The 71,904-nt window shown below is 46.0% G+C and overlaps 1 protein-coding gene and 1 long non-coding RNA gene across 3 annotated transcripts; one reads left to right on the forward strand and one right to left on the reverse strand.

The window, feature by feature from the left end:
• Positions 1 to 2,439: 2,439 nt before the first annotated feature.
• Positions 2,440 to 4,413, reverse strand: LOC117888448. Of its 2 annotated transcripts, none has more exons than XR_004648336.1 (3): positions 4,347 to 4,413; positions 4,169 to 4,237; positions 2,440 to 2,570 (listed from the first exon to the last, which is right to left on the reverse strand). It is a non-coding gene; the product is annotated as an uncharacterized LOC117888448 (long non-coding RNA). The 2 variants fall into 2 exon arrangements; XR_004648337.1 differs by having other exon boundaries at positions 4,325 to 4,413.
• A 26,240-nt stretch (positions 4,414 to 30,653) lies between these two features.
• CD2 (CD2 molecule) lies at positions 30,654 to 51,980 on the forward strand. Its single transcript, XM_034791878.1, has 5 exons — positions 30,654 to 31,168; positions 35,595 to 35,897; positions 40,773 to 41,033; positions 45,434 to 45,553; positions 49,091 to 51,980. Exons 1-5 carry the CDS (start codon positions 31,108 to 31,110, stop codon positions 49,297 to 49,299), a joined length of 954 nt encoding a protein of 317 aa, XP_034647769.1. The 5' UTR covers positions 30,654 to 31,107; the 3' UTR covers positions 49,300 to 51,980.
• Positions 51,981 to 71,904: the final 19,924 nt, after the last annotated feature.

Raw genomic sequence — 71,904 nt, forward strand, 5'->3', positions numbered from 1 at the left:
CTACCCCTCCCTGTACCCTGAGCTACCCCCTGGCCACACACAGCCCCTAGCTACCCCATCCCTGCACCTTGAGCTACCCCCTGCCCACACACAGGCCATAGCTACCCCCTCTCTTCATCTTGAGCGGTTTTCAAACTTTTTGAACTGAGTCCCCTCTTTGAGTTATATTTTTGGGTGCGTCCCCCCACAGCCCGGACAGGCTGGGTGGCCTCCTGAGTGAGTCAGGGGATGGAGGTGGCACGCCGTCCCTGGACCCTGCTGTGCAGAGTTTGCTCGAGCCCCACCAGCCCCCAAATAGAAGCAAAACTATGCCTATGTCCAAGGGTGTTTCCCGCCAGGCCTGGAGCCCCCTGCTCCCCTCCTTCCCCCGCCGGGCCCTGGTGTTTTTATCGCACGTTGAGGGGGGGCCTCAGCAAGAAAAAGGTTGAGAACCCCTGTCCTACAATGTATTTCCCAAATTGATATGCACCTCCCCCACTGACAAATCAGAGCTATCCTACCCCACAATCAAAAGAACATGGGTTTCTTCCTATCCTGACATACCTTCCTCACTCAGCCTTCCAGCACTTCCACAAATAAACCAGCACCCACTACCCTAGTTCTTCGGCTCCTGGGCTCAGCTGCTGTATTGTGCTGTGTTTTATTACCCTCCACGTAGGTCAGCTGTACAAAATCGTCAAGAAGATTAACCAGCTCATAAGTATCGCCTCAGCCTTCCGCACTGTTAGTGTTGGGCAAACAATTTGCCACAGATTATTTATTTATTTATCTAAGCTTTTTCCCTGTTTGCAAATTGTCTGCGGACTCTGATTTCATTCATTTATTTACAATTGACGTCCCTTTCGTGTGAACAAATTTCACCCAATGGACGGATCACAAACAGTTCGGTGCGGGCTCGATCGAGAGCCTGTTGATATCGTTGGAAACACCCTCATTGTCATTAATGGGCTGTGGATCAGGCCCTGTGATCATTCATGCAGGGATCTGATCATCACCCTGCAGTATATGCACTGTGGGGCTGCCTCAGTGACAAAGTGTAATATTTGTTCCCTATTTCCAGTTCACAAACCCATCAAGGAATGTCAGGAGAGCTGGGCAAGCACTGCGGAGGTGAAAAGTTGTATGAACACATATTGGCAGGAGTATTAGCCCAGTTTTGGGAACTGGTGACACTTTTGCTTTCTGTGAACAAATATTTACTTCGTTCGAACGTTCACGGACAGTGAGTAAAAAGGGTTTTGAATACCAATGTAGAGAATTCATGGGTTTTCATTTTTTTGTAATGATCGATTATTTTTGCTGTATTCTTTCCCCTTCTAATTACCATTATGATGATTATAGTTAGAAAAAGACTGATGATATTCTACTCACTAGTCAGAAAAATATTACTTGCTCCAGGCAAATGGACAAATGCAGGTTTTGTAAGGTTGATAATGAATCTAAATACACTGGGCATTAGACAACTTGATGGCAGATGAAATTTATCCTGGATAATTGTTATCATAAAACATATTAACCAAAATAATTTAAACTTTTCAGGAACACTGAAGGGTTATGAACATGTGGGATCTAAAGAAAATGACTTGGGAATTATAAGTAGCTTGATAAAGATGTCTGTCCAGCATGCAGAAGTAGTTTAAATAAGCAAGAAGATACATAGGACATTTAAAAGGGTATTAATTATTATTAGAGCTGTCAAGCGATGAAAAAAATTAATTGCGATTAATCATGTGATTAATTGCATGATTAAACAATAATAGACTACCATTTATTTAAATATTTTGGATGTTTTCTACATTTCCAAATATATTAATTTCAATTACAACACAGAACACAAAGTGTACAGTGCTCACTCGATATTTATTTTATTACAAATATTTGCACTGTAAAAAACAAAATAAATAGTATATTTCAATTCACCTAATACAAGTACTGTAATGCAATCTCTTTATCATGACAGTTGAAATTACAAATGTGGAATTATTTACAAAAAATAATTGCATTCAAAAATAAACAATGTAAAACTTTGGAGCCTACAAGTCCTCTCTGTCCTACTTCAGCCAATCACTCAGACAAACAAGTCTGGTTACAATTTGCAGGAGATAATGCTGCCCACATCTTGTTTACAATGTCACCTGAAAGTGAGAACAGGTGTTCGCATGGCACTGTTGTAGCTGGCATCACAAGATATGTACGTGCCAGATGCACTAAAGATTCATATGTACCTTAATGCTTCAACCACCATTCCAGAAGATATGCGCCAATGTTGATGACCGGTTCTGCTCGATAACGATCCAAAGCAGAGCGGACCAATGCATGTTCATTTTCATCATCTGAGTCAGATGCCAACAGCAGAAAGTTGATTTTCTTTTTTGGTGGTTTGGGTTCTGTAGTTTCCTCATCGAAGTGTTGCTCTTTTAAGACATCTGAAAGCATGCTCCACACCTCATCCCTCTCAGATTTTGAAAGGCACTTCAGATTCTTAAAGCTTGGGTCAAGTGCTGTACCTATCCTTAGAAATCACACATTGGCACCTTCTTTGTGTTTTGTCAAATCTGTTGTGAGTGTTCCTAAAATGAACATATGCTTGGTCATCATCTGAGACTGCTATAACATGAAATATATGGCAGAATATGGGTAAAACAGAACAGGAGACATACAATTCTCCCCCAAGGAGTTCAGTCACAAATTTAATTAATGCATTATTTTTTTAACTAGCATCATCAGCATGGAAGCATGTCCTCTGGAATGGTGGCCGAAGCATGAAGGGACATATGAATGTTTAGCACATCTGGCACGTAAATACCTGGCAACGCTGCCTACAAAAGTGTCATGCGAATGCTTGTTCTCACTTTCAGGTGACATTGTAAATAAGAAGCAGTCAGCAGTATCTCCCATAAATGTAAACAAACTTGTTTCTCTTAGCGATTGGCTGAACAAGCAGTAGGACTAAGTGGACTTGTAGGCTCTAAAGTTTTACATTGTTTTGTTTTTGAGTGCAGTTATGTAACAAAAAAATCTACATTTGTAAGTTACACTTTCATGATAAAGAGATTGCACTACAGTACTTGTATGAGGTGAATTGAAAAATACTATTAATTTTGTTTATCATTTTTACAGTGCAAATATTTGTAATAAAAATAATAATATAAAGTGAGCACTGCACACTTTGTATTCTGTGTTGTAATAGAAATCAATATATTTGAAATTATAGAAAAACATCCAAAAATATTTAATAAATTTCAATTGGTATTCTATTGTTTAACAGTGCAATTAATTGTGATTAATTTTTTTAATTGCAGTTAATTTTTTGAGTTAATCACGTAAGTTAACTTCAATTAATTGACAGCTCTAATTATTATTATTTTAAGTATTTTGAATAGTGTATTCAATTTGGTCCCTGTGGAGAGAGACACTGTAGATAGATAAATTGACTAGCTAGCTAAACAACCTACTGTAGCTAGCTAGACAAGGTGACTAACTAAACAGATTGACAGGTATACTTAGTTCAAGGTGTGGGAATAGTAGATCAAAAAGGAACCAAGTGATAATAAAATCAATGGTTCAAATCTAACCCTGGTGCAATTCTCTTGACTTCAGTGAATTTATACGGGGTTAAATTTGGCTCCATACATTTATCATATTTGGAAAAAGAGTGTTTTTCTTCTGAATGTCCTACTTCTGAACAAACCATCCTTACACAGGAGTGCTTTGGAGGATCTCAGTCTGTTTGTAAGTCTGTTGCGCCATCTGCCTGTCTTTCTGTCCATTTCTCTTTACCTCTCTGAAGTAAATTCAGTTCTTATATAAGGCCTGATCTACACTGGGAGGGGGGGGATTGATCTAAGTTACGCAACTTCAGCTACGTGAATAACGTAGCTGAAGTCGACGTACTTAGATCGACTTACCATGGTGTCTTCACCGTGATGAGTCGACTGCTGCCATTCCCCCATCGACTCCACCTGCGCCTCTCGCGAAGGTGGAATACAGGAGTCGACGGGAGAGTGCTCAGGGGTCGATTTATCGCATCTAGACTAGATGCGATAAATCGACCCCCGCTGGATCGATCGCTGCCCACCGATCCGGCGGGTAGTATAGACTTACCCTAAATCGGTGTAGTTGACAAATCCCCAGTCAATAAGCAAGGTGCTGGATAATATTTACCAACCTGTGTGTGACCTTCTGACAGGCCATCTGCAGTCCGTGCCTCATGCTGGTAGCTTCACATTAGCTCTGGCTGGGAAGAGGAATAAAGAGAAAATCTGTAACACAGTTAGGAACCACATAGTCCATCCTTTCTTCCTAATTCCCCCAGCCCACCCACCTCTTCAGTATTCTTCACTGACTTGAATTCAGCTGCAGGGCTTCTTCAGCTCAGGAGGACAAGCTTCAGTTCCTCTGACTAACATGCTGTGTCCTTCGTGCAGGAAACCTGCTGCAGGAACCTTTGTTCATTTACACCCTGGCAGCATGTGGAGGGGGAGCAATTGTCCTGGCTGTAATAGCGTCACTGATAACATGCTGCTGCCTGAAAAGCAAACAGCAGTTCATTCCGGTGCCTTCAGGTGAGCGGGGATTTCTCTGCTTCTTACTGGGTTGAGAAGAGTCTGTCCTAGGACAGTCTAAACACAGCTCCATTTCCCAATTTGCTGGGTTCTCCGTAGGTACTGACTAGACCTTGTGGCTAGTCTTGTCTTCCTTCCATTCCTGCCCTTGTCCCAGTAAAGTTGAGCTTTGTAAAAACCTGCTCGTTGCTGGGGGAAAGTCTCCTGCTGGTGAGTTCCTGAAGGAACATTTTTGTTTTCACCTCAGATTTGCTGGCAGGAGCTATTTGTGCTGAAAACATCAGTGGGGGCACATTAAAGAAGTCCTACTGCTCTGTCTAGGCTTGATCCTGAAGGGAGCTGAGCACCTGTTCCTCCCACTGAATCTCCTGTCGGGATCAGGCCCTCTGTGCTCTGAGTTCAGACATAGCCAGGCCACCTCAGATGGCAATCCTGTCAGCTCTCCAAATTTGGAAAGTTTATAGTGTCAATACCCTGTATCAGTCTGCTCTGGGAATGGCACCAGGGCCATGTAAGATGGAGACCAAGATGAGTGTGAAAAGTCAGGCTTCACACTGAATATTTCCAGAGTTTATGGAGGGTGGGGCCTGGTTCCTGCTTCCTTGCAGTCTTTCATCTGCTTTTCTACAGAGGAGGAAAAGGAAGAGGGAATGACGATGTCAGTCATCTCCAATGAAGAAACAAAGAGCCCTCCAAATGGAGACCACCATGAGGCACCATCTGCCCAAGAGGACAGCCCTCCAAACCCTGGTTGGTACAGGGACTTGATTTGTAGCTTTCTGAGAAATAAAACTCGTTTAGGAAATTGGAGGAGGATAAAATTGATGTATGTTATTGAGGGTGGAAAGAGTTGGCTGGACAGTCTGGATGCCAAATATGACTACTGGCAGTGCAAGCTTCCCAGCACTGTCCTGTCAATACCTCATTAAGCCACATCAGTATGTGCATTTGTCAGCTCTTGGTGCATTGTGGTCTCGTGCCTTTAATACCCAATAAGTGCACCAATACTCCATTAATGCAGCTCCTGCCGTGGGGCCGAGGATGGGCTCATCCATTTTACCTTCTGGTTATTAAAAATATCTTTTTAAAAACAGCTTTGCAATTTTACTGTAATGTTAGCTCCCCACCCTGCATATCAAGTATATTTATAAGCTAGATTCATTAACATTGCCCCCAATTCTAGAAATCATTCTTATTCAGCACAGTGCTTAAGAATGTGATAAGCCAGCAGCACACGCTTAAATCCCATTGAAGTCAGAGATACTTGAGCACATGCTGTGTTGCTTTCTTGAATCAGGGCCACAATTAGTAATACATTCATATTTAAATCTACCAAAGAAATCGGGAATGGAAAACATGGTATATGTGTAATGCAGGCAGGTTAATGTGGGGATAGAAACTGGTTTTTTAATTTTCTATGTGAGTGCTTGATGCGTTAAACTCATTTTTTTGCATTTACTTTTCCTGATTTTTTTAAATGAACATTAACAGCAGCATATCCGTTACTAACCCATATTAACCCAAGCTGCCCTAACTGGGAGACTTTTAAGTGAGGTTTCCTTATCTCTGGCATCTTTAACTGTGGCCTCAACTTAACTGTCCTTTACTGAGACGTCCTTAACTGAGTTATCCATAATCTACCATTGGTTCAATCATCCTTAGGCAAAACTGCATGCCCTCGGTTTTCAGCGGTTATTGACAAGGGTGCCACAAAAATAAATTGCGTGTGCTTGATGAACAGAGCACTGGATTGGGACTCGGGAAATAGGGGTTCTGTTCCTAGCTCTGCCCTTGATGTGCTGGGTGACCTTGAAACTGACCTCCTTGGTCAGGTGCTTTGCACTCTGCTGATGCAAAGCATTATGTCAGAGGGCCGTATCATTGTTAATGCACACGTGCAATCATTCCAGCCTTAATGAGCCAACCTTTTAAAACATTGAACTGATTTTCTTCCCATTGAAAATCCCTTCTCTTCATTAGGAAAGTCTATAAAACAAGGTATGTTTACATTTTCTGGCAGCGTACTAAGAGAAATGGAGGTATGCATGTGCTGCATTTCAATAGGAGCCTGTGGAAGAAGGATGTTTTTAACTTGCTTCTCTGATTCAAAAATGGCTGAAACTCGTTTTGCTCTAACTTTATAAATAAATTGCATGTGGGGTTTTTAAGCATGGAAAATCCCAGCACCAAAGAATCTGGTTGAGAAAGTCATGATGAGCAAGTGAAAAATGAGGGGTTGGAAAGGAAACTGAAACTCAGCCCTAACTCTAGCTGCTTCTACCACAGAAGCCATAATAAAATACAGTTTTATCTTGTATTGCATCTTACAAATATATTGTATCCCTTAAAATGCGTTGCAGAGTTAAAAAATATAGTTACAGAGCAAGATAGTACAATAATAATGGAGGAGGAGTTAAATGTAGAGATATAGGCAAGGGAGAATTGATATGGTTTGGATCAGAGATTTGAAAATATACGGAAAGTTAATAAGGCAGAGAGAGATGGCAAGAGCTTGTCTCAAAGCAATAGTTGCCAGATTGTACGGAAGGACAGAGAGGAAACCAGTTCTGGGTGAGAAGAAATTAAACAGAGAGGGGACTAGAGAAAGATGAGCTCGGTGCTGTTGTCTGTGGCAAATCCCTAGAGGGATTTAAAAACAAGGGAGGTGATCTTGAACCAGATCCTGAATTGAATGTGGAGTCAGTGGAGCAGTTTGCAGCATGGGCTGAAGCAGTTGTGCTTCATTGTGCCTGTCAGAAGGAAACAACAGCGTCTGAGTGTGCTGGAGAGCAGAGAGCTGGGACTAGGGCAGGCCATAGAGAAGGGAGTTGCGATTGTCAAGGCAAAAGGAGATGAAAGTCTGGGTGAGGATTTCAGCAGAGATGGAGTTAAGACAGTAGCAAATGTTTATAACCATTTCTCACTTGTTTTCCAGAAAGCACAGAGACCTGTCAAGGTCTTGAGGCAGAGCCCAAGATGGAGGCAGAGTCTGAGGTCACACCGGATCCAGAGGTGGTTGTTGACATCAACAACGAAGAATTTTTGTGCGACTCTTTCCCTGATCCTATTGATCCCTGACCAGACACGCTCACTGTACCATCCTGGGGCCGGGAGGGGGTGGGCATCCCCTCTGTATTCCATAGTCTCATTCCATGTAAGAACTTGTCTGCAAAATAACTGAATTAGAGGGGAAAGTCCACATGCGCACAGATTACAGGCCTGCAAACCTTATTAAAAACCATGCTTGGGCGCTATCATTAGCAATGGGCAAATGGGTTCAAATATTAATAAGACTCCCCCAACTCCATGACCATTTGCCTATTTATAAGACTGTTCCTGAGCTATGAAGCGGTTTGGCATGCTCTGAAATGAGCTGGGTAACCCTCCCCCCGCCCATTATTTTTCATGTCTTTGCTCCTCTGAGATTCCTGGCTAGGTACCGGGATGGACACAACATTTAATCTGAGACCAAAACCAGGATGTGTCAGAAATTTCCTGGGAAAGCCTATTCTCATGAGATTTCCAGCCACATTTTGCAGACTTGAGGTCAGGGGAAGGCTGAGAAAAGCATTCATTGTGATGGGTGCTTATCTGAACCTAATCCTTTGCATTTCACCCATAACTAGTTATTATGTGATGCTGAGAGATGTGAACCAGCTGTGATGGCTGGACGTATTGGAAGAGGATGACTTTGGATCTCCCAGTATATTTGTTGCTCAGTAATGACCAACAGGTGGTTATATATTTTCCTTCCACGGATGCTGATTGCATAGTGAGATGAGTGATTTGCAGCTGGTGTGTCACTGGGCTGCTTGCCTTTATCATAAGGGTTTTCATGGCATCCACCTGTGATTCTGAAAAGGTGGCTAGTGTAAAGCTGAGATTGTTGAGTGGTGTAATCCTTAAGGCATTACTGCCTGAAATATAATGGTCTGGCTAGTGCAGGCTGATTAAGCTGGTCCAGTGTGTGTGCTTGGGCTTTTTCTCCTCTGTGTTATCTGCACAGACAGCTGCAGCTTAGAGAATTCCTTAAGTGGGCTCATCCTGGAGCCTGCTCAGTATTATACCCATTGACTTTGCTTAGAAGAGACTTGGGACTGGAGTAGTGGGGTTCTGATGGAGACTTGTTATCAGAGATATAAAGGGGAATCAAGGTAGCAGGGGACCCTACAGGCCAGGAGAAAGGAGCACTGGCAAAACGGCAGGTGAGTCTATCCTGGGGAACTGATGGTTTGGGCTGAGCTACGTTCCCAGGGTGTGGGGGTAGGGGATGAGGGCTGGGGTGGGTTCAAGAAATCAAGCTTCCCTTGCTTTGAGAGAGCTATGGAGGTGAGGGTCAGTTTAAAGTCAAAGTAGGTGATGCAGTTCAGGGCTGAGCTACATTGGCAAAGCTGTGGTGGCTGAGAACATTGCGTTTTCTCTAATGAATGCTGTTATGTCCTCCATTTGGTCACCATTCACTGACATTTCCCACCCCCACCCCCCCAAATCCTATGGAAAGAGAACTGAGTGGTGGTTTGTACACACTCTCTGATGTGGACTGCAAGCACCTCAGTAAGGAAAGATTCTCTGTCTCCTGGCCTGGGAGCTGGAGAGAATGGCACACACTATCTGAAAAATCACTTTGCACATTTTGATGGCAAAGCTCTGTATTGGTGATGCCACAGGGTAATTTGTTCCTGTTCTGTTTTCTCTGATTTTTAGGACTCCATTTATAAGATTTTGCAGGTCTAGTAGCAGGGAGGGGAAGGTTCTTAGATGTCATGTGCCACAGGTGCATGTTCAACCTATCTCTGCTGCTAGGAAACACCCCATCTGTTAGGCTCAGACTTTCTATGATGGGAAAGGGTTGGCCCTTTGGATTTTCTCAAGGTGTTAGGCCATCCCCTCTCAGTTGGAATGTTGCTCAGAGCCCTTTACATGAATGTGGCTGTGTGTGTGTGTGTTGGGGGTTATATCACATCCCTCATGGGCACATCCAGGTAGAAATGTGGGGATACCCATTGATGGTGCGCTGTGGGGGAGTAGTGCCAAAGAAGTGCTGGGTGCAGTCAGCTCTGGGGTTTCCGACCTGTCTGCTGTGCGTTGTAGCTGATACAGCTATAGGCAAACAGGGTGACATCAATGCTGGTCCTTAAACCCAGGGCTCAGTGATCCTCCTCTTCACAGGCACGATTCTGAGATGTTTCCGCTACTGTCAGCGTAGGTCTCAGTCAAACTCGAGCTGGATTGAGCTTCCCTGTACCCAGGAAATATAGGGGAATGAGTCTTCTGTTCTGTGGAACTGGTAACCTAGGGTGCAGGATCTCCATAGGCATCCCCTTCCCCCCCCCCCCTCGCCTTCCCTGCAGGCAGACCTCTATCACCAGACTCTACCATGCAAGTCTGGTGAGACTGTGCATGAGTGGGGTTCTCCCCTTGAACTGGGTGCTGGTCATTATCCTGTCCTGGCTCATGTGTTGGGAGAAGGTCCAGCGAAAGCTAAGATGCTAGCCAGCTTTGGATGCTCTGCAGGCAGGCAGAACACTCCATTTCTCTTTACTCCCTCTCTGCAGCTGTACAGCAATTGTTAAAGATTTTTATTACTGCGATATAAGGCCAGGAGGGGAAATCTCTCAGCTTTTACTTTTCTTTTTGTTTTTAATTGTACATGCTTGTGCTCAGTTGCAGGTTGTTTTTTTGTGTGTGTGCTGATTCTGTTCTTAATAAAGAGATTAAACTTTCCACAAGAGGTTATAAAATAAAATTCTGTTCTTTGGCAAATGTCCATGTGTACTTGTCACTGAGGTTGCCAGCTGGCAGGTTTTTGACCAGCCTTGCCGATGTTTGTACTGCCTTGCTGGTTAAAAGATTGAATGTACAGTTTGTTTGTTTTTTTCACTGGGGCCACCGTTCCCTGTAAGCTGTGTGCATGCATTGCAACATAGTGATCTGGTAACTACAGTGCATGCCATGAGTCTGGCAGCATGGTCAGCACCCAGCTCTGGCTCTGTCGGGCTGGGCTCTGCAACTGCCAAAACCACAATGGCTCCTCTTGGTGCCAGGAAACAGGACAGACCCAAGGCTTGCCCACTGGGTGGGGGCAAATGTCCCTGGGGGAGAGGGGGCAGTAAGAGGGCTCCCTCATGGGCTCAGGTGTGGGAAGTGTCCAGTTCAGGGGTGGGCAAACATTTTGGCCCAAGGGTCACTTTGGGGAATAAAAATTGTATGGTGGGCCATGAAAGCTCACAAAATTGGGGTTGGGGTGTGGGCTTTGGGGTGCAGGCTTTGGAGTAGGGATGAGAGGTTTGGGGTGCAGGAGGGTGCTCCAGGCTGGGATCAAGGGGTTTGGAGAGCGGGAGGGGGATTAGGGATGGGGTATGGGGAGAGGCTCCGGGGGTACAGGCTCTGAGCGGCGCTTACTTTAAGAGGCTCCCGGAAGCAGTGGCATGTCCCTTGTCCAGCTCCTACATGGAGGCACGGCCAGACGGCTCTGCACGCTGCCCCACCCGCAGGCACCTCCCCTGCAGCTCCCATTGGAGCGTGTAAGAGCCAAAGTGGGGCCATGCCATGGCTTCCAGGAGCTGTGTGGTGCGGTCCCTGACCCAGCACCCCGGCCGGAGTGGGGCCGAGCCATGGGGTGCAGCTCACAGGCTGGCTTAAACAGCTTGTGGGCTGGATGCAGCCTGCGGGCTGTGGTTTGCTCACCCCTGGTCCAGTGGCTGGTGGTTCTGCATCTCGAAGATGGCAACTCCACTTGTCACTGGAGGAACTGTCATTTCAAGAGAGACCATCCATTGCTGGAGATGAGACAAGGAGATTCCAAGTTTAGGCCGCTTTGGAACTGTCTGACCATGTTCAGGAAAGGTGATGTTAGCGTCATTATTAAACAACCAACCAGCAAGCTCGAGGGAAGAGGGAAAAGATGTGAATTTACGGTGACTGACTGGAAGGGCAAGGAAGTCATGGGGCTTGAAGAACTACGTAATAATAATCCTAATACTGAATAATATCACATGTAATGCCAATCTATGTAAGATTGTATAATACTGTACCCTCATCAACACACGGTGTGAGTACTCATTTACAGACTTGCAGTTTTGCAAAATGACCACGAGGGAGCAGCAAATTAACACAAAACGCCGAAGTGCTTCATGGTTCTAGATAGAAATGTAGGTGAGAAAAAGTCTGTTCTTTGCTAACACCCCAAAAGGTGGGTTGAAAAGAATAATGCTCCAATATTAAATGGGTATAGTTAAGCTGGGGCCTGGCTGTGGGTGTTTCAGGGGGAGGAGCCTGGACAATTGTGTGGGCCCCTTTAGGATTAGACCTGGAGCTGGGGTGTGGGAAGGACAAGCAGTAAAGCAAGTCTCCTGCTGAGGTCAGCTACTGGCCTGTGATGAGAGGGGGCATATGCAGTGAGATCAGGCATGGGGTGGCAAACAGGAGGTGTGTGGTGCAAGACTTTTGAGGGGCTTTTCAGCTAAAATGGTGACTTGGTATTCTTTGCCATGACAAAGCCATCATTTTGGCCATGCCAGCCAGTACATAAGCCAGGTTTAAACAGCACCTTAGCTCCATCCATGCTAAAGCATAGCTAAGAGATAAAACTCTGCTGACCCTTTGAGCTCTGGGCTGTAGAACAGCTGGGAAGCACTGCAGTCTGAGTACAGCAGCACGGCCCTGTCAGCACAGGCTTTGATGGGCAGCCTGTAATGAAGCCTCGGCGTGGATGCCCACAGCACTTTTTCTCTCAGTGTGCACTCCAGGCAGAGTGGAATCTGGTGTGTTAACAGCTGATGCATCAGTTTCTTGCCCACAGCTACCTACTGGCAGGGACAGGAGCCTGCTAGGCCAGGGTGATACAACACCCTGAAACGCTTCCTACATCCCCAGAAAATCCCTCAGCCCTGTGGGGTTTTTGAAAGCAAACTTTCTCAGAAATGCAACAGCACCGCACACCCATCAAGGCTTCTAATATCGCCAGCTCACAGAAGCCGTGAGGGTAAAATGTTCTGAAAGATGGGTGACTTTGCTCCTGTATGTTCCACCTCCTGTGAAAGGCCAGCCAATTTCTGCTGTGCTTGTAACCTGGCCTTGTGCCTATCTCTGCTAAGCAGGGTCAGGTTTGATGAGTATTGGGAGAGGAGACTTCTAAGAAACGCTTGTTGCAAGTTCAGGCTGTGGTGTGCAGGTGGTACTCTCCATTCTGTGTCAGAACTGATGCAGCGCTCCAACATGGGGCTGGAGGTATTGTGCGGCTGGAGGCTCTGACTTTCATAAAACAAGTTACTGACTATTCATGACTCTCTCCCTGTAGGACCCTTGGCCAGCTCCCTAGGGTGTTAGCCACAGAATCCTGGGCATGTTCTGACATAGATAATTCTATCCTGTTTCCCTAAATGCCCCTGTAGTACTGACTCCATAACCTGCTGTGTCCTGTTGCTTTGTGGTGCATTCCAGTTGCTGTTTTCCACTCCAGAGGTGACTGTATTTCAGTGGTGACCAAGGTGAATCCTATATGGATTTTGTCAGTTTGTCAGGTGCTGTGGGCCCCTTCCGTATAAAAGTTGCTAGTGAAGTGTAAATTAATATTATCTATTCTGAGACCAGAATAACTTGGCATTTTCTCCAGAGTTTGCCTCCCTTTATAAGAGCCACCTGCACCTCTCCGTCATGCCCAGCTGTTGACAGGAAAGCAGTGTGCTCCTCTGGTGATTGGATAAATGAGCCATGTTCTCCTCGCCTCCTTATTCAAGTGCCATGAGATGCAATGAGAAATAGGAAAGGCTAGACAGCTCAAGTATGGACCCAGAATTTTTTTTTTTTTTTTTTTAAATTAAATTAATGGAGATATCCCATCTCCTAGAACTGGAAGGGACCTTGAAAGGTCATCGAGTCCAGCCCCCTGCCTTCACTAGCAGGACCAAGTACTGATTTTGCCCCAGATCCCCAAGTGGCCCCCTCAAGGATTGAACTCACAACCCTGGGTTTAGCAGGCCAATGCTCAAACCACTGAGCTATCCCTCCCCCCAATGGTTTCACTGAGCCCGGCATCTTGCCTTCTAGCTCCCATTCATCTGCTGCTGTATCCCCGAGGATGGCTGACGTTGCAGGGGAGATGTGCCAATTAAAAGTGCTGCTCCATTGTCAACAGGGGGGAAAAGATAATCACCCTGCATGTGGCCATGCTCGTGGTGCAGTTCTCTGTCCTAGTGTCTCACGCTCTGGGCTTGCAAGGTCATGAAGGCTAGCTCTAGCAATTATTGCTCTATGCTGCCGGGTACAAGATTCCAGTTCCATTTTCTGCCCCAGTCTCTCACATCAGATGGAAGGAGTACTGGGGCTAACAGGCTGTATTTACAAGCTATGGGACAGCTCCAGTAGGCTTAGAGCTGGCAGATAGAAGCAGAAGAAGTCAGGGAGATCTGGACGTGGGCAGGCGAAACTGACTTGTAAAGCTAGGGCCAATTTATAGCAGCAAATAGGGCTCTTAAACTACCAGGCCATTGATCAGTTCCTATTATTACCCCTCTGCTCTAATAGTAGATGGAGGAGAGAGTCTCTACATGAGCACTAGCGACAGCATGGTGCCGTAGCTGCTCCTTCCAGCTACTGTCAATCAATCAGCTACAAGAAATGCTCTGGGACTTGTTCTAGTAATCACTGGGGGGAAGTGCCATGGTCTGTTAGACAGGAGGGCAGATGAGATGATCACAATGGTCCCTTCTGGCCTGGGAATCTGTGAGAAGGTGCTGGGTCTGCAATGAACCTCTGTGATGTGCCTGGCAGAAGTGGGGAGCAGTCAGGCCCCTAAACAGTGCTTCCCCTTTCCAGGCCCCCTGATCAGTCCAGGTGTGGCACAACGTGCCTGGCTGTTCCTTGTCTGACAGCGGGGCTGCGAAGGCTGAGCCCCTGGTTAATGATCTGTACTGGTGTGTGGGATGCCTGCTTCCGTTCCCAATTCTGTCACGTGTGTGCATCTCCCTCCCACTCTGTCTCCATTGTCTCTGAATCACTTGAAAGATCAACAGCTCTGCATTCTGAGTGTGCTGGCCTGACTGCTCTCAAAACCACAGCTCTCACCTCCTACCCACCAACCCACTCTTGAACTCACCCTCCTCTGCTGCCGCTGCCCCCGGCCCCTATGTTCAGCTTATCCTTGTTATCTAGAGAAAGTCAGCTCCTCTCATCTCTCCAACTGCCTCGAGCCCTCCTCAGGCTGCTGAATGCTCTTCTTCACTCAGGGGCCATGGCTCCCCTCACCCTGCTTGTCAGCCTCGCTCTTGGTGCTGTTTGCCATGATTGTGCACCGCATCTTCCTGAATGCTCTGCTGGTGTCACTTGCTCCATCCCCCTCTGGCTTCACACCTTTCCTTCTCAAGCCGCTTGTTCTTTCTCCAGAGTGGTGGCTGTGTGCTGCACGTTAGACCATTCGTCTAAGGGGTGCCCCATCGCTCTGTTCTTGGCCCCCTGCCTTTCTAGATCTATTCCCCACTCTTCTATTTTGATCAGTTTCACAATATGACCTTGGTGCTCGCTTTTACAGTGATGACAGCCAGCTCTGTCTACTGTCATTGACCATTCCCTCTGCCTGCCTCACACACCCCAGCTGCTTACCTTTCTTTTAGTCAAATACTCTGTTTATTGCCTGAAGTAGAGGATAAGGTTTTCAAAAGAGCCTGGGGCAGTGAAATACCCAGCTCCCATTGAAAGTCAATGGCAATGAAACACCTAGCTCACATTGGTGTTATTGAAAGTCCGTCCTCCACCACCCACCCCCTAATCTCTTCTGGTCAGGGTCGGTCTCTCTCTCTCTCTCTCTGTGGGGCTTAGCACAATGGGACCCTCAGACATAACAGGGGCCTCTGGACACTATTGTACCACAATACCAAAATAATAATAATAATCCTATCTCATAGCAATTGTTGCATCTATCAGAGCAAGTGCACAGGCTGTTATCAGAAAATGTCGGGTGCCTGTAATGCAGTAACCCTGGTGCCAGCAATAGCACCTGCTGCAGGTTCGAGTTACTGATGTGCTACTAGGGCCAGCAGCGATGATGCAGCAGCACCGAATGCTGTCCTGAGAAGGGAGCTGCCAGTGGGAGACTAGCTCAAACTGGGGGATGGGGCTCAGATCCCGTGGGAAGGGGCGGCAGTTGGGGGGCGGGGGGAGAAGTTTGTCAGAGAAGGAGGGATGAGAAGGATCTGGATGCTGAGGTAGAGGATGAACCAGAGCTGGGGTAGGAGGAGAGATGATTAACATAAAAGACCAGGAGAAGTAAAGTAGGGGACTGGGCAGTGAGAAGAAGGACAATAGGAAAGATTTTGGGTCAGGAAAAGCAGCGATAACTGGTGGGAAAAGGGGGAACTGATTGAAAAGCTGCATTACATGGTTACAGTGTCCCCTGAGATCGTAAGAGCTGTGCAGAGAGGGGGTAACACAAATGGACCCAAGAGCCCAGCTCTTTGTGGCTTCTGGTAAGAGCTGCAGAGAGACAACGGCTTTGTCAGTTCTCTGAATGCTATATTATACACACCTCTGGCTGACTGTGTCTGAAGCCTGAGATTTCTAGCTGCGAAGTGGACTCATGAGAGATCAGAGAAACCATCTGTAGCCACCTTCCCCGGGAGTCTCAGTAAAGATGCCGGCGGCAGCAGCAGCAGCACACTGTGGCTGCCAGGAGACCGCGCTTTTTCTAGCCTTGTGCTGGTTTCCTGTCTGGGTTGCTGCTGGCCCAAGAGTTGTTTATTGTATTTGTGAGGTGGTTTCTCTGTAACAGCTAGGTGAGGGATAGAGGTGCTGACAGGAAGCAGGGGCCAGAACCAGTTTGGAAAGAATAAGAACTGCCCTGAACCATAGCCCAGAATCCTGATCTTCTTCCCAGGGTTGGTTAAGTAACCCTGCTACCCTCCCCATGCCTGCCCTTCCCCCTTTCTGGGCCAGATCCCCAGCTGGTGTAAATCAGTGTAGTGCCACTGACTTAAGTGGCACTAGTCTGATTTAAACCAGCTGAGTATTTGGCCCTTTGACTCCAGATCCCTCTTCCAGTCTCTCCTCCAGGTTAGAACAGTGCTGGTGGGGGCTGAGAGAGACTCTGCTCCCTGGAAACCTTTGAAGGGAACTGTGGGAAATGAAGCATTTTACATATAAATTTTAAAGAATCATAGGGCATCAGGAGGATAAACACAATTTGTGAGGGTGTATCACGGCCTCCAGATGCATTCTGCTTTAGTAACCAAATCCCTCCCATCTTCTAATGGAAACCCACTTTCCAATAACACCTAGCCCGCCCCTCAGATAACTCCCAGACTCTCCCTCCTGTAACACCCAGAACTTCTCCCAGCAAGAGACCGAACTCTCACTCCAATGCAGAGGTGATGTGTGTGGGGGGGGTGCACACAGGGTCATGCAACTCCTCCCCCCCCGCCCCCGTTAGATTCCTGCCATTCCTTTAGCAACAGCAGACTCTGCCCACAGGGCAGTGGCGGGTGGGCAAGGCCTCAGGCTGCCTCTTGCCAGGATGCCCAGCAGCAAGGAGGCAAAGGTTCCCTTTGGCGATGGCACTCCCCATGTGTCTGTGGAACATCAGGGTGGGGGGGAGGAAGCAGCAGGGTGGCTGGCTGTGGGCTGAGCCCCTCTCCTCACCCCTGAATCCCACTCCATGGGGCTGTTTCTTCTTCCTTACTGCTGGAGTCCCCGTGCTTCACAGTCTGCAAAGCAGGCAGTGGGAACACCCTCTCTCTGTTCCCAGGGCAGAGGCTGCTCTCCCCCTTCAATAGCAGAGGCTCTGCCCAAGGGAAACAGCCCCCCTTGCACTGCAGCGGGGCTGGCCCTGCCTTTCATTTAGCAAAAGCTTCTACATTCAGAGGTTTTCAAACTACAGTATGGGGTGTGCCCCCGCCCCGGTGGTGCGTGGAGGAACATTTGGGGGGGGGGGGCGGTGAGTGGCAATGTTGCAGGGCTCGGGAAGGGAGTGCCACCTCCATGCCCTGACTCACCCCAGTGGGCCACTCAGCCTGTCCAATGGGGTGGAAAACGGAAAAGGTGCCTTTTTGAATTAGTTTTTGGTTGTGCCTCCCGCCCAACCCAGACAGGCTGGGTGGCCCCTAAGGTGAGTCAGAGGGTGGAGGTGGCGCTCCCTCCCCAAGCCCCACTGTATGGGGCTGGCCCGAGCCACCTGGCATCACTGGCCCAGGCTACCTGGCATCACCACTCAACCCTCCCAAGTGCTACTCCGTGCCCCCTCAAGGGGTACACCCCACAATTTGAAACCCTCTGTGAGGTGATGCATGGGGCAGTCATGTGTCCCCCCAGAACCTTTCAATTGTGCTCCCCCATCAACAGTTACACATCATCTCTGCTCCAATAACATCTGACCCTTCCAACCTGGTAACTTCTAGAGCCCTCCCCCTCAGTAACTCCCAATCCCTCTTCCTGTAACACCTGGCACTGAGCCCCATCTTTGCAAGCTGTCTCAGGGTTTCTAAATACTGATCACTGCCCTTATATTAAACATACTGCAGTAATAAGCCCAAACACAGCAGCCTCGCTGTAGTAAGGTGCTGTATTTGAGACCATCCCTACAGCATATGACAGTATTGTTTTCTAAGGGAGGTACTGCAAGGCCCTTCCCCCACTTACCCTCTGCCAGGAAGCTGAGTTAAAAGCCCACATGGCTTTCTTTCCATTGTGTCAGGGAAGGCTTGTTTTTGCAGGTGCCTGTTCCAATGACATATGCAGTTTCCAGTTCCTGTCAATAACAGAGCTTCTAGTTAACCAGTACCGCAATCCTGTCCTATCTCATGGTGCACATGGGTGGTGTTAGCAGGACCCCACGCAATACAGCCTGGGCTCCCATAGGGAAGAGATTCAGTAAGTACTCCTCTTCCCCCAGGGGTAGGTGTCAATTTGCTTGTTCAACGCCAATGACAGCTGCATTTTTGTTAACCGAAGAAAGCTAAAACTAATTAGTTTTAACCCAGGGAGCTATTGTTTACAAAAGAACCCCTTTCTACAGGTCCCTTCCCCCAACCGTGTCTATCGCCCGTGGTGATTTGTCCGACTCAAAAATACAAGGAAAGGCAGGTATACTAGAAATAAAAAAGTATTTATTAAACCAATATTAATAAAACCACTCAGTTGTTAACACCCAATGTTTGGCATAAAGCAATGGACCCCAAAACAAGATAGGCAGGTAACAAGTAAATCAATAACTGTAAAACACCATTTCTTGTAGAGACATCAACAGAATGGATCATGGACAGGAACCACAAGGAATACCGGGAGACAGCACTCAGGATCTCTTCGGGACAGCACATGGGACAGGATCAATGACATGACGAGGACAGGATCAGGAACACAGGTAACAGGCAGATAAATTGGAATCCTTTTCTTCTTTAGTTGTTGCATAGGCACAGATGTTACTCACGGGCAAATGGCACTGGGCTACCACTGTGGCAGACAGCCCTTGATGCTGGGCTCACAGTCCTTTTATTACCTCCCGTTGCTGGGCAGACTATTCCACATCATGTGACTATTTCCTGCCACAAGCTCCTGCCAAATGTCAAAAAGAGTGCTAACAGAGTGATAAAGAAGGGGACAAAGATGGAAGGCAAACAACAACTTAAGCAAAACAAAATTGACTTGATTTTTAACTATCATGTTGCCACATTTCTTATTAGTAAGCTTACATGGTGGCATAACCTTGGTTCCTACTGATGGTAGCCAATTTCTTTCTCACTCAACAAATTGTAGCTATAATAGCAACCATGCTGCCCATTTGTACAATGAATATTACTGCAACCGGATGTATTAACACACACCACGCTTCCTTATAATTGGTAGGACTAAAGAATAAACGTTCCCACCAGTGTGCAAAAGCTGATTCACACAGTACTCTCTTTGAGATCTTTTCTATTTTTTTGCAAGGAGTGGTGAACAGTTTGCATCGCTTCTTTGCTCTGGTGTTCTAACTCCTTTAAGTGCTTCTTTAGGTCTGGGTGTCTCATCGACTGCTTTAACACAGATATATTAACTCCTAAATGTACTGGCTCTAAATGTTGGTACAGTGGAATTGCATCATAGGCGCATTTAACTTACGCGATTTTAACTATATGCCTCGGCAAAAAAAAAAAGAAATAATTTAAATACTGTACTTGTAGTGTGGATGATTCTGCCAGCCATTCCACTCAATGAGCGTTTGACTATACGCGATTTTCACCTTACACGCTGACTTCAGAACCTAACCCCCGCGTAAGATGCGACTCCCCTGTGTAATACATAATGTGCATGAATATTCTGCATGGTTGCATTATGTAGTAGAAGTCAATATCACATCCTTGGACAGTATATACAGAATATAAACATTAAGTTGCTGTGGGGATTGTGATCTATTTTGTAAAAGGAATTTTTACAAAAAATTCAGTACACCAGTTATGGATTCATAAACAATTAGCATTAATTAAAACTATTGCCGAGTGATTGTTATCACTGGCCTGTAGGCAATAATGGCATTTACCTTGGTTGGACTCTAAACAAACATGGGACCCTTCAATAACTCCGGATGTACGGGAGTAACCAATGCCTTTTCCCATGTGCACGGATCTAAGTTGACATTGTTATATCCTTTGTCAGCTTTATGAACCCATTTAGGGATGTCGATGGGACTCATCATGGAACCATTGATGTTGAGGCCCAAAGGAATTAGAGGGTATATCCATTTCTCACTCGCATTTATAATGTTAAGTATATAGGTGTTAACTATTTGATCTACAGGATTCTATGAGAAATTAACTCCCTTACAATACGCTTGGTGGGAGCTCTCAAAATTACTTTTGGAAAATGCCACAAATATCTTTTTAATTCCATAGGAATAATGTGACTAAAACCATCTCTAAGCATGTTACTGGCTATGTTTAACAGCCAAGTTTGTGCCTGAATACTTGCAAGAGCCCATGAAAGATTTGTCTGCAGAGTGTCTATGGCATCCGTGATTTTAAGATGGTCCTGCTCTTGCAAGGTTTCCCAAGTTGGTAGGATTCTAACAATGTCCTACTCTAGAGTGCTTATTTGAGTTAACAAGGAGGTTAATGGATGACTTAAGGAAGCTATATCATGTCCCATGGCATCAATTTTATTGGCCAAGATGTTCGCATCAGTGGTGTATATAAAACCAATGCGAGTACCTACTCCTCCTAATAACAGTGGCCAATAAATTCTCTTTAACTCTAGATGGTTCCTTAGGTAACACACTTTGAATCCTGGCATTCCATCCTTTTATTAAGGGTTGAGTATAAAGTGCACATTTTCCTTTAATGTCAGTGAGAGTTACTTGCAAAGGCATGGTAATTCTTTTTAAAGAGTAGACAGGATTGATTACGAGTAACCTTTTACTATTCTCCTTCACTACCACTGGTCCTACGTTACTAAGGGTACGTCTTCACTTACCGGAGGGTCCGGCGGCAGGCAATCGATGTTCTGGGATCGATCCCGGAAGTGCTTGCCGTCGACGCCGGTACTCCAGCTCGCCGAGAGGAGTATGCGGCATCGAAGGGGGAACCTTCCTGCCGCGTCTGGACCCGCAGTAAGTTCGGACTAAGGTACTTCGAATTCAGCTACGTTATTAACGTAGCTGAATTTGCGTACCTTAGTCCGAAGTGGGGGCTTAGTGGGGACCAGGCCTAACATACGACCTTGGTACCACTGTTACTCGGATCTTTTCTTGGGCTCCATATACTCCATTTACTGTCCATACGCTGGCATCATTTACATTTACCTCCATGTTAATAATGCCGTAGCAGCTGGTTACAAACATTACATTTTTTTTCTCGTTTACAGAAACTATTTGCATTAACAAAGGAATTACAATGGGCTTTTGTACTGTTGTAACAACTCAGACTTGCATAATATGAGTTGGAAGGATTATGCGTTCTTATGCTCAAGGTGCTTTCATGGAATTGCAAATTCATGTTAACTTCTACTTGAACTGTTGACACCTTTTACATGAGAGGGAATATTAGACTTTATACATGCACATCGTAATGAGCTTTTTATCCTTTGTACATTAGAATATTCTTCCAGATGTTCATCCTTAAATTTCCATTTGCAACTATGATCGTACTTTTTTTACAGAAGTAGACTGCTTTGCCTTTGTATCCAAGGCTGTTAATTGGGAACTATTAGTTTCCACTGTTGCCATCATAGAACTATTGCCTTTTTCCTCTTGCCAAAGGAGGAAACAATAAGGTGCCTTTTCATAAGCATAAACAATTATGGGAACCATGACTGCTAGATGTGGTGGATCCAAAGTCACATCAAATAGGAGAGGTTTCTACTACCACTGGGGTTTCCCTTTGCATAACAATGCTCTCCTTCCTTAATTAATAACATATTACATATATTTACAAGCAGGAGCAAACAAAGTATTAAACATATGGCACAATTGAGGTGTTGTGGTTCCTAGGAAGTAAACAAAACAAGGTGGTTATGTTTTCATATAGTTACCCTAGGTCACAAACCTCTTCCACGTTTTCAGTTGGCTGGAGTGGAACCATTTGAGGCTCCTTTGCTTTTTTGCCCTTAAGTTCCACCTGATAGACAGTGGGCCTGGCTTTGTTAGTTATAGTAACAGGACCCATACACTTGGGACTTAGTACATGCCCTTTGTCAGAATAAAACCTATATAGGACTCTAACCCCTGTATTCCATTCTATTGGTTTAATGGTGTCCCCTAGTCTTTTATCCATGAATCTGGCGTTGGACCTCAGTTGTATAGCCACTTGCTTCTGAATGTCACTAATATTGTTCAGTAACTTTTCCATAAACTGGTCCAGAAGGACTCTGTTGATAGCTATCTGGAGGGACCCCACCTAGCCACCACTGCTTGAGCATATGCATCACACAACTCGTCAACACCCTGTGAGCTGTAAAACCATGAGTGGCTATAGTCGATCTTAACGCCATTAACACCAACGGTAATTTTTGGTCCCAATTCTTCCCCGAATTGGTTACAATTTTTCCGCAGAGTTGTTTTTATGACACAGTTCTTTCAACTAAACCAGAGCTCAAGGGCTGACCCACAATGTGGAACTTTTGATGGATATTTAGGGCCTGGCAGTGAGGCTTCATGGTCTCGCCCACAAAATGTGGACGTTGGTCTAAGACAATAGTTTCGGATAGGCCAAATCTTGTGAAGGTCTGCTCCAATACGGTCTTTGTAGTAGTCATTGCAGTATTATTGCGTGTGGGATATGCTTCGACCCATTTCGAAAATGAGTCCTCCACCACGAGGCAGTACTTATTTCCACACCCAGTGCATGGGAGTGGCCTGATATAATCTATTTGGAGCCTCGACCACAGTCCAGCTATTTTTTGGTGCTGCATTGGACCTTTATTAACTTTATGGTCAGAATTGTTCTCTGCACATGCCGAGCAGTTTTGAATATGATGTTCCACATCTTTTACTAATCCTGGCCACCAGCATACTGACAACAACCTACTTGCAGTTTTTTCAGAGCCGAAATGCCCTTGGCTATGTGAGAGGCTAATCAATTCTTTTCTCAGATGTGTGCACCACTCAGACTGGTGTTGTGTCACCATTGTTCTTCTTTAAGGCCATTATGAGCCCAACTTTGTTTCTGACTATATTGTAGCCTTGGTGATCTTCTTTTTGTAACAAGTCTTGTAGGTCCTTGCCTTGCTTTTGCAGCGCCACAGTATCTGGCTGGCTTTTTATTTCTTCATCTCTGTGCTGGGCTTCATATGCTTTCTGATCCGGTTTAGGCCACAGATGTTCCATGCCCATCTGGGCTACTTGCTTAGAAAGCCCATCCACCTGATTATTCAATTTTGAAATTTCGGCCTGCTCTTTTCTATGGGCCTTCACTTTGCACAGGTGTGTGTCACCTTTTTGAGTTTCCACAAGTTTCCATGCATGCAACAGATATTTTGAGTATTCCACAGGTTTTCCATTGGCTCAGGTCATGGCTTTCTGAAGCCAGATGGGCATCCATCCAGTTAGGGCTCAGTCCACCCACTCTGAATTGGAGCACATGACAAGATTAACCTCTGGTTCAGCTGCATCCAATACTGCTAATACCACAACCACTTTGGCAGCTTGTGCTGAATAAGGCACTACAGTACCTTGCAGGATGTTCTGAGTGTTTATCTGCAGAGCTGCATAGCCGGCACATGGCTTACCATCCTTATAGAAGCAGCTTCCGTCAACTCCCCAAATATCTAGTCCTTTTATCTTTGCTTCTTGATAAGTGGTGCCTATTTGGAAGGGCGACATAACTTGCTTCAGGTCTTCCATTGGCAGAGGGCACTCATGCTCCTCTCCTTGCGTCAATAGGGTATATGGAACAATAAATAACTGAGGTGCTTTGTTGACTTTTATGTTCTTGTTTAGTAAGCTGAGGGTCCACCCTGCCAGTCTGGGGTTGGATATCCTCTCTTCTTTTATGTGGCCTGTCAAGATATATTTTACTGGTGTGAGAGTCATCTTGAGACCCACAGGAGACATGCCTATCAGGTACCCCAATGGTTCAAAGTCCAGGTCAGGGCTAAGACTTCCTTTTCACAGGTGGAGTACTGTTTCTCAATGTTACTCAGCCCCTTTGAACCACAGGCAATGGGTTTAGGCCTACATCCGGTGTCTTGGAGCAGAACAGCACCCAAGCCTCTCTAGGTGGTCGCCAGTTGTAATAGAAACGGGGTGTCTGGTTTTGGGTAGGCAAGAGCTGGAGCTTTGGTGAGCACTTGCTTCAGTTTGTTGAAGGCTTTCTTTTGCTCTTTGCCTCACACCCATTCTTGTCCCTTTTTAAAAAGCTGGTATAAAGGACGAGCAATCTCTGTGTAGCTTTCCACAAATTCTCTTGAAAAACCAATAAGTCCCAGAAACAATCTAAGAGCAGAAATGTCTTGGTGCTGGGAGCTTACATATTAGCTCGACCCGCTGCATGTCTAGTCTTCTTCCATGTACTCCTAATTCAGTGCCTAGATACATGACTTTCTGTAATGCCATCTGCGTCTTTGTTGGATTTATAAAAATCCAGTATCTTTTTATTTTGCCAAAAATTATATCCAGAATTTTCAAGTTGTTTTCCTGGGGTGTTGTGGCTATTAAGATGTCATCTATGTAACTCTCAACTTTGTCTTTTTCATACACTGTCCCCCACATTTTTGTCAGGCATCTGAGGGCGCGTTATGGAAGCCTTGTGGCACTCTGCTGAAGGTGTGCTGCCGGTTGTTAAAGATAAAAGCAAACTTATGCCATGCTGATCTGTGGAGGGGAATAGAGAAAAACGCACTGGACAGGTTGAGAACAGAGACCCATCTTGCACCTGTGGCTTTGGTTGTTGTGATCTTGTTAAATTTTGCCACCACTGGTGCTAAACAAGGGGTGACTTTGTTTAGCTTGTGGTAATCAACTGTTAGCCGTCACATCTTCAAGACTGGCCAGATGGGAGAATTGCATGTGCTTGAGGTCTCGACAAGCACTCCCTGGTTTACCAATGTCTCAATGGTCTCTTCTAATCCTTCTTCTGTCGTGGAAGGGTATCTGGATTGACGTTATGGCTTAGGGTCTGGGCCATCAGTCATTATCTCTATCAATTTTGCCACACTGCAGCTTGTTGGTCACGAATACACTGGGGTGTTTCATGGCAATCTCTTACTTCTGGGCTCCACTCTGGCATTATCAGCTTTTCAGATGCCTTTAAAGCGGCCACGCTGTGCGATGCTGGAATTACTTGGTATCCGAGTCTGACTCAGATGCCAACCCTCTCAATGGGTCCAAACTCACTGCTGCTAGCATCCCTTGAGTTTGTTTTAGCTTCTCTTGCAGTCTATTAATCTTGCTAGTACAGGCAGTGTGACTGCCTTGGCTGCTCTTCAACTCCTTCACCAGTTCTTGGACTGCTGCTTGCAATTCTTTGTTCTTCATTGCTAATACATAGTTCTCTGTTTCCTTTTGTTTAGGGGGGCACTTAGCTCTTGAAGTTGCAGCTCCAGCTCACTGATTTGAGTCACATAGCTTAGATTCTGAGCTGTTAACCCATCCATGTTACTACCCTGCTTTTCCATTTCCAGATCTTTTCCTGCTTACCGATCTTTTAATTGGGAGTTTTCCTGCCCTTGCTTCCTACAGTGCCTGCTTAATTCATTGCCTGCTATTGCTAAACCATAAATTAACACTCTCTTCTGCATCTTGTGGCTCAGGCTAGGCCTAGCTACTACAAACTCTTCCCATTTTTTACATAGTGTCATTCACATCTGCCCCGGTAAATAAATCTTTTGACCATGTTGTTTTTTTAAATTTTCCGAAATGATTTACACCATAGTCAAAAGAATTTTTATTTAACTCTGGTGTCCAAGCAGCTGCTCTGTATGTTTTCTATCTCATTTTTGAACTAGTCTGACCTACCACAGCCTGCCCAAGTTCCTTAGTGGGAGACCCACTCGCTACTGACTGTCAGAGTCAGCAATCAGCAGCACCCAATTGTCTGAACTGGAGTGTGCTCAGAGCTTCCCAGCTCTCACAGGCCCACCACAACCTCTTGGGCTGGCGTCTGTTTTCCTTAAGTCAGGTTCACCAAGCTATCGGAGCCGGCGCCTACTTAATCACAGCTCACCAGGTCATCCGGAATGAGCTTCCCAAGAGACACTGTCTTTTCCAATACCAAAAGGCCCACCGGGTCGTCCGGTCTTAGCCCGCAGGATTCACTGTCCTCCAACAATTCAAAACCCACTGGGTCATCCAGAATGGGTCAGCAGGGCTGAGCCAACTGCTCGAGCCTGCACAGGACTCACTGTGCTGTCTACCAGATCCTCCGGCTAAGCGTTGTAGCACTATAGACTGCACTCATGCTTCTTGACTATCAGAGTCAGCGCTCCCTGTATTCTCACCAGTGCTAGAGCCACCAGCAACCAAGCCGCTTCAGTTTTGGGTTCCAAGAAGCTACTGTCCTGGCATCCAGTACTCCCACCCTCATGGTCAATGGGACGTAGTTAACAATACTGAATAGATAATAATGAAAATAAAACAAAACATACTAATGTAGTAAGATGTACTAAGGTGGGTAAGTAATAAACCTTTAGTTAGTTTATTACAGAATTGGCTACAGGCGTTGTCTTTGGTGTGAGATCTGAGATACAAATTGATCTGAGGTATACGACTGCCTCTTGGAGCTGGAAGTAACCTGAATATCTTGTGATCTTTGGTGTAGGTGACCATTTAACACTAAGTCCAGCTTGCCTGGGTGGCAAGATATACTGGAGAGCCTAAGGGGACTGTCTGTGACTCCATGGTAAATAGTGATCCAGGAGTTCACATTTGTTACTGGGCTGGTAACATCTAATTATAGAACACAACTCCAATTGCAGCATAGACATACCCTAAGTGTCCCCGTGACAACCAAGGGAGTGGCTGTGAGCTCTTCAGACTGGGACTTAGGTAGAGCATGAGAGAGACCAACAATACAACAAGAAAAAAATGCTTCTGTCAGCTACTATGGCAGCATAATTGCCTGGTATTGTCAGTGCCAGCTTTAGCTTGGGGAGGGACAGTGCTGCTGGTATCTGCATATGATGCTAGTCCCACCACTTGAATTGTGCTAGTCTGAGGTTTGACCCAGGTGATGGTTGTGCAGCAGGTATCTGCAGCCAGCACAAACACATGGCCTAAACCAGAGGTCCCCAAAGTGTGGGGTGTGCCCCCATAGGTGGGCATGGAGGACCATCCAGGGGGCACGGAAGGGCCTGGCCAGCCTCCATGGGGGCAGGAAAGGAGTGCCATCCAGCTCTCCTCATCCCCAGCTCTGCTCCAGTCCGGCCCCCTGCCACATCCCCGACTCCCAGCCCCACACGCACCTGGCCGCAGCTCTGTTCCCAGTCCAGGGCCGAGGCTGGGGACAAGGCCAGGAGTGGAGCTGCATCTGGCCATGGGGCCAGCTACCAGCCCCCACTGCAGCCCGGCTGTGGCTCTGCCCCTGCCGCCAGCTACGGCCCATGGCTGCAGCATTAACCCCAGACCCACCCCTAGCTGCGGCCCCAGCCTTGGCCCCGTTACCCTTTTCCACGTCCCTCTCCCTCCCCCTGAGCCACATCCCCACTCCTGGCCTCAGCTCGGGATGGGGGTGGGGGGGTGGCATGGACAAGGGTAAGCAGGGTGTGCGACCCTCAAAAGTTTGGGGACTGCTGGCCTAAACTACATAGGTGCTGCTTGGTTTAGGCCAGGGCAGCGTTTCTGCAGTGTTTTGGTGTTTTTTTAATTTGTTTTTTTTCCCCCTCTCGCCTGTCTGCTAGAGCTGCAGGAGCAGCAAGTGGTTTCTCTCGTGGGTGGTATGTCCAGAAGATGAGATGCTCTGAGACCCAGCAGGGCCCTGTAGTGCAGAGGCCTGTACTCTAAGTTGTCCAAGGTAACATAAGTTTAGCTCGGCCAGTTACATAAAATTGTTTATGAAAATCAGCAAAAGTTGAAGGGAAATAGTTGGCCCAAACTGGATTGTTTAGGATAAAACAGCTGTCCTAAGGGGTCTCCAAGGCTCCTGGTAAAATCATAGGTAGGCATGACAATAAGCTAAAGGAGTCTAATAATGGCAGGAAATATTTATAATTGTTTTGATTGGTAACGTTAATGGTGTGCAGTTGCCCTCCCTTCTTGGATGTTGTCCATTTGGGGGAAGAAGGGGGACAGGTGAACTGGAAGGAATGAGCTTCACCATCATATCTGCCAGCCACATTGTCACCTGGGACCCTGTTGGGTCTTTGTCTACTGTGACACTGTTGGGTCTTCCTCTCCCTGCTCTGACCAAACTAGGACAGAAAGCAGGAACCACATGACATCGCCACCTCCATTGTTCCCTGCACACTCTAGGGCACCCGCCTTTACCCTTCTGTGGGCTCAAGGTGTAATCTTACATTCTGTGGGTTTGTGGGGTCTTTTACCAGTGAAAGAGCCTTACACAGTAATATCCCTAACCTCTATTTATTAACAATCACCAAAATAGAATGCACACACTAAGCATACAATGCTCACCACTCCCAATAAGGCAGACAAACTTTTCCTGCTGGCCAGTCAGGATCAGGTCATCCATGGAATCCCGCTTCTCACGCTATAGTTGGCAGGTTGCTAAGGTCTGGCAGTTCTGATTTTGGGCTGTGTCCTGGAGTTGTTCCAAAGAACTTCCTTTGGGACCCTAGTTTATATAGTGAAACTGGAGACCTACTTAGCTGTACCTTAACTGATCATTTTACTAAAGAATTACAAAATAATTCTTTGACCAATCCGAACATATTGCAAAACAATTCGTCACCCAATCCTACCCACCATCTTAGTTGATTTACACCTTGAAAAATTGGTTATGTAGCAAACAGAAACAATCAAAGAACCAGATAGAAACCATACAGATAAGCAATAGAGAAGCAGGGAATATAAAGGCAAAACAATAAAGAAGTAGAGATTTCACAACTATAACTGCTAAGTGATTCCTTGCCAGACAGAATGATGTCAAACAAGGTTTTCTTTAAACCTCTTAAGATCTGATTCTTTATCTGGTGATGGTGGGTGCTATTAGGACAGGATGGCCTTCTTAACAGCCCAATATTGCATTGTTTCAATGTAATGTAGATGGAATGTGAGGATGTGACTTTCTGCTTTTTGGCTCATGGCTGCTTCTCTCCTAATATGGCTGCAGAAAAAGGCCTCCGACCTTACACCCCGACTTCATCTAGATCCCAAACGCTACCTGGAATATGAGATTTTGGTTCTTGCTGTCATACTCCCTCCCACACATGTCCTTTTTTTCTTCCCCCCCCCCCCTCCCGCACACTTCTTCTTTCCTCTCTCTCTTTTGCCTCTGGCTAATAACACTGCCTATCTTAATCAGCCAAGACAGCTCCACCCTTTGCAATACTGCTGTGAGCCTGTGATCATAAAGGTAGCTAACAGCAAAGCTTTAAACTGCCTGATACTGGTACAAGTCTGCCAGGTCCTGAGTAGCTGATAAGACTCTGTGCTGTGCCATTTTTTTCCCCAGTAGCCATGTTGTAAGGGAAAGTCAACACCCGAGACAGAAGCCGCATTTTCTATATTTTTCTGTTCTTTTCTCTCCCCTTTTGTGTGTATGTGTTAGTCTGGTTTTGTTTTGAAGGAAGCAGGATCAGATTCCTTCAGCAGCTCCAGCCCATTTCAACTAACTTTTCCTCCTTTTCCCCAAAAGGACATTGTTACCATCGTTGACACCATCTAAAAGACTGTCAGACAGGGAGTTTTCCTTATAAAAACTAGGTACAGCTAAAGGGAAAGGGAATAAGGGATACTGTTAAAACAAAAGCCTCACATAAGGCCAGGTCTACACTACGGCATTACTTTGGTATAAATACATCGCTCAGGGGTATGAAAAATCCCCACTCCTGAGCAACGAAGTTATGCTGACGTAAGTGCTGGTGCAGACAGCGCTGTGTCAGCAGCAGAGTTTCTCCCCTCAACATAGCTACCGCCTCCCGCGGAGGTGGATTAACTGTGCCGAAGCAGCGTTTCAAGTGTAGACCTGCCCTCATACTGTACATGTGAAATGCTTTAATGGATTTTTCCTTCCTTTTTTCTGTGACTTTTACAAAAATTTGTAATGGTGGCTGATGCAAAGGGAATAAGCCAATAACAACTTGACACTAAACCCCCCACCACACCTAACTGTTTAATGCTGTAACAGGGAACAGGAGCTTTCTTAACGTCTTATCCCCTGTTGGCCCCAGACACCCTCTTTTCAACATAGCAGCCCCGGAGACCAAATCCTGGGGGAGAATGAGGCACTGCACTCTTCCCATGCTCCATAGGGCTCCTTGTGTCTTTCCCAGCAGACTCCTTCCTAAATGCTCAAGAGGGGTTTGAAACACCTGTGTGTTTGCACTGTACTGCTAATTACGGGTGAACCTCACTAAGCCTGGAGTTCAGTTTCAGTTCAAAAGCCCCTCAAAGTTCAAATGTTTGTGTGAAGCTAATCTAAAGCTTTCAAAGGAGGTGTTTATGCTATCTACATAACACACCTCCTCTCAGCAGACCTCAGCTGCTACTTAAGCCTGTCAGCTAGTCCCTGAAGACCCTGGAGGGTGATCTTTCTTTCTCACCCAACAAGACCTCCCAAGGCAGGTTAAATGTGGCAGCAGGAGAATAGTAAGACTTCCCCACATCCCTTCTTCTGGGACATGGATGTAGAGGTCAAGGTCCTTAGCTGAACATCAAAGAAACATGTGGCTCAGGTTCTGTTCTCAAGTTGGGACAAAATTGGGGGGAAATTCTGATATTTGAGGCTTGCACTTTCCTAAATCCCTGCAAGTTGTTCCTCAACCCTGGGTAAAACAATGGTCCGAGAAGCAGTTCCACTCTGCTCGTGTGTGTGACCGAAATGCAAATGTTACGGTGAGCAAGAGGAGGAGGAGACAAGAGGTGCCAGGGCTGTGCTGACACACCAAAAGGCTGCTGATCAGAAGTAGAACTTCATCTCACTGGCCAGGAGCTTTCTTCGTGCTGGGACAGTTTGAAGATACGATTTTGAAAATGAACTTTAGGGGGATTTTTCTAGCCAAGTGCCTGGTGGTTTTATTCTCCTGTGTAAAAGGTGAGTTTGCACCAGCTTTTTGCTCTTTCAGGCTGGCTTTGCTTAAAATTGCACTTAAAGCATTTAAAACTGTGGTAGAGTAACACCCATTTCTTGTACCCAGACAAGGGTGATGGATATCTTAACGGGGTGCTGAATTAGGCCCATCTATGTCACAATGATAATTGACTCTGGGATCCAGTTCCAATAAGGCTATAATTTTCAAGGTGGATGGGACCTATAACTGCACTGTCCCAGGTTTCACCCAGTTATGAGAATTTGGGGTGGTCTTGTCCACACTGCACATTTTAAGCCTCTCCCCTGACTCAGTTATAGTTGAGGAGCAAGTTATTACCAGTATGTTTTAGATTATTCCGTTAATAGTGCTTTTAATATAGAAATGTGTAAGCAAAATTAAATGTGACTGATCCCATCCCTGCCACACATCTTCTACTTAAAGCTAAATAGTGAAGCTTGGGGCAAGATGGATGATCTGATAAAAATCCTTGGATCTTTCTTAAATATCATGGGCCACATTCTTCCCTGGTTTAACTCTACTAAAATCAGAGATGAATTTGGCTTCTTGTCTCTAGAAGAACTATCGCTATTGCCAGAGCAAGTGCAGTGCAAATAAATCATTTAAAGAGCGTTACACAACCCTCTGAATGGTAGCGAGCCCTTATGAAGCTGCGAAGATCAGATATTTGGGGAACTGGCAATGGGACCTTTTAGGGTAAAATCCTGGCCCCGATCCTTGGCCATTGACCTTAATAGAGTCAGGATTTCACCCTAAAACTCTTAGAGTTTGATCCTGCAAAGTTGTCAGCACTCTGTCCCCAGTCCAGGCAGAGCTCTTAAATACATGCTTCACTTTCAGCATGCGAGTAGTCCCACTGACTTCAAAAGAACTATTCACGTGCTTAGATTGAAGCACATACTCAAATGCTTTGCTGTTGGGGGCAGAGTGCTCAGCTCCTTGTAGAATCGAGCCCCCATTGTTAAGCACATGGCCTCACTTTTCCCATTGGTAAAATGGAGATAATGGTATCTGCCTTACTTTGCAAAGTGCCGTAAGATCTCTTGGCTATTATTATTTTATTTAGCTTTCAGTCTGGGGGGGCCCAGGACCTGAGCTTGCTATTAAAATATTTATAATACTTTGTAAACAGTTTTAGCTTCAAGTTAACAATCCTTTATCTGACACGTATTAATATAGGTAAGTGTCAGCATGGAGTTTTTCCTACTGCCCTCAATGAAGCTGTTGCATTTTTTTCATAACCCTATTCAAGAGCGACTTCACTGTGTAGACCCATTGCTCTTTTCTAGTAATGAACATTTTATTAAAGGGAAACAGAACTGTTGACAGTGCAAGTATTTTTTGCACAGGAATATTAACAGAAAGGGGGATAAATACAAATGATCATATGGTAGGGTGGGGTCGGTCTAGGTTGTAAGTTACATTAGGTACATACATATTGTTGTTATTTCTAGTTATAGCAATTATTTTTTAAAACTTTGATCTAAAAATTTAGTTGCAATTTTGGCTTATAGACTAGAACAAGTCGTAGTGGATTCAGTACACAAGAACCATTCATGAATGACTGGAATAAATCCAACAGTAGATCATTTATGATGGTTGTTTAATGTTTTCTATGTACAAGGACTAGATGAATATATTCTTGCTATGGACTTAAAACAGAGCCATTCAAGGAAATCAAGAGTCTATTTGTTTAAAATGTTTGAAACTTTAAAAGTGAATACTTTTTTTCTCAGATGGGTAAAGTATTATCAGTGTAGCTCCTTTTAGTTCACCACACGTGAATCATCCCATCCTCTTTGTGACGGCAATCTGAGCAGTTTGTAGCTAAATTCTGATCGCTCTGTCCTTTGCAGAGTATTTCAGTTGGTACTGTCAACAAATATTGTTTCATTGTCTATACAGAGGACTTAGTGTTGTTTGTTTGGGATGCTCAGACTTCTGTTCCAATGATTCGGGAGACCAAGCAAACTTTTAAAGACCTATCAGGATTGTCTGTCAAAATACTATTGAGCTTTCCTTCCTCAGGATTTTGATCAACTTTTCCCTCATCTACACATGCAAAATATAAATGATAGAATATGCAATGCAAATAATAATGAGCAGCAATAACTCTAAATATCTGGGAGTAATTCTGAGGAGTAGCAAGTATCTGAATTACATTTTTTTTCTTTGTCAAAAATGCTGCAGGTTTTACAAAGGGCTTTGGTGCTCCTGTGAACACTTATTGGGAGAACGAATATTATTAAAATAGTTACACTTCCAAGAGTGAGTGATTTCAGACTGTTCCCTTAGAAATGCCGAATGCTTTTTAAGAAACTTGATAGCTCAATAATAGCTTCCCTTTGGGCTGGCGAATGCATTGCATGAAACTCTTCATCCTCTCACAGGCTCTAATGGGCCGTCTCTCTCCGATTTCTCGAATAATTATTTTGCTGCACAAGCATGAGTGTCTAATTTTTTTTATTTGACTCCAGTATTACTATTACACAAAGCAGCAATTAGTTTTCAGGTTTCCTCGCTGTGATGTATTTTATCGTATCCTAGATCTAATGAAAACTTTATAATAAAGGATTATAATAAAAGATTTATAAACCTAGTTTCTCTCTATAGAGAAAAGAACTTACACTGTGTAAAAATAGGTTTCAGAGTAGCAGCCGTGTTAGTCTGTATCCGCAAAAAGAAGAACAGGAGTACTTGTGGCACCTTAGAGACTAACAAATTTATTAGAGCATAAGCTTTCGTGGACTACAGCCCACTTCTTCGGATGCATATAGAATGGAACATATATTGAGGAGATATATATACACACACATACAGAGAGCATAAACTCAGAGTTGGTAAGACAACTCCCACCTGTTTATGCTCTCTGTATGTGTGTATATATATATCTCCTCAATATATGTTCCATTCTATATGCATCCGAAGAAGTGGGCTGTAGTCCACGAAAGCTTATGCTCTAATAAATTTGTTAGTCTCTAAGGTGCCACAAGTACTCCTGTTCTTCTTTTTGTGTAAAAATAATTCAGCATAGCTCACCATGCCTACCAGTATAGCTTTATCCCATAGATTAATTTAGCAAATGGAAGATTGAAAGTTTTGCTGTTAATTAATTTATTTTATTTGAAACTTACAAGCATGTATTTAACCTGCCTGATTGTTTCAATATTATTTATCAACTTGCTTATACGGTACGGACTAAGAATCTACACAAATGTTTGTGTGGAGTCCACTTCTCATTTGAAGTCACCTTCAGGCAAAATCTGTGCTCTAAAAACCCAATCTGCTATTACTATTCAGTATGCAGAGGCTGTGATTTTTAGATTTCGATTCAGTTTGAGATAAATGGACATGAGATCTTGTGACAGAACATACCATGGGAAGATAAATGCTTCTTTATGTGTAACAACATGAATAAGGCTAAACAGCCTTTACCTTTCTTAATAATATTTAGCCCTTATGTGACACCTAACATCTTCAAGTGCTGAACAACCACTTGCAGTAGCACCCTTGTGAACTGGGTATTATCCGTTTTGCACAAAGGGAACTGAAGTCAAAGGTGACCTGAAAAGAGGGGGAAAAACCTGCCTTTGGGCCTGTGTTTATCTGGTGATAATACCCATGAAAGAGAGCTCTGGGAGGGAGGGCGTGTATCCTGTGGTCACAGCAGTGCAGGAGGCAGGACCTCTGGGTCTGACTCCCTCCTCTGTCACTCACTCACTCACTCACTGTGTGACCTCAGGCAAGTTGCTTGGACCAAGATTTTGAAAAGTGACTCATGATTTTCAGTGTTCAACTCAAGACACATTAAAGGAGGCTAATTTTTCAGAAATTGCTGAACAGCTGGTCTTTATCCTGTCTCAAGTTTAAATTGAGGCACTCAAAATCACTGGTCACTTGAAAATTTTGGCCACGGGTTTGAATCGTCAGAAGTGTTTTGAGTAATTTTGGCTGCCTCAGTTGTGGGTGCCCATCTTGAGGCACATACCGCACAGCCTGATTTGCAGAGGAAATGTGCGCTCACAAGCCTTATTGACTTGGAGCTGCAGGTGCTCAGCACCTTTGAAAACCAGCCCAAGGGGTCTTAAAATGACCACCTCCGAAACCAAGGCATTCCGAAGGGCACTTCTGAAAATTTGGCCCATAACTTCTCTGTGTTCAGAATTAAAATGGGGGTGTTGGGAGGCTTAACTAATTAATGTTCGGGAGTTGCTTTGAGGGCCTGAGATGAAAGCAGCTATATAAATACCCACCCTTATTAATGAGGAGTGGTTTGGGAAATAAGGGAAAAATGGAGCGTTTAACTTTGTGACCAAGTTATTTAATGCTGCAGTGTCTACTGTTAACGCTCATCCATAGACGCTTTGGACAGACACTAATCGGGCTGTATTGTTCTTCCCCTGTTTGAAGGGTCTGAAAACAAAATCTATACGGAATATGGTATTCGGGATGGTTCTGTTTTCTTGAACATTACTGGCTTCAAAGAGGAAAAGCAACAGGAAGTAATATGGCTCAAAAATTCATCACGCCTCGCGAAAGACAAAGGTTCTGACGTGAGATATTACAAGGCTGGGAAAAAGTATGAGCTGTTCCCCAATGGAACCCTGAAAATAAACCGCCTGGTGGAAGAGGACAGTGGAAATTACAAAGTGACCGTGTACAATAGCACGGGAAATCTGCAAGTGGAGGAGAACTTTATTCTGAGCGTTCAGGGTGAGTCACCTTCCATGTCCCTCCAACCATAGCTGGGTGAGCCCCCTTGTTACCATTCTCTTCTGCTGAATGGGTCTCCATCCCATTTCCTTGTGGTCTCTAACTTTGTTGCGTGGGCTCCTTTTCATTGAGGGGTTAGCTCTTCTGCATCTATTCCCTTTCTCTGTTCCTGGGTGGGTTCCTCCTTTTCCTCTCTTGCCAGGTGAGTCTCCCTGTTCCCTTCTTTCCCTCTATTCCTGCTGCTTAGTCCCTCTGCTGTCTGATTTCTTCTCTCTCACATCAGCCATGAAATCTGTCGAGCAAACAGACCTGCACCGGTATCAATGAACAATGAAAGATGTTACCTCAGGTCACACTGAGCCTTTTTTTTTTTTTTTTGCCACTCAAAATATCCAGAACCCCTAATGTTTATATATACATTTGGGAGGCTGGGGTCTAACTTGGGGGGAAAAAATGGTGGTAGGACCCTTCCAAGCTCCTCCCACAAATTAATAACCCACTTGAGACATCAAAATGAGATGCCATTCACGATGGATTGTGGAGATGTTTAAACGGTTTGCACACTCTACTTGGCTCGGCTCCCCTAACTGGGGTTCAAATATACCCTTGGGCTCCGCTAGACTCCTTAAGCTTGTGTTCTTCTCCATAAGACACACATTTTGGAGCCTAAAAAGACAGCTCAGGAGAGTGCTGGTACGCGTGCTGCTGCTCAGTTCAAGCCCTGATTTCACAACAGACAGTGAAAACTTTCTTAAGCAGCCATTCAAGGAACTAGTACCTTTAGGTGGTTTGACCAGTGTGATGTGGAGCAGAACCGTGCTCTGTACATTTGGAATGCTTAGGCAGTCTCCTAAAACAGGAGGCTGCTGAAAAAAGCCTGAGATCTCGCACAAATTTCTGTAACATGAAGATTTTCCTTCAACAGTACTTGGTTCTCATGATTTGCTTTTGAGCCTACCAGCTTGCTTGCATGTTTACATCCTGCATTAATGTTGAACTGCTGCATTTGAAGCCTGACAATTAGTAAATGATTCAGTAACTGGCCCCCTATTTATTTGTAATTAACTGGGTCTCCTGTTCACCTGTTCCATCCCTTATAAGCAGCGCTGGTTTGAATTTTTTTTTATATTTAGAAATTCTGACAAATTTTGAATTTAAAAAAGGGGGAACTGTTTGGAATTTTTTGTTTATTGACCAATTATTACAGCTGATTGGAATTTTCTGAATTTCAAGATTTTGATGACATTTAAAAAATTTTAAAGAAAAGAAAAACAAGCAGAATTTTAAAAAATTATTATGACATTCATTCCTGATTTTCTACTAACTTGACTTATAAGCCGAAGGAAAAAAATACAGATATCTTTTAATGTTTTAAAAGTTTTTCTTTATCGGGATAATTGCTATTTAGATGGAGGTGACCAGTGTCAACTCAGATATCTTTGACAGCATGAATGACAAACTCTCTGGTGGGGAGATCCACCCTCTCAAATTGTGTGTGGACACCTGCTGCCACTGCCCTAGCAAAGCCCTGAAGGGGTGACCACTCTCAAATCAACACCCCTCTGAGCTATTGTTACAGAGTGCCTGCTGACTCAGGGATGCATCAGTATATCTGTTATACTGATGAAATGGGTGCTAGCCCACGAAAGCTTATGCCCAAATAAAATTGTTAGTCTCTAATGTGCCACAAGGACTCCTCGTTGTTTTTGCTGATCCAGACTAACACGGCCACCATTCTGAAACCTGTTATACTTGAGTCATGGTTTTTCAAGGTTTACAGGTTAAGGCATTGGATTGGGGTAGAATTTCTAGCTCAGCCACTGGCTTCCTGTGTGACCTTGGTCAAGTGACTTAATCTATCCTGTGCCTCAGTTTCCCAACTGTGAAATGGGGATGTAGCTCTTAGGGGTATTGGGAGGATAAAATCCATTAGTGATGTGAGGTGCAGTGATATGATGGCCATTAGGGTCAGATAGATAACATAATTATTTTTTAAAAGTAAAAGCTTAGTTTTTAGCATCATCATGTGAATCTAGAAATCAGGACCCTAGGCATCTGTCCATAGTGTCTAGAATGTTTCAAGACTGGATGTCTTTCTGAAATATACCTCTACCCCGGTATAACGCTGTCCTTGGGAGCCAAAAAATCTTACCGCGTTATAGGTGAAAATGCATTATATTGAACTTGCTTTGATCCACCGGAGTGCACAGCCCTGCCCCCCCAGATCACTGCTTTACTGAATTATATCCGAATTCGTGTTATATCAGGTTGTGTTATATCGAGGTAGCGGTGTATGTGCTCGCTCAAACAGAATTTATGGGCTTGATGCAGAAATTACTGGGTGAAATTCTATTTATACAGGAGGTCAGACTAGATGATCACTATGGTCCCTTTTGGCCCTAAAATCGATGAATAGTGTGTATCCAGCCCTGAGCAATTGCTTCAGTGTTAGCAGGACCAGGGCCATACTTTGCACATACACTGTATTCAATAGATGGATTACAGCGTTTGCTCAATAGTTGAAGTGAAGTACTCTGAAAAATGACTGAGTGTAAACTAGCACTGAGGGTTTCCAGGCTTTTTGCAATGACTGATTTGCTCAGTGTAAAAGTAAAAAGTTGCTTCTCTTCCTCTTCCCCCCCCTCCCCGCCCCCGCAACTGATGTGCCTGAAACGTCAACCTGGACTCAGAGTCAGGGTGGGCTCTTTCTGGCTCATGTACCATTGCCAGTAATAGAGATTCCTCAAGGGGAGCTCCATTACCAATTCACTGTGCATAATAGGAAACCGAAACCAGCTTATTCATAGCTTCATTGCCTCTGTAGTACTAAGACGATGTCTAGTCTAGTCTATGTTCTTCTACTGTAGTCATCACTGTTGTATCTGAACACGTTCCAGCAGTGCGTTAAGCAATGTGGCGAAGACCTGGGCTATACATTTATACCATCATAGCTATGGCAGACAGGGATGTATTTTTTTTTTTTATTATTATTATTATTATTATTATTTTTACTGACCTAGCTTTTCCAGTCTTTCTGGTGCCCAACGCTGAATGCAAAGTTGCAGATGCAGTCATGCCAGAGCTGCATAGAAGGAGACTATTGCCTCTTTGCTCTATGACGTAAAGCCTTCGTGTAAGTCCTCCCTGCATAGCATAGCTTCTCTCCCATAGTAACTGCAATGTGTGTTTGCTTACATTGGACTGATGGCCTCCTGTATGGAAGAGAGGAAATACTGTGGTCTCCCTACAGGTCAACCAACCACCTTGGTGTCTGAGAACCTGCGTAGTATCTGAGGTATTTGTGGGTGGAGATAGAACAGCAGTTGATGATTTGCTCTCCTTGGCTCTTCCCCCTGCTCTGAGCTCAGTTTTCCACACACAGATCTAGGCGGGAAGTGTTACATCTTTGAGCAAGGTAATATAGATACAGCTCTGGGTCCTCTCCCTGGTTGCTAATGAGCAGCCATTTCAGCTAGTGCCAACTGTGCTCCGGAAACAGAGAGGGAGGTGGTTAGTGGAGCCTGCAAGTTGACTCCAGGTTCTGTATGGATGGAATAGAGTTCCTGTGTCCATGGACCCCTGAGAGCAGAGTCGTTGGGAGGGTTTGCAGTCTCCCAAGTCTGCAGGATCCCCTAACTCCTCCTACCAGATGGGATGATGCAACAAAAATTTTGCAGGGGGAAACTGGTAGTTTGCTCCTCCCTTCGGCCATGCCTGAGGGGGTTCTCCATGAACTAGAGCAGTGATCTTCAGACCTCAGTGGTTCAGGAGCCAAATTAGCGATCAACATTACCCAAAAGAGCCACAGTAGTGTGAATTCCTTATTTCATTTACTATAGTACTGTTCATATTCAAACAGTATGATGGGAAATATTTAGTGTGTGTGTGTTTGTGTATATATAATATAATATGTAGTATTCTCACAGCAAATAAGGTAGTGCAAGTTGATAACTTAATTGGTTAATAACACAGTAAAAGCATCCTGATTGGTTAATAAACTTAGATTTGAAATCAGTGTTTTAATATCATGTGCTGCAAAGAGCTGCAGGAGACACATTAAAGAGCCATTTGTAGCTCCTGAGCTGCAGTCCACTGAGGCTCTGTCTATACTGGCCCTTAATTAATGTCGTTAAAACTGTTGTGGCTCAAGGGTGTGAACACCCCCCACTCCTCCAATGGCAAACGTTTTAACAACAACAAGCCCTGGTGTGGACAGCGCTTCGTCAGCTGGAGCTGCTCTCCCAGCACTGAAGCTACCACCCCTCACTGGGGGTGGTTTTATTTTGTCGCCTGGAGAGCAGCTACACAGCGCACCGTACAACAGCACGACGGCAGCAGCTGCCGTTGTAAGGTGCGCAGTGTAGACATAGCCTGAGCTAGAGTGATCTGGCCCACTGTGTTTCAAAACCGCATAGGAGAAGGGACTGGGATCCTCTCTCTGTAAATAAACAATGAAATGTTATCTCAAGAAAAAACACTCTACAGATCTGCAGGGAGGGAACAGCGTGGAACGTGACAATGAGTCATAAAGGTGTTAAACTTTTTATAAAAAAACAAATATGCAGACCAGTGTTGAGATGGCCTTTTCTTTGTTTTTGCCACATCCCATCCCCCCTCAGGTCTAATTTGCTGTTCGCTCTCCCCTTTATTTTTTCAGGCATTGCTACTTTCCCACTTTCTCTCTCACTGAATATCTGTGTTTCAGATTAATTTGTCCCACATCCTTTCACAGGATCATTTTGTTATGTTCTGTCCATGCCTCTAAAATCCCTCCAGGTTCCTTTGTATCATTCTGTGGATCTTGCCTGTTCTAACAATGAACTTTTTAAAATTAGAAATCTTCACAGACTGATTGCCTCTTCTATTCTCTTTCAGAAATGGTCACTAAACCAGAAATCAAATGGACGTGTTCACAAAAGTCCATAACGGTGACATGTGAGGTGAAACAGAAGAACAAACCTGCTTTACGTTTGCTTCAAAATAACAAGACACTCTTTGAAAGACAGCCAACAGTTGCAAATGGCATATGGAAGATTGAATATCAACACAAGGCTAAAAGCCATACTGCAAAGTTCCAATGTGAAGTTAAAAATGACATTAGCATGAAAACTACTGATCAGGAAATCAAATGTTCAGGTACAAAGTCTATATTGCAAAAAGGTTACCTAATCACAGCCCACAAAGAGTTACACATGTGCAGCTGTCTCCAGGGGGCTGATTCTAAAACCAGTGTCAGCCCAATAAAATAACTGAGGGAATTGACATGCAGTAGGTTTTAGGCAGCGCTACACAGCAGGAAGCAAAAAACAAAACCCTTTTTTCCCCCCAGCTGTTCTTCTTCATTATTTCTACAGCACCAACAGTATCCATTGCACTGCACAGATCATTACAACGTCAGGGGTCATTTTAGTTGGGTAGAATAAAATTACCCAAGTTGAAAATTGGTCAGGATGTCCATTAACACCCTACATTTCCCAAGAATGGGCCTGATTCTCCTCTCTCTTAATCCAGATTTACATAGTACACCTATGTGGCTTCATTGACTTCAGTGGAATTGCTCTGGATTTACACCAGTGTAAGGCTGTGTCTACACTACAGGTGGTACAGTGGCATAGCTGCAGCGCTGCAGCTGTGCCACTGTAGTGCAATGGTGTAGATGTTTCCTACAGTGACAGACGAGTTTTTCCATCACTATATTTAATCCACCTCTCTGAGAGGCAGTAGTGAGGTTGACAAAAGAATTCTTCCATCGACCTAGACGTGTCTACACTGGAGGTTAGGCCGACTTAACTACAGTGCTCAAGTCACAAAACTTTTCATGACCCCGAGCAACATATTTAGGTCAATCTCGTTTTTAAAAAGTTAGGTTGCCCCAGCTACATCACTCAGAGGATTTAACCCCCACTGTAGACAGCGCTAGGTTGACGGAAGAATTCTTCCATCGACCTAGCAACCCATACCGATGGGAAAACCTTTCCCTTCAGCATAGGTAGTGCCCACGCTGAAACGCTACTGCGGTGGTGGAGCTCTGCCGCTGTAGCGTTTCAAGTGTAGACACGCCCCAAGTGACAGGAGAATTAGATGCAAGGAAGTCTTGATCTTTTCCACCCTTTGTATCTAAGAAGTCAGTGATGCCACATTGGCGGATGGATTCTTTTGATTAAAAACCTGGATGTCATGATTGTGCTATTTAACATGTGCATATAAAGCATGGGCTTCCATTGCAGTGAGCTTTTGGGAAATTAGCTGTGAAACTTTTAGGAGTTGATCAGCTTAAATGAACAATCAAGTAGGCTAGGCCTCAGGTGTAGATTTTCTTAAAGGAAAAAGGTTTTATAAAATTTGCTATTCATAGAAATGTTTTCATGAAACTTTAGAGGGGAAGAAGTCACTGGAAATTTTGTTTGTTTCTTTGTTTGAATTGAAACAGTGTCCTGCAGTGTTGGGGAGGCAAGCCCAGCAGCGCTAGGCTAGTGTGCAGTCAGTGAAACACCCCTGAAACTGACCAGTCTTTTCTTTAATTGTCCAACTTGGGTGAAATGCAAGAAGTCAACGAATGAAAAATTAATCAGATCTCCAAAATCCTTTCACTTTTAATAATCTACAGCGTCAATAGAAAAATTGTTTAAAAACTAAATTTTATTACCTATGTGTTAGTTTTAGTCTTTTAAAAGTAATATCTGAACAGCTTTGGTGGCTTCCCATCTGCGGTGAAGTCCTGTGGCCTGTGTTATTCAGGAAGTCAGACTAGATGATCACAATGGTCCCTGCTGGCTTTATAGTGTAGGAATCTCCATTTATGCAATTAACACTCACATGTTCCCTTTGACCTATTAATCTGGGCATCTGGCACCTTCAGACACCAAGCAGTTTAACAGTAACATAAGTAAAATTGACAATCAGGTGGTAGAAACCTACATACTTATTACAACAGGAACAGTGCTGCAGGCTTTACCCCCATAGTTTTACCAGCAGCAGAACTGGGCATTTACAGCTATTACAAAAGAATCATATAATCTAAATGAGAGATCCCAAAGGTTAAATCTATTATTAGATTAGATACTATTTAATATCCGTTGCCCAGTGACTCTGCACGACATGCTGTATAGTATACGGTTGAAGATATGGAGTCAAATTCTCTACAGAATTAACTCCTTTGGCTTCAATGAAGTTACCCAAGCAGAGAATTTGGCCCATTGACCCTACCCCAGTGAGTTTATAATCTAGATCAGTGGTCCCAAACTTTTCAGGGTCACGCCCCCCTTTACCCCAGACGCTGCAGTGAGAAGTGCCACTGAAAACCTGCAAATAAATAAAACCAGTCAGCTTTCAAAGTGGGTGAGGAAAGGATCCTACAGTGTGGGGCTCACTGCAGTGAAAGGGTGATTGATTGTCTGCCCCCTTCAGACCAGTGGCAGGGCCATGGCTCACCCACTTAGCACCAGGCCCAGCCCGATCTGAGCCTGAGAGGTGGCAGCTCTGCCAGTGCCTGGAGCGACGGAAGCGGCAAGAGGCCCTGCCACTGTAGAGCAGAGGCTAGTGAAAGTGGGAGAGAGGTGCTCCAATCACCTGCAGGAGAAGGGGAGGCTGCTCCCAGGCACTTATGGGATAAAGGGCAGGAGGTGGCTTCTCCCCAGCTGCAGTGGGCTCACTCTGGGATGGCCCCGGCAGACAGCGCTGGGCTGTTACTGAACCGGGGTGGAGTGTTGCTGTCAGCAGGAACTGGGGCAGGGGTGCTGCCACAGCGGGTCCAGGCTCATCCACCTTCCTGGAGAGCAGAAGCTGAATGGTGGCGGGGAGGCGTGTGTGAGATGTGGCATGGAACTGTCGTGTCGGTGCAAGACTCACTGCTCTGGTGCATGTTCTCCCAGCAGCAGTTGAGCCAGCTGCCCAGGACAGCCAAGGCGGCTTCTTCCGCAACTGCAGTGGTTTCCTCTTCCGCTACATCCTGCCTAAATGTAGGACCTGATGCTGCCCCAGCACTTGCCTGAGTGCAGCCACCTGCAGTGGGAGGCCAAGTCCTTCCAGCTGCCCGAGATGGCATGCCCTCTGGCACAGAGCCGGAGGCAACTGCTCGGAGATGTGCCCTGCACCGCAATGGCTCCCTCTGCACTGACCAGCCCCTGCCCCTGCTCAGTTATCTGAGGGTGGGGGCACTGCCTCAGCCCCATCCCCCACCTCCAGCGACATACACAAAAACCTGTCCTGCCTCCTTATGCAGGAGTAGGGAAGTTCTGTCTCCAAGTCCCCAGACTTGCCCCAGGGACAGGTCATTGACAGGTCATTGACCGTCCACCATAAGCTGGGGCACATCCAATTTCACTCCTAGCTGTACCACCACTTTAGACAGCGTCGTGGCAGCCTGAAACAGCGAGAGGAGTATGAGTGCAGATATAAGAATCAAGAAGCAGTTCTCAAACATAGCCAGGGATAAGCCTGTTAAATTGATAAGCAAGCATGGGGTGGGTGATCCAAAGATGGAGTCACCACAAGGCAGTGTAGAGTTGCTGTTTCTTACTGTCACATTCATTTGTGTATATTAAATACTTGGAGCTTATTGCATGAAGTTCATTCTCTCATCACTCAGGGCCAGTCCTCACTGGGTGTAAATTGACAATAATAATAATAATAATTAATGCTTAGCACCAGGGCCGTCCCTAGCTACTCTGGGGCCCTACGCAGCCCCTTCTCCCATGGGGGGAGAGGGGTAAGGGGCCCCAGGCCTCTGCAGGGGTGGGGTGGGGGCTGGTCCCAGCCTCCGTGGGGGGGGGTGGGGGGGGGGGGGGTGGGGGGAACCACCCCCCAGCACTCACCGGTGGCACGGCTGGTTAGTTTTTCTGTTTCTTCACTATTGTTAATTATTGTGTAGCACTTGTTTTGAGTTTCCGCCAAGGCTAGAAGAGCAAGCTCTGAAATACCACAAGACAAGCTGTTCTCACAGTATTTCCGGCTCCTGAAAAAGTTTGTTTTTTGTCAGACTCTGAGCCCTACTTTTGCCCAGTCAAAGCATTCTGAAAGTCCTTAAAAGGCCAGAAGGGCACTCAGATCTTTGTGTGTCAATCTAGAACAAGACTTTTGAGGTTTGACACCTATTATTTCTTAAGTAAAACTCCTTGGCACTCCTGTGAATTCTGCCTCAAACTTTCCCGAGAACTCCCATCAAACAAAGCACATCATACACACATTTCATAACTCTGTTTCATGAAAAAATTCTCCTTCCCACCAAGTTTTCTGTGACCATAAGCTAGTGGTTTAACTTTGTTTGTGCCTCAATTTCCCCCTTTGTAAAATGGGGATGATAATAATACTTAACATTATCTCAGAGGGGTGTTATGAGTCTTAATTTATTGTTTGTGAAAATGCTTTGAGATGCTGGGACAAAAGATGCTATATAACTACAAGGTTTTCATATCATCATCGTTATCTATGTCCTAAGCTTCACATGTGTACATCCTCCAGATCACTGGGACCAAATTCCAGACTTTGGAGTTTTATTCTCTCCCTGTGACATCTCCTCCTTCTTCTCTCTGACCTAGGGCCGCTGGACATTATTCTCATCGGGAGCATTGCAGGAGGTGCAGTTGTCTTTGTCATCTTTTTGGCTCTGCTGATTTACTGTATCAGGAAGAAGAGAGCAGAAAGATATGAAGAAGAGGGTAAGCACTTGAAACTTTCATGTTGCTGTATGACCACTTAAAATCTCCTAGTTCTTTCCACAAACTGCTCAGAGATAGTGAGAGAGAAAAAACTGAGTTTTGTCACACTGCAATTCTACACTTCAATTGCCAGTTTTAATCTTGGTTTCTGATGGTGGTTTTTAACAAGACAGTGCTATTTTCAAGGGCTATTATTTACCAGTGAGGGGAGGACAGACCGTCCAAAAGCTTGTCTCAGAGAAGCATCCATGATTATTTGAACATCCTTCATCTAGAGATAAGCTTGAGAATCTCACCAACACACTTTCTCATTAACTTCTATGTACGTAAAGGCAATCAACACCACTAATTGCATTTGAAATGTAGGTATGCCTAGAGAGTGATTTGGGGTGCCTCCATTTTTTTGGCTATACAACCTGAGTCACTGTAAGAGACCAGATTTTCAGAAAGTACAGAGCATAAGAGAGCGGTTTTGTTGTTATTTATTCATCCTCTAAAAATCAGGCCCCATTAAAGTGTCTCAACTTGGACACCTGAACATAGAGGTATGTAAAAATCACTGGTCATTTTTGAAAATTTAGACTGAGTTTTAGTTTTGGTGGTCACAGAAAAAGAAGAAAAGGTATGTAATGAGAGAAATTGAATTCAAGAATATAACAGAAGTATTGGCTATAAATAATTAACAATGAAATCATCATTACAGGTAAATCACATCATTAGGGTGAACAGGGTTTAACTAGGTCGTACATGCTCATGAGATGTTTTCATGGTGTGATTGGCTTGACCAGCAACAGGGAGGACCATAAATCTCCCAATAGCCTTTCCTTGGAATATATACAGTCTGACTTTGCAGACCTGAGAGGTTTGGACAGTTCCACAACTGAACTTTTGGTTGCTCATCTGAACCAAACCCAAACTCCAGCCCTGTTACACTTGTCTTCACTAGAAAATTAAGACATGTTAGAACATGACCTTGAGGAGTCATGAACATTAAGAACGGCCATACTGGGTCAGACCAATGGTCCATCTAGCCAAATATCCTGTCTTCTGACCGTGGCCAATGCCAGGTGCCCCAGAGAGGATGAACAGAATAGGCAATCATCAAGTGATCAAGGCAATCATCAGAGTCAAACTAATCTGATAGCTTTCTTTGATAGGATAACGAGCCTTGTGGATAAGGGTGGATGTGGTATACCTAGACTTTAGTAAGGCATTTGATACAGTCTCACATGATATTCTTATTGATAAACTAGGCAAATACAATTTAGATGGGGCTACTATAAGGTGGGTGCATAACTGGCTGGATAACCGTACTCCGAGAGTTGTTATTAATGGTTCCCAATCCTGCTGGAAAGGCATAACGAGTGGGGTACCGCAGGGGTCTGTTTTGGGACCAGCTCTGTTCAATATCTTCATCAACGACTTAGATATTGGCATAGAAAGTACGCTTATTAAGTTTGCGGATGATACCAAACTGGGAGGGATTGCAACTGCTTTGGAGGCCAGGGTCATAATTCAAAATGATCTGGACAAATTGGAGAAATGGTCTGAGTTAAACAGGATGAAGTTTAACAATGACAAATGCAAAGTGCTCCACTTAGGAAGGAAAAATCAGTTTCACACATACAGAATGGGAAGAGACTGTCTAGGAAGGAGTACGGCAGAAAGGGATCTAGGGGTTATAGTGGACCACAAGCTAAATATGAGTCAACAGTGTGATGCTGTTGCAAAAAAAGCAAACATGATTCTGGGATGTATTAACAGGTGTGTTGTGAGCAAGACATGAGAAGTCATTCTTCCGCTCTACTCTGCTCTGGTTAGGCCTCAGCTGGAGTATTGTGTCCAGTTCTGGGCACCGCATTTTAAAAAAGATGTGGAGAAATTGGAAAGGGTCCAGAGAAGAGCAACAAGAATGATTAAAGATCTTGAGAACATGACCTATGAAGAAAGGCTGAAAGAATTGGGTTTGTTTAGTTTGGAAAAGAGAAGACTGAGAGGGGACATGATAGCAGTTTTCAGGTATTTAAAAGGGTGTCATAAGGAGGAGGGAGAAAACCTGTTCATCTTAGCCTCTAAGGATAGAACAAGAAGCAATGGGTTTAAACTGCAGCAAGGGAGGTCTAGGTTGGACATTAGGAAAAAGTTCCTAACTGTCAGGGTGGTTAAACACTGGAACAAATTGCCTAGGGAGGTTGTGGAATCTCCGTCTCTGGAGATATTTAAGAGTAGGTTAGATAAATGTCTATCAGGGATGATCTAGACAGTATTTGGTCCTGCCATGCGGGCAGGGGACTGGACTCGATGACCTCTCGAGGTCCCTTCCAGTCCTAGAATCTATAAGTGATCCATCCCCTGTTGCCCACTTCCAGCTTCTGGCAAACAGTTTGTTTTAGTTACCATATTTCATTAACTTTGTGCCCTAGCAGTTAGTGTAGACAGGGACTGTTGTGTTTAACATCTTGCCAGCTGGTCATGGGTAACCTTACTGGAACCAAAGATTTACCTATGATCCATTGACACAATGTTAAAATTGGCTTGTCCCTGTCCTCACTGAGTGTTAAGGTGCATTTAACTCTGTGTTAGTTACCATCAAGGTAACTAGGTCCTTTGGAATGGTTCAACAGAAGTTTAGGATCAGTTCAGTCTCTGAGCCAGTGGGTCACTCAGTCCCTAAATCAAATCATACATGGTCACTGGCCTTTCAGAAATGGTAATAGTGGATAAAGTCTACTTCATCTATGTGAAGTACATTTAATATGGTTAAAAGGTACAAGACTGATTGCCCTTGTGTGTGGAGTCCTCTATCTACCTGCAGAACAGTTACAGCACAGACAGAGGCAGGGCAAACTTTTTTTACACTGCCCCCTACTGATGTGTCTCAGCCCTGTATTCAATGGATCACCTCCAAAGATGAAAGAGGAGTTCAGTCTCCTTGGCATATTTCCTCCTGGCTGGTAAGCTGTTGTAGCTGCCCAGCAGAGCAGGCTCCCTGAGATAGGCGGGGATGGAACTGACTGAAATACCCTATGAGCACCGTGACCCCTACCAGCCAACAGACGGGCCATGGGGTAGTCTGGGAGTAGATGGCAAATCCAGGTTTTATTATTTCATTGAAATAAACAGGGTCCCCAACGCCAGACCACTTAAACTATGCAAGCATTTGACTGTTTGCCAGTGTCCGAGTCTCTCTTTCCCTAGGTAGTAGCTGTTCACCATAAATAACAATGCCACATTCCTTTTTGACTAATTTTTTCTTATTGCCATTCTGTTTATTTCCAAAATCTCCAGATAACTAAAAGACACTAGCTTCTGCGTGATACCTCTGCTAGCACTGACCCCCAGCGCAGTGAAAACCTTGGACCCCATTAGAGGAACAGGGCCTAGGAAAGATCTCAGCAGCTTCTTTAACTAAGACAGGCACAGGCTGCCCTGCAGACTCCTTCTGTAACCAGCCAGGATTATCTTTTGTTTGTTTGTACTGGTGACATGACTCATGCTGAGTCATAAACTAATTACTTGGCGGTTTTGTAATTGCAGATGAAGAGACACCGATGCAAATTCAACAATTGAGCGACGAATCGAAATATCGGGAGCTTCCTAAACCTCCAGTTCACGCTCCCCAGAAGCAGCCACGCCAGCAGCAGAGACCCCCTCCACAGTCTCAAACTCAGTACCAGGCAGGGCCTCCCCGGCCCAGGCCACGCACTCAGCAGAAATCTCCAAGCCACATGAAAGAGAGACCTTAAGCATCTGTCCTGTAGGAACAGAACCTGTCTCACTACTTGCTCTGGTGGGACTTGCCACAAAAATAACCTTGCAAATAGCCAGCAATCCCCCAGATTGGCCGCTTTTGTTGTGGAAGATCACTGTCTATACTGAATGGCTGATGAAAAGGCGTTCCACGATGGAGACTTGAGGTGATCACAGGTTACTACCTTGGCCATTTTCTTCAAGTGACTCCATGCTAATGTGGGACATTTTAGTCCTGAAATCTGCTTCCTTTTTGTTTCATTTGGTTGTACCTCTCCTTGCCAACTTCTGGTCTAATTTATTTTTTTGGGGGGGAGGGGGGACAGGGAGGGGAGGACGGGCCTAAGACTCTATTGAGATGACTTTCATCACGTGTATCTCTTTCTCCCTTTACCTGCACTCCCATCCAAACACCCCTCTAGCTGTTGCAGCCAGTCATTTGATCACATGGAGAGGAAAATAGTTGTGTTAATTGTAATGAAGGCCTGACATATTGGAGTGCTGGCAAGAAACTGCAACTTTATTTCTTGGCTACAGTGACATGCCCTGGTTCAGGGTTCCCAAGGCAGATGTACTTGTCACGTGACAGGAGCCAGTTTCCATTGGTGTGTGAGATTCCTGCACAGTAATACGTACTACCAACCAAAACCAAGTAGTCTAATTAATAACTACTTTCTCTGAACCTTGTTGGCTCTCTCATCCCATGGCCACTTTGTGCTCTCAAAAGAGGCCCAGGTGTGGTGGCCAGCGCAGCTATTACAGTTGGTGTGCCACCTGGAGCCAGTCAAGTGTACCAGAGAGGAGGAATTCACCCTCTTGCTTTTTCTATGATACTACTTGCTTCCAGGAAAGTCTGGAAATGCTGCAGTGCTGTCTTCTGCTCCTCTCCCACGGAGGGATTTAGGAGGCCTCGTTTGCTCCATTTCTGTGAAGGACTTGGTTTAGGGCAACACCACGTAATCCATCTGACACCTGCATCAGCATTCTGAAAGCAAATAGCCTTGTATTGACACAGGCCAGGGGACCCAGTGGTTCCAGTAATTCTTTCTTTGACAAAGGAGGACATGCTCGGCTGGTCTGCAGTCAGCACCACATGTCTCTGGGACACTGGGTGTAGTGCAGGGGTTCTCAAACTGGGGGTCGGGACCCCTTAGAGGGTCGCAAGGTTATTACATGGGGGATCATGAGCTGTCAGCCTTCACCCCAAACACCACTTTGCCTCCAGCATTTATAACGGTGTTACATTAAAAACACATTTTTATATATTTATAAGGGGGGGGGGGTTGCACTCAGAGGCTTGCTATGTGAAAGGGGTCACCAGTACAAAAGTTTGAGAACCCCTGGTGTTCTAGGAAAGACATTCTTGCTTATTCATAGGCAACATATGGGGGGGCATGCAGGGGCAAGTGCCCCGCCACCCACCCCACAGATTTCTGCTTGGACTGCAGGGAGGAGGGAGAGAGGCTTTGTCCTTCTCCTGATGGGCCTGCCGCCCCGGCATGCTCTGCCTCTGTCCCTGGCAGCCGGAACTGGGTGGGGAGGGAAGGGGAGGAGACCAGTCACTTCTCACACCGACTGCTCCGGGTCACTGCTCTGTGCAGCACAGCCACTGCCGGAGAGAGAGAGCCTGGCTGGGGAGGTGGTGGTGGCAGCCTATTCCCCACCTGGGCCCAGCAGACAGGGACAGGGGCCAAGCGAGACAGAGTTCCCTCCCCCCCCCCCGGCCCGGGGCACATTTCCGGCTTGCTCGGCCCCTGTCCACGGTAGCCAGGTCCAGGCGGGGAGCAAGCTGCTGCCACAGTCACCTCTCCAGCCGGGCTCTCTCTCTGGCAGCTGCCCTGCCACACAGAACAGTGACCCGCAAAGTGGCTCTGTCCCGCTCCCCAGGGAGAGTGGCCAAATGTGCCATGGGGAGGTGCAGCAGGAGAAGGGCAGAGCCCACCCACCCCCAGCTAACTGTGGTGGGGAAGGGAGAGCATGGCGACTGCAGGCTGGGCGCAGGGCCGGGGGGTCGCTGGGCAGAGGAGACATGTGGGGCTGTCATGTGTCCTCCCCTTTAGAGTGTGGCCCCCCAGCATCAGGAGGCACGAGTTGTCCGTGCCTCTCACCTTTGGCGAGTCTCATGACTTCTCTGATTCGCAGGTTGATCAGCTGGGTCAGCAGAGGCCCCATGTTTCTATTTTATTCACTGTATTGTCTGGCTAGTTAAAGCAGCTCCTCTGGTGCTGGTGACAGCACACTGAGCAAGGGGCAGGGACGGAGACGTGAGAGCCATTCTCAATAGCACTGGCTGGAGCTTGCTACTGGTGCCACGTAAGGTAGATGAATGTATGGTAGTTCTTTCAGGCTCCGAGTCTCCAATGTATTTCTGTGGCGTTAAAAGGTGTATCCTTATTTCTCTTCACAAATGTGCTCATTTATGACCTGCCAGGTGCAGGGAAGAGACATGTGGGGAAGGAGGCCCCTGCATGTCCCGCCAAGGGGCCAGTTGTTGTACTTTGCTTTTTCCTCAGAAGCCGGTCCATCTGGATGGAAATATTACTCATGCCAGGCCCAGCTTTCTGCAGTGTGTGCTAATGGTTTGACTAATTTAAGGTTTATTTTTTTTAAATGGCTTGTACTCTATTTTGTATATGAGATATCAGCCTAGTACTGCATAAATAAAGATTAGAGAGTGGATGATGGGGCTTTAGCTTGTGCTGCTCCTGGCATTTGGCTATCTGGATTTCACATACTTATCAATAGGCGGCAAAAGAAGATGTGTGAGCCCCAGTGGCCACAGCACAGAATGACACTGTCATGCTCAACTCTATGCCCCCTTGGGTATCCACGGCCAGCAGGGACAGCGTGGGGGTACTCTGTGTCCAACCCAGCTCCCCATTGTGGGCCCAGACTGTGTCCTGAGGGGGCATACTGTTCCTGTCCTGGAGCTCAAGAGGTTTAGCTATGCCCGTTCCTGTCCACCAGAGTAAATGAAAGGTCCATGTTGCATTCATCCTTGATCGCCATTTATCACGTGATGTCAGTGGGGGAGATCTTGACTGGGGAGAACTGGGCCACAAGGTGGGTGAAAGGTTCATTCTGTGCCCATCCTACATCCCCAGTGATTGGGGAAGGGGGGGGACCCTCTGTGCCCATCCCTGATGCCTAGTGCAATTTTGGGGTCAAAATGACAAGTAGCTGTAGCATTTGCTTTATGAGCATGTTATCCCTCAATCTCCCCTCTCCTGTCACTTCTCTCTCAGGGTGATTGCCAAAAAATCAAGGTAATTGCAAGGTGAGGTTTGAGTTGGCTCCAGTGGCTGGTGAAGGCTGTCCACTGCCATGGGGAGAGACCCCACTAACATACTTACTGCCTGGGAAGATGGGACCTGGGAGTGCCATAGAAGTGCCCTGTGTATACAAAATGTTAGTGCTGTGCTCGACCATGAGGAAGAGCCTGCTTCAAGTCCAATCTGACTCTCTCGCTCCCTGGGTTGCATGATGCTAAGTGTGCAAGCAAAACCACCCCAGTGGCTCTCAGTGCTCGGCTGTGCAGGAGAGCTGAGTCTGATACCCTGGTCTCTTGGTACAGGGGCTAGGAGTGCTGTTGGGTTTGGCCAACTATCCTACCAGCAGTGAGTTCTTCATGCTGCCACATGGGAGATCTGTGCTTGATTGCAGTGTCCTCTCCTGAGCTGCTGAGGGCTGGGGCTCAACCTCTGGGTGAAGTACGTTTCCCAATTAAGTTAGCAAGTTGTGATGCAGTTGGTTTTTCTAAAACAGCAGTCTACGGGGCCTCTGTTCTCACCCCAGCCTCCGAGTGCTGCCTGTCACCAGCGGCAAAGGCAGAGAACTACAAACTAGCTCACACTTGGCAGGAAGCACAGAACCACAGGCTGCATGCGCACCAGAGGTTTCCTGTAAATTGCTGCACATCAAGTCTCCTAGGCATAGGGCAAGATGCAGCCCTGGCCTGACACTCCTCGCTGACTGGAAAATCCATACAGCTTCATAACACGGAGCACTAAAAAATGGGGGCAAAGGGGGAAGCAGGGGGGCTAGATCCATCACTACGCTGGTGCCAGCATAGGGGTTTGATACATCTCCTGCAAAGGTGCTGTGGTGCAAGGCTGTATAGGGCCCAATGCACTGGACAGGGAGAGAGTGGAGTCACTGGAGGGGAGGATAAAGGGCTCATCCTTTGTCCCTCGGTGTAATCCACTGAAGATGTTCGAAGAGTTTAACAGGTTTCTGCTATAGTGCCTTTCATTCCAAAGCCTCACACTTACTATGGACTCCAGCCCTCAGGCTTCTGGACTAGGCCAAACTCCAGATGACTCCAGTGGGATTTATGCTCGAGTAAGAGCTAAACAAGGAGTGCAGGATTTGGTCCTAGAGATATGATTGCATTGAAATGCAGCCACCTCTAGGTTGGAGAACAGAAAGCTACTGACCTACAGCGCATTGCATGGCAATAGCGGAGGGGAAATTTTGGTCAAGGCGATCCGGGCAAAAAGTGTTTTGGCATCTGTAACATCTATGAAGAGCAGGCAGGACATTGTTCTTTCAGGACCCATCTTAAATCTCTCTTTGTTCACTGCCTAGGTATTTGAATATTCCTGAGTTCTATATCGAGTGTTACTTGTGTTTTAAAAATTAACTGAACAGTTTGAAATGAACCCCTCAAAATGCCTGAGGAATTTTAGCTTTCAATACTCACAAAGGTATTTCAGATCTGAGTTATTGGCTGGCTTTGAGCCATAACAAAGAGATGAGAAAGTCCTAGCATCTGGGAAGTCCCTGGGGCCTTTCTTGGTTCCGCTTTTGCTGCAGTGTCTTTAGGGGGCAACAAGACATGCTCCTCTATCAATGAGTCATTTGTTTGTTGAGGTTGTAGGGTTCCCCATGCTTGCCATGGATGAGCCAGTGAACTGGGTCACCTAATTCACATTGGATCATTGAGGAATCTGGCTAGTAGAGTCACTTTCCAGAGGGAAGCTGGGCTTTGTCACTGAGAGGGGGAACTGCTGCATGTCTCGTTGTGGGTGTTACCCATCCACCTACACCTCTTTGGGCCAGATGCTGAAGAACCTCACACACTCGCAGCATCTGCAGCTGAAATGCATTGTGCCACATGAACTGAATTGTCAAATAGCCTGAAAACCGTCAAACTGTGGCTATGGACAGGCAAGTGACTCTGTGAAGTGACCTGGTGTATTTCCATCTAGTGGTTCTGGATTCCATGACCTCACTTTACAAGCCAAAAAAGAATGGGTCTGATTGTCCACTCAGTGACACCAATCGTATGCCACTGTAACTCCATTGACCTCAGTGAATTCACACTGGCATAAAATTTGTATTACAGAGAGGGGAATCCGGTCTGATACTTCTAACTGCCAGCAGTGCAATCTTGCTCTGCCATCCACACCACCAAGTGGTGCCCCACCTGCTTTGGACCCTACCAGCACTAGCAAAGAGTCAGCAGTGAGAATCACACTGGGGATTCTCCTGATGCTGTGGGAGGCAGAGGGTACTCCATCTCAATGCCCAAGTTGCATAGACTCTAGGGCTGGGTGGAGTTTCTTGTTTTGGTCAGTAAACTCAGCCAGTGTGACTGCAGGGAGCACATATGCTGAGTCACTTTCTGATCACGGTCACACTTAAACAATTTGTTACATCTCTTAGGTCATGTCTACACCGCAATCGGAGGTGTGTGACTGCAGCACATGTAGACATACCCCAGCTAGCTAACCATTGTAGTGAAGCCACGGCAGCACAGGCTGTACAAGCCCACGCAGGACCCTGAGTATGTGTGTAAATGGATAGCCCGTGCTACTGCAGCTTCACTGACGTTAGTTGAGTGAGTTAGCTCAAAGCTAAGGTGAGTACATCTACATATGGTGCAGTCCCACTTCTGACTGCAGTGTTGACATAAGTTCAGAGAGATTTCTTATGACATGTACTGTATTTAGCAATTACCTAAGGAAGGAGACCTGGACATTGGCAAGCAACCAAATGCATCTGTGGGGTAGAATGTAACTGGTGTTGTGTTCTGAAATCTGTTTTCCCCCTTAGAGCCACCTTCCCAGGCTTCCCTTGTGTGCAGCCCACCTATACAGGCCAGCAGGAACAGCCAAGATGGGATTTCTTCCTTTACAGTTGCAGCCAATCCCTGTAGTCCACCAAACTATGTATGCATGACCCTCAATGTTCCCATGGGATCCCCATAGCTGGGCCAAGTACCCATGACCAGTCCCCCACAATTCCTCTTGAGGTCTCTGAATTCTCCAGGCAGAGTGTTTGAAAAGAAGGCAAATTTACCCTCCTGGGTAATTCCTGGGTCACCTTTCCTGTTCCCACACGCTCTCTTGCTTGCCAGAGTGGCACAGCAGGACTGTCAGAGAGTGAAACTGAACAGCCCCGCCACCCCCCCCCCATGGTCCTGTTTGGAGCTACACTTCCCATTTTAACTTTCCTTTCAAACAAAACTCTGTCTAACATTGTTTTAATCATGCCTCTAGGGTAGGGACGTCCCTTCCCTCCACCTAAGTGAACACCAGGACTGAAACCAGGGCCTCAGTCCCCAGGGCCCTACACAAGCAAATCCGACCATGGGTGGGGATTTCCAAAGCACACGTCCCACTGACAATGCCCACCTAGGTCCTTTAGAAAATCCACCCCCATCCCTTTGTTGAGCGTAGATGCCACAGAATCAGCTCTCGTCAATGACGCAGTCAGCCTTACCTAAGGGTACTGAAGCTGAGGGGAGGGGCGTGAATTTTTGTACAGAGGAAGAATGGGCCAGTGATTAGAGCACTAGTCTGGGCTATGTGGAATTTGGGTTAAATTATCTGCTCTGCTACAGACTTCCTGTGGGATCCTGGGCAAGTCCCTTAGTCTCGCTAGACCTCAGTTCCTCCTGTGTAACATGCACTGATAACAGCACTGCCCTACCTCACATTGGTGCTGTGAGGGTAAATACCTTAAAGATTATGAGGTGCTCAGATATTGTGGTAATGGGACCCAGATAAGTACCCACAATAGATAGTCATTTTAGCATCTGCATCACTGAAAAGAAAGGGCTACAAGGAATTACATCAGCTGAGGATCTGCTCTTATGTCTTGGAAGATCTTTGTGTCTCCTCTGCCTAGTTTCTTCTTTTCTCCCCCCTCCTGTGCTGTATGTCTGCACCTCCCTGTCCTGCCCACGTCTCTTACCGTTTCAGCCCTTCTCTTTTCTTTCAAGTTCTCTTTCATCACCCAGTACTGAGTCCTTATTAGCATTAAGTGTGATCTGTGTGGGTAAAGGCTCTTAGCATCTCACAGCACTTCAGGCCAGTTCTCACTTCCCCGTCACATGTATCACTAATATGCAAGTGGTTTGCGTTTGAGGTACAAGTTGCGAAGAGGGGACCGGGGAGTGAGAAACTGGGTCAGGAAAGTGGTTAACTCAAGGTTTCAGCCTGCTCATTCATCAGCTGCACCAAGCCCATCACCCCTCCAGTGCTTTTGCATCTCTGGTTCTGGGTGCTGTTGTTAAGGCCTCAGCCTTTCTCGCCTTTATCTGAAATGCATTGTTCAAGATGGCAGGAAGAGATAAGAAAACCTCCACACAGCAGTTTTTGTAGGTTCTGTTTTCCGCACGCCTCTCGACTTACAGAACAATAGAGGGGAGATGTTTTCTGCTTTCATATCAGAGCTTGTCACAGGGCCCACTGACTGGTAGGGTACTGAAGATTAGCTCTACTTCAGTCCTATGCCCCAGGAGTCTGCTGCTCACTGCATGCCCTGCCATCGCTCATGCACGCTCTCTCTCTCATTCAGGTTAATTATCCTAATTTAACCTGCTCTGCCTTGTATGGGGTCGACACCCCAACACAGAGCTGCCCATTTCTAATTCTAGCTTTTACTTTCTGGTCTTCTCCAAAAGGCTGGAGTAGATTAGAGAGTCAACTGCTATTGTTGGGAGCAAGTAAAGGGCTGGATAACATGATGACCGTAATGTAATAAACGGAGTAGAGATGGGCCTGAGCCAAAAGCCCTTTGAAAACACCCCTGAAATTTGGGAACTTTCAGATCTAGATCCACGCTTTGCAGATAGTCCCTAACTCTACAATGGGATGAAGCCTGGATCCTCAAGAGCACCCTAAAATTAAGAAAAATTTGGATATGGATCTGAACTCTCTGTCTTATCCCATCTCTGATCGGTAACTACAGACAGAAAGGAATACCCAATGATGATCATGTGAAAGACTCAGGAGGAAATTCCCCCCTCCCGCTCTATGTACAACTACTAGGTGCATTATGGGATTTTTTAAACTTTCTCTGGAAGCACCAGGCATAGACGACTGCCAGAGCCAGGGTACCAGCCTAGCTGGCTTTAAAATAGTCTAATCTGAAATAGACTATGGTCCTGTATTCCCAAAAAGCAGACGCAGGCTGAAAGATGCTTCAAGAGGCACTTGGGACCAGGATTGATCTGAACAGCCCCTACAAGTGACAGAAGTTTGGGATTTGGACTGGTCAGTTCAGCGAGAATGCCCAGAGAGAGCTGTGGGCCTTGTCAGTGGATAGGATGGATACTATGGAGAAGACTCTAGTAACTGGGGCAAAGATTGAGATGCTGAATCCTACTGGAGTGGATGGTGCTTTTCTTCTCCCAAACTTTCCTGGTAGAACACAAATAGAATAGGAATAAGGTGCACAGTGGGCCCAGTCCACCAAGATCCCAAGTATTTGGGGCTCTCAAGCCCTTTAGTGATTTAGGGAGGCTTTTGAATGAAATACTATTCTGAAAAGAAAATATGGAACTTGAACTAAAAGACATCTGTTCACATTCTGCACTGCTACTAAAGATCATAACATGTGATACAACTGCTTCTGGCCTTCCCATGGAAACTAGCACATGTCAACACCTGGCGGGCACTTGCCAACCAATCAACCACATGACAAGTTGCTAGTGATGCACTACAACACCTGTGTGTTCTCCTATAGACTTGCTTCCTGTCTTTGTTTCCCAGCAGTCTGGAGTGATGAGCATAATGAAATGTAGGTTTATATTGTTCTCAAAGTGTGATTTGGTTAGTCACCTGATTCGATTTGGTTCTATACCCGCAAAACTTCTGGACACTACTCTCTTCTTTGCCAATGAGGAGGTTGGTGCTGGCAGTGATACCAAACTGCAAAGGCACATACTCTAACTGTAGTATGACTGATTGCATATCAGAGTTACATAACTTACATCAGTTTTAAAGCATCACCAATATAAAAATAAACAATCTGGCAAAAAAGTGAATACAGTAAAAATTCCCACAAAACTGGCTGATCTTATTGTAACCACCCCCTCAAATAAAACCCAGAGAAAATGCACAGGCTCCAGCTGGTACAGAATGCAGTTGTTTGTCTTCTCCATGGCTCAGGCTGCTGTGAGCACACCAGGCCAGTGTTTAAGTCTCTCCACTGGCTCCCAGACAGTTTCTGATGCCAGTTGAAGGCTTTGGTACTAATCTTCAAAGCAACTAATGGACCAGTTCCCAGCTATATCAAAGCCTGTATTTCAATGTATGAACCACTTAACAGCTGCACTCCTCTGGGGCAATGCAGATCACAAAGCCCTGAACGAAACAGGTGAGAGCCGGGGACAGAGCATTTTTAGTCAAGGGGATCTAGCTATGGAACAAACTGACAGGGGAGATCAGGTGAACCCAGAGCCTGACCATCTTTAGGAATCATTACAAAACCTTCCACTTTGAGAGAGCCTTTCCCCCATATGTGATGCTGACAACATGACCTCCCATATCTATTCCGAATCCCTTCCCAACTCCTCCCCAAAAGCCCCTCCCTAAAACTTACCCTAAACACAGTTTTGACCCTGCAAAGGGAGAAGTGCCAGAGACTCCGTGAAACCCACTAGTGCCTTTGCTATTGCTTATAAGTGGAAGGCATGCAGGCACCTAACTCCCATTTAAGTCAATATGAGTCAGGCACCTAAACCCTTTGAGGATCTGGGCCTCAGAAACTATGGTGTTGGGTGGCAGCATAAAGCTTTGAGACAGATAGGGCTTGCAATGTGCCTGGAAAGATAACAAAATTGGGCCCTGTCTGACTAATGGTGGACAGGAACTCCAGAGCTGAGGGTCCTGCAAACAGTACAATGCCCTTTCTCCAGTCTCCAGAGTTCATATCTGGATACTAGTGATGGACTGAACTCACTTTCTGGGATTCAGAGGAGGAACCCTTCTGGATCAACAATACCCCACCTGGGAAACAAACCCCATTACAGCTGTCTCCCTTAATCCAGGAGCAGCTGGGGTTAAACAACAGAGTTTGTTTAGCAGGAGGGCCTTGTTAACCTGCCAATTACTAGGCATGATCTAGGCCACTAGGCAGTGCTAGCAGCTAGCTCCAGTTTGGAAAGGGAGGGTATCTGCTATCAGATGACATAGCTAACATTACTGTTGTTAGTCTGTAAAAGAAGAAGTGTGCCTGACAGCCAAGGTGCGTCTTATGATTTAGTCTGCTCTGTTAAGAGCCTTCAACTAAAAGAAGCACCCAAGGTATTTGTTAACCAAGAGGGCTGGTGCCTCTGTTAGTGAGAGGGAAGCAGGGGTGTGCTTGCAGGATTGTCAGGAAGATTGTCCTAGCTGGCCTCCTTTGCTGATAGCAAGTTTCAGGAGAAAGGCAGCCTCTAAAGCCAAACTATACATGACTTGACTCAATGCACTGGATTTACAATAAACAAACATGAAGCCATGACAGTCTACAGGGCAGTCATGAAGTCAGCGCAGTTCTGTCCATGAAGCAGCCACATGCTCCATGTGAGAGGTATTGCTATTTACTAAGCAGATAGCTACTTAAAAGTGCAGCTGAGTTTTCCAAAGAGAAACTAGAAGGATGTCTATACTACAAACTACACTAACATGAATGAACTCCTTAAGAAAGATGTCAGTTATTGACTTCTTCATGTGTCCATCCAACTCACCAACATTGACTCTGGATTGAACTTCAGCCAGTTCGCTCTCATTCGGGAGCTAGCTTTAGATCTCAGGAAAGCTAGACTACTGCACTCTGTACTGGGTGAAATCTTAGCTCTGCCATGCTATGGCCTAGTAGATGGAGCAATAGACTGTGGGTCTAGAGACCTGAGTTCTGTGCCTTGCTCTAAGTCCCTTCACCACCTGTGGTTCTTTTTTCCTCCCTCTAACCCTTCTGTTTGTTTAGCTGGGAAGCTCTTAGGAAGGAATTGTCTCTTAGGATGCTGAAAGCTCTAGGCGCTATTTCAATACTACTAGTAATGGGCACAGTGATTAAGAACTAACAGGTGGGAGGGGAGTGGCTGGGATATTTTTTCATATGGATGAGCATTTCCCTGTTAGGTATCTGACTAACCTGGTGTCTATGCTTCCTATTGTTGCTGTATTCTGTGCCATCCTGCGTCTTTTACTGATGAAGCTTCCTCATGTATCCACTATCAGGGATGTTAGCATGACAGCAATGCTCAGTATTGTTATTAGGGTAACCGTGTAGGTCCCACTGGAGATACTAGTGCTCAGTACTGTTATCTCTGAGGGAGAAGTTGGATGACCAGGCAATGGCATCATGTGACAGACAGACAGAAGAGTTAATTCCTAACTCTATGGGGAAGTTATTTTTATTAACTCCCTTTTTGCTGAGTTTACAATTCAGTAATTCAGTTTTCTTTCCTTTTGAAAGGGGAAGAGCTCAATGTGAAAACTACCACCAAAAGTGGAGGAATTAATAGGACAAAGTAAAAAAAAAAAAAAAAATTTAAAGGCTCAAGGAGGGAAACAGATTTTGCCTGGAGGATGGGAGTGAAGGGGTCTTTAAGAGGCAACCATCAGATGCATGTTGAGTGGAATCCAGATACCTCATGTTTGAGGTGATTTCACATGTCATGACACCCCCATCCCTTATTTAACAGCAGGCATTTATTATGCAAGCACAATGGTAAAAAGTAAAAATACAGGTTTCCACACAGCTCAAGTTCCAGCTTTGTGTCTCTGGTTACCAGACACTGCATCTTGCCTGGAACTTCATGCTGCACACAGACAGGGAGTGGCTGGATAATATATTTCAAGTGAACATATCATTACAGAGGAGATAGGGTGTTGGATGTATGTGTGAGAAGAGAATCTCTGAGAAGAAGCTGTCAGGCAGGTATGGGATAGGATCAAAAAAATGTCATGGAGATGTATTTGTTAAAGATTGCCTTGATATAGGTTTATGTGGAAAGAAATGTATGGGGCTTGATGGCCAAAGATGGGGAGAGATAGAAAGCTGGAAGAGGGAACTGCTGACTCTATTAATCTTGGACTTAAAAAAAAGCCACTTGCAGGTGCGGGGGAAAAACAAATGTAGGGTTTTTTTGGGCTGTGTATGCTGAGAGAGCACATCAAAGTAGGGAGATGGTTATCCTGCTCTGTTGCTATGGCGAGATCCCATTAGGAATCATTGTTTAATTTTGGAAACCTCATTTCCAGAAAGAGGACAAGATTCAATTCAGAAAAGAATAACAAAGGACTGGAGGGTGCATTAACCGACTAGCACAGAAAGGATGTTTGTCTCTTTAAAATAGAGAATAAGAGAATTTCCAGCACATCTCCTCTCTCCCCGAGTCTCTCTGCCAGAAGTGAGCAGACAGGAATGATAGGGCTGCTTTTGCCCCCGGATATTCTAGTTTTAGCTTCATATGACTGCTCTTACTGCTCACATTAGTGTGACTGAGGAGCATTGCAGCTGTCCATACTGACCCTGACATACATTTAGATGTGAAATAGTTGTAAGACTTGTTTGTCCTAAAAAAACTAGGAATCTTCAAAGAAATGATCAAGAGGAACCATTTACAGATCTACATAGGTCTAGCTTGGGTAAGAAGGAACTAAGGGAGGACAAGAGTAAGGGTGTAAACGCGAGAGGGGGATTGTTGACTGGCACAAGGCGGTTTGGTATAAACAAGAGGGCTGGGATGCAATTGATAGAACTGGAAGTGACCCCTTCACTTGGGACTCTAAAAACTAGGCTGAGCAGAGCACTGGAGAATGCACTATAGACAAAAATCCTGTATTGGCTGAATGATGGACATGGACTGGATGGGACTTAGACATCCATAATGAGGTCTGCTTCAATGCCTTCTCCTTGCCCAGAGCTCCTTGCTGATGGTTCTGCATTCTCTCACCTCAAAGCTTCTCATTCCCTGCTGCTAGGTATGTGGTTATATGAAGGGCAATAGAAAGCTATGCCATTCCAATGCCAGTGTGCCCTGGAAGGAGACTTAGTTTACAGATTAGTAGTTGATGGCTGTGCCACAACTAGGATCTGGCTAACGGGATATCTTTGCTCTAGTGCCTGATAATCTGCTGGCAGTCACAATAAGACTTGATACTAGTCAGCAGCCACCTTCAGGGCTGGTCTTTGGTCTAACATCCCCTAGAGCGGAAGCCATAATGTACTGCTCGCCCTTATAACAGTCCCCATTGAAGACACTTGCCTATAGAAATAGCCCTTAGTTTTTTGTAGCTTGGTTGCTAACCTCTAAGGCTGGCTCTACTCACTGTCTTCTAGAAAGCTGCTACCATGCTTTTGTGTACAGCAGTGGTGAGCTGCAGAAGGAACCAAGAATTAAGACTGGAACACAATTAACAAGCACCTATCCTGCCTGGTGCTGTTCAGTGCCTTAGCTGATCATTGATTACCCATCTGCCTGGGTGAGCTTTTGAGGCCTCACTAGGCTCTGATTGTAATCTGAACCAGTCTCTCTACAGCCACTGTTAGCAGGGTTCGAGGCCCAGTATGGTCTCTGCCCAGAAACACTTAGTCTGAGAGCCATTTGGTACTGCCATGCTCTGGACTACTTATGGGGTCTGCCATAGTAACAGTTTGGCCAGAATAGTTCATTTAACAGTGCCAAGTCCTTGCTGACAACAACTGCATTTTCTACATGATGGTATGGTATAGTTCTGAGCTCACTGTCATTAATTCGGGACTTGCGCTCCAATCGCATCATGTTTCACCTTCCTGCTGCTCATTCACTGGTGCAAAAGAATGTTCATGCTGCCATCTAGTGGAACAAAGCAAATGCAAGAGATGTCCCTTTTCATTCATAACTAGCACATTGCAGGATTTTTGTTTTTCTCATCTGTTTCTATTCCCTCAGATTTATTTATAAACTGATAAGAGCTGTAAGCATTCAAGGACCCCTGAATGATGAGCCCTTTCTTAGGAGAGGGGATGGAAAAGCTATTGTAAAAACCACTTTATAAATTATTTAAGACTTGTATGTTATGAGCTAAATTTACAAATTGGCCCAATCAGGTTAACTAGCAAATGCAGTTCTGAGACCCTACATTTTTTTTTGTCTGCAAAAGCAATTTTTGCACGTGCACAAAAAAGGAAATGAACACACAAGTAAGGTAGCAGATAACTAACCTACATGATTTGCAGACATAATTTAGTTCTATAATTGCTCAAATTCAGGTTTTGCAGGTGTAAAAATGTATAGATACAAAGCTGGAAGCGACTTTAGAATACTGGACCCAGCATTTTAAAACATAATATTTGACCATCAGTTTCTTTCACTCACCTGCCAGAATCTGGGTTCGGGTGTCTGAACTCCTGTAGCAGTTAATGATACTGCTACTACTTTGCTCTTGCACAGCACTTTGCAAACCCCCATTAATTAATCGTCTCCACCTCCCTTTTAGGGTAGGTCAGTATTGTTGTCCCCATCTTACAGATGGAGAAAGGGAAGTTGTGATTTTTGTCCAAGGTTGCATGGCAAGTTAGAATAGAACCCAGAAGTCCTGAAATCCAGTCTCTACCTCTGACCACTACATATGCTGCCTCTCAACCCTAAAGTAGCACAGGGAGTGTCGGAAAGCGTTCCTCTTTAGGCACTAATGCCATTGTCTCCTGCAGGGGAAACAGACTATGAAACAAACCCTGCCAGGTAGAATGAACTGATTAAATGCAACGTTTTGACGTAACTATTTGTACTGTTTAAGGCTGCTGAGAGTCTCTGACTTGGGAGATTAATTGGCTTGCTTAAACCTTGAACTCTTTATTCCACTGGCCTTTATTGTGTAGATGTCGAGGGCCTGGATCAGAGGCTGACCTTTGTCTGTGGTTTAAGAGCAAATCTCTGATCCTTAAAGGACTCGGTGACACTTCCCAGAGGTACCCAGGTCTGTGAGGCACCTCGCTACCACCAGCCCTTAGCGTGAGGAAGCCTTGTCTGTGCCTGCCAGCCCGGGGATCAGCTCCCCAACTCCACCGGGCATGAGCAACCACAATCACTCCCCTCTCAGCCTGAACAGACCCCGCTGTCACTCTACAGGTTCGCAATAGGCACACTCCAAGCCCAAGCCCTCCCAGCATCTCCCTGGCGTGCCCACCTCCTGGTCCACTGGACACTCTCAGTATTCACAGATTTGCTTCTTCCAAAGAGGCAGTACACTCCAGCTTACCAGTTCCCCCTCAGGTCACCGCTCCACTTTACACACAGCACTTAGAGATGTTTTTAGTGAAATCAAATATAAGTTTATCTGACAAAGCGCAGAGATTCAAGCAAGTAGAAGTAATGGAAACAAATGGTTACATATCATAAAATCATAACATAAATTTTGGAGCTTGGACTTCATTAACAGGATTCACTCATGTCTTAATATAATATAATATAACATATGGAGATATACCTATCTCATAGAACTGGTAGAGACCCTGAAAGGTCATTGAGTCCAGCCCTCTGCCTTCACTAGCAGGACCAAGTACTGATGTTTGCCCCAGATCCCTAAGTGGCCCCCTCAAGGATTGAGCTCACAACCTTGGGTTTAGCAGGCCAATGCTCAAACCACTGAGCTATCCCTCCCCCCTTGTAGAGCAGTGGTGTGCAAACTGGTAGTGTGCCCTGCCCCCCTCCCTCCCTCCCCCCCCCGGGGTGGGTGTGCGCGCACGCGCATAAGAGGTTCTCGGGGGCAAGCTGCAAAGACACTTCAGCCTTTTGCACTTTAAAAAAACCAAACATCCAAATAAAAGCACAGGCTGGCTTATTGTCAACAATTGGTAAGTTTCATACCTACAGTAGGACTACTATGCCTTTAAAAATTAATGTTTATACTAATTAATTTTAAAACTCATTTAATAACTGATATTTAAGGCATAAACCGGCAACATGTATAACAATAGTTGAGAGCCCAGGACCTCTGGAGTGAGTCAGACCCTCTACCACTAACCTGAATGACTGAACAGGCTCATCTGTGTTTCCGGTGTGAAAAACAGTTTGATTACAAGCAATGGGCGGGGCATGACTGGAAACGTTGGTGCACCACTGTCGTAGAGGATTGCTCAGCAGAGCTTTATGGCCAGGCTGTCTGTGATTCCTCTTTCATGAGATGTGACACATGGCCGGCCGGCCTCCTCAGTGAAGGATAAAATCTTGGCCCCTCCTTTTTACCCCCCACCCCTTTTAATCAGGTACAGACTATAGTTTCAGTTCTGGCTAGGGGACCTCCTGGGGTATCTTGGGGTTCTTTTGTCTTTGTAAATTATCCTTAGGCCTGCACCTGGCCCAGACAGCAAACATAGCCTGTATCCATGGATGCCCATTGTTCTGCATGCTGATTGACTTAGCCCTGAGGCTCGCCTTGCCTCAAGTGACAAGATTTACATCAATAATTTTGGAACCTAATATTTTCCACTATGAATATCTCTTAACTATATCCCATAGAACCCTCTTGCAATGATTACGATGACCAGTGGTCTACTGGTTCCTGGTGGAGACCTCACACGCCACTCTGGAGAACTATTATGTAGATACCAGACCCAGGGCATCCCTGTAAAACCCTGTGCATCCACTTGTGCCCTCTGCCAGTTGTCCCCCAGGGTCACAGACCCTCACTTAACTTTCTCCTTTTGTTCTTGGTTCTATGAAGAAGGCTCATTCCACCCTGTAGCCAGGTCAGCCTACAGTGGCGCTGGAACATTTTTAATAGTGGGGGTGCTGTAAGTCAGACCCCTTACTCCTGTCCAGTCCACTCCACCCCATCCCAGAGCTAGGAGTGTGGGGCTGGGGGTGCAGAGCTGGCGGCGCCCTCCCCCCTCCCCACATCCCTAGTTCCTGCACCTATGCCAGCCTATGGTGCCAGCCACTCTAGGGGAGGCAGCAGTGGATGCTGGACACAGGCTGAAGGTCTTTCAAACTGAAATAATCATTGTTCTACAGCTGACAGGGAGAAACCCCTGTGTGAGGCACCCAAAGAAATCTGTATGCTGGGTGGGTGTGTGGATCAGGCAGATTATAACAGGAGGGAGAAAAAGTTTCTTATTTTCCATCCTCTACTACCCTAGGAGTGATGGGATTAGAAATGGGATACTCCTTGACAATGTGATCCACTAGGTCCTCATCCCCTAGAACAGTGGTTCTCAAACTAGGGCTGCCGCTTGTTCAGGGAAATGTGCTGACTGTCGGTTCCCGCTGCCCCCATTGGCCTGGAGCAGCGAACCGTGGCCACTGGGAGCTGCGATCGGCCAAACCTGCGAACGTGTCAAGTAAACAAACTGGCCCGGCCCGCCAGGGGCTTTCTCTGAACAAGCGGCGGTCCTAGTTTGAGAACCACTGCCCTAGAATGCTCACAATTAGAACGGACAAAGCAGTGAAGAATGCCTCCTAGCCAAGGCTTTGTGTACAGAGCAAGTATCCCAGCAATGCAATTGCTTTTTGAAAGCTTGCTCCAGAATCTAAGCTTACCTTTCAAAAAAGAACTGGTTTCTAGACTCTTACAATTTGGACAAGAACCTTTAAACCCTGAATGAAATAACAGAAACAGGGATGTCTGCAGAGAGCCTAAACTCAATAGCTCTGAGAAGGGAAAACGGCATCATCTCAGTAGGATGTTAACTCTGGAGCATAACACCCAATGTGCCAAAATTAACTATTTCACTGCCGGTTATTTGAGCAAAAATGTTGAGCTAATATGCTTATCCTGTGTTAGGTGCAGCAAGTTGCTGTCAAGGGTTGTGGATGAAACATTAGCCAATAGATAGTGGATGCAGCCCTTTCATGTGATGGGGTTTTGTAATTTGTCACCCTGACCTAGATCATGTGAGTGGAGACAAGTAAGAATCTTTAGTTTCTTAACAGCACTTCTGTGTTAGACTCCTGTTAAAGCTGGGGCAGGAAAGGGGGAATTCAAAATCCCTCCTTGTCCCCTTCTCTGCTTCCTACATTTAAAGTCCCTACCCAAAAGCTGGTGCCAAAGTGGAGACACGTACCCTCAAGAGTCTCAACTGCCTCCTGGTTGCCAAATCCAAGGTGGCCTCCTATGCTTCTCTGGGTGCCTTAGCCCCAGCTGCCAAAACCTCCCGCTCATCAATGCAGTTAGATTTAGCTTGCTGGATAGTGTGAATGTGTTCAGGCAGGGAGAGCCTAAAAACTCACTCATGGATGGTGGGCTCAATGAATGTGTTTTTCCATCTCTCACACACACCCTCCTGGATGATGGTGTATACTGGGCAGCTCATCCATTTCGGGCAGAGACAGTAGGTCTGTGTACTTATGGGGAAGTCTGCGTCTGGCTTAGTTAAATATTTAGTTTTAAGTAAACTGAGCACAAAAGGTGCTGCAGTGACCGCTCTTGACACAGGCTGATATTGTCAAAGCCACTTGAGATAGGGCTACCAAATTCCCTTTAAATGCTAAGGGCAATTAGGCATCTTGGATCTCCTATATGCTTTTGAAATATCTCAGGCAGAAGACCTCTACGCGTTGTGTGGTTAAGCAGAGCCCAGGTAGTAAATATTCACACCCACAGCCACTGGCCAAAGTACCTAATCTTCACTCAGGGAAAAGAGCCAGTGGTGAGAGGGTAGCTTAGGGCATGTCTACATTGCAAAATTAAATTGACCTACCTTGGGTTGGCATACAGCCACTGCAATAAATACTTTGCTTGTGCATGTCTTTGCTTTGCTCCTTGTGTCGGCGGTGCACATTCTCACCAGGAGCGCTTGCACCAATTGAACTGTCAGTGTGGGGCATTGTGGGATGGCTTGTGAAAGACAGTAATAGTCGATGCAAGTGACAGTGTCCACTGTGACGATCTAACTACGCAACTAACCTTGACTCTATGCCTCTCATGGAGATGGAGTTAAGTGGGTATAGCGGGTGAGTTACATCAGTGGGAGTGAAATTTTAGTGTAGACACTTAGGCTATGTCTACACTACAGACCTTACAGAGGCACAGCTGACCACTGTAAGGTCTCCCATGTAGCCGCTCTGTGCTGATGGCAGAGCTCTCCTGTTGGCATAATTAAACCACCCTGAATGACAAAAGTCAGTAAGCTGCCTTGAATCGACCTAACGCTGTGGTGTAGACCAGGGCTCAGTGTTCATGGCCTAGTCATTCCTTGCCCTGTCTGCTGAGGCTATTAACAAAGGAACCAATTACTGCCATCTGGGGGAGAAGTATGTGAGATGTGGATAGCCATTAGGAACTGGAGAGAGCCCACTTCACACAGCTCACTGTGAGCTGGTGGCTTTCACATCTTGTTCTAAACCTCAACCTCATACGGTGTGGCTTCTCATCACAGGAGTTTGGTTAACATAATGAGAAATGAAAAACTTTAGAACAGTGGTCCCCAAATTGTGGGGCATGCCCCCCGGGGGGCATAGAGGAATGTTGGGGGGGGGCGTAGCTGGGGCCAGCCCCCAAGGGGGTGGGGAGGGAGTGCCCCCCAGTTCTGCTCTGGCTCCAGTCCCGGCTCTGATCCTGGCTCCTAGCCATGGTTCCTGGCCCCGGGGTTGCCAGGTGCCTTTTTTTTTTTTTTTTTTTAACCAGAAAGTCCGGTCGGAAAGGGGACATGGCAGTGTCTGCTCAGCACTGCTGAGCAGACACTGAAGGTCAAGTTACCCGCAATAAATGGCCTCCGCCACTGGGGGACGGGAAGAGAAGCAGCTGCGGCTGGAGCCTGGAGGAGCACTCGGGGATGGCTTCAGTGAGAGGTACCAGCAGCTCCCCTGTCCTGCCCCAAGCGCAGCTCCTCCTCCCCCGTCCTGCTCTGGCTTCTGGGGGGTGCGACTGAAAAAGTTTAGGGGCCATGGCATTGGAACATAAATTCCAGCTTGAGCCTGCTCCCCAAGCTTGAGTGTACCTGGGATTTCTCCCCGGGGACTGTTCAGGCAAGATCCTCTCTGTCCAGAGAGCCACGCCCACCACCATCCTGGCTATAACTACACCCTTGCTACGGCAATGAGTCAGCAGGAGCTATCGATGGTTCCCAGCAGCCTTCTAATACTCACTAATGGCAGAGGCAGATTTACAGTGAAACACAGGGGGCCCTGGCATGGGGCCCCCCAACAACAGGGGGCCCCAGTGATGGGCAATTGAATGGGTAGAAGCTTGGTCCTGGGGCTCTTGCTGCAGGCTCCGCTCCCACCAGCAGCCAAGCACCTCCTCCCCCCGCCTCCTCCCCCAAGCGTGCTGCGTTCTCGCCTCTCCCGCTCTTTCCCAGCACTGCCCCTGCCACCGAACAGCTGTTTGCCGGTGTCCAGGGCACTGGAGGAGCGGGGCCACAGCGCGCTCCGGGGCAGGAGGTGGGGAAGGGGGTGGAATCGGGGGCAGGGCGGAGCACCCCCACGACCCCAGCCCTGACTCCTGCACCCCCACACATCCCCACCCTGAGCAGCAAATGGGAGCTCCTGCACACTCTCCACATTCCCACCTGCACCCTTTGCACCAAATGGGAGCTGCCCCAGGTAAGCACTCCACACCCCATCTCCAGCCCAAACCCTGAGCCCCCTCCTGCATCCTAACTCCTAATCAGACCCTGCACCCCAACCCCCAGCCTGTTCCTGCACCCTAACTCCCTCCCAGACCCTGCAGCCCCAGCCCTGACTCCTGCACCCCCTCATACACTCTCCAGCCCCCTGCCCTCCCTGACTCCTGCAACGCCTCACACACACCCTGCCCCCCACACCCCTGCCCACCCTGACTCCTACACCCCCCACACACATCCTCACTTGCACCCCTTGCACCAAATGGGAGCTGCCTCAGGTAAGTGCTCCATACCCCTACCCCAGCCCTGAGCCCCCTCCTGCACCCTAAATCCTGGTCAGACTCTGCACTCCAATGTTTTTTTTACATTTTTTTTATAAAGCGCTCTTATCCAAAGTGCTTTGCAATAGTTAGCTAATGGTACAAACAATATTTGGAAATCATTAAGTGATCCGCCGAGACCCTCAGCGATTTTTCAAGTGGTCTGTGGGAAAAATAAGTTAGACTACAAAAACAATCAAGGTACCTCACTTTATTTTCATGTACTTCCTATTACTTCTAGGAGGAGGAGGAGGATGAAAAAAAGAATGGAAAAATGGGGGTGGGGAGGGGGAGATAAGCGAGAATGTTCTTTTTCTTGGCTGGGTCCCAAGGAGGGGCCCCCAAAATGAAGCTGAGCACAGGGCCCCTATAACTCTAAATCTGCCGCTGACTAATGGTGAGTCCATAGAAGACCGCTCTTACAGCTAACAGGTGCTACCATTAAGTTAATGGCTAAATTCCCTGCTCAATTAAGACCAATGCAACTGCAAGGGAGTCAATGGGGCTACACCAGCATGGAGGAGAAGCTGGCCCACTCTTTAAGATGTACATCCAAAGAGTGCTTGAAGAGCACAGTCGTAAAACTGGTCCTTGGCAAGGCTGCAATCTCCTCCATAGGGTAACTGAAGTATTTCTCAAGCTTACATGCATGTTGGGAAACCTATGCAGCCATGCTCACGCACATAAAGGCAGTCTCCATGTGATGGGGCAGGGGGGGGAGACTTGTTCTGGACCTGTTTAACTAGATTTTGAGCTACTACTCATGTTCTTAAGAGGCATTGGCTACCAGTGGCTATAATCCATCTAAGGGTACAGGAAACTGATCTCACTGGGAACTAATAGCTCTTGCTGCGCACATATAGAAGGTGCACATATGGAAAATACAGACATGTACTTACTCTGCCGCCACAACCCCCTGTTTTACATGCCCTGATCTACTTCCATCAAACATACTCATGCATCCTTTTCTGCAGCACATATGGAAGGTGCACCATGAGCAGGCGAGTGGCCCAGACTTGAGGCAGACAAAGCAGCAGTGCTAGTCTCTCCCCTCAAACACAAGGATGCTCTAGCGTGACCAGACAGCAAGTGTGAAAAATCGGGGTGGGGGATAATAGGAGCCTATATAAGAAAAAGCCCCCAAAATCGGGACTGTCCCTATAAAATTGGGACATCTGGTCACTCTAGGATGCTCACAAAGCAGCGCTCCAAGAATGGACTCAGTCAACACCCATCAGAGGACGAGCTTAGCCAGAATGAAATCGTCTGTACTGAATGCTCCCACCCACAATATGTGGCCCAATTGTGCACAGGGAAGTCTACAGCCCAGATGCCTTGGGGAGAGCTTTTGGTTATGCTCCAAGTACCGTGATGCAGTGGAAACCTGGACGGTGAGGCTAAAAAAGCCCGGCAGCTTGGCTGGCACAGAGCCAAGAAGAAATAGTGAGGTGACAGTGTTGCAGGCAATGGGGACTGGTGTTCCTTATAGAGCTATATAATGAGTGGCAGCATCCC

Source organism: Trachemys scripta, chromosome 1 (assembly GCF_013100865.1).
Source record: "Trachemys scripta elegans isolate TJP31775 chromosome 1, CAS_Tse_1.0, whole genome shotgun sequence".
NCBI classification, from domain to species: Eukaryota; Metazoa; Chordata; order Testudines; family Emydidae; genus Trachemys; species Trachemys scripta.

Coding starts and splice junctions, on each gene's coding strand:
- CD2 (XM_034791878.1), top strand. CDS start 31,108: ATGAACTTTAGGGGGATTTTTCTAGCCAAGTGCCTGGTGGTTTTATTC. Junction 35,898..40,772: donor CTTTATTCTGAGCGTTCAGG/GTGAGTCACCTT, acceptor ATTCTCTTTCAG/AAATGGTCACTAAACCAGAA. Junction 45,554..49,090: donor AGAAAGATATGAAGAAGAGG/GTAAGCACTTGA, acceptor TTGTAATTGCAG/ATGAAGAGACACCGATGCAA.